The sequence below is a fragment of the Ascidiella aspersa genome, chromosome 6 (genome assembly GCF_963924565.1).
Source record: "Ascidiella aspersa chromosome 6, kaAscAspe10.2, whole genome shotgun sequence".
Classification (NCBI taxonomy): Eukaryota; Metazoa; Chordata; class Ascidiacea; order Phlebobranchia; family Ascidiidae; genus Ascidiella; species Ascidiella aspersa.
This window is the reverse complement of record NC_139452.1, coordinates 18,532,082-18,592,038: the sequence shown is the minus strand read 5'-3', so window position 1 is coordinate 18,592,038 and position 59,957 is coordinate 18,532,082. Positions and strand designations below refer to the sequence as shown.

The 59,957-nt window shown below is 35.3% G+C and overlaps 1 protein-coding gene across 1 annotated transcript; it reads right to left on the bottom strand.

Annotated features, from left to right (window-relative positions):
• Positions 1–2,602: 2,602 nt before the first annotated feature.
• Positions 2,603–55,399, bottom strand: LOC146140604 (piwi-like protein 1). The gene is made up of 22 exons (XM_083391446.1): positions 55,336–55,399; positions 52,461–52,610; positions 48,559–48,699; positions 48,344–48,425; positions 30,109–30,241; positions 29,558–29,682; positions 24,401–24,569; positions 23,998–24,119; positions 22,240–22,348; positions 21,264–21,401; positions 21,032–21,135; positions 20,358–20,466; positions 19,929–20,081; positions 18,007–18,129; positions 17,853–17,939; positions 17,681–17,794; positions 14,858–14,961; positions 14,695–14,765; positions 6,047–6,203; positions 5,053–5,178; positions 2,932–3,079; positions 2,603–2,719 (listed from the first exon to the last, which is right to left on the bottom strand). Exons 1-22 carry the CDS (start codon positions 55,397–55,399, stop codon positions 2,603–2,605), a joined length of 2,646 nt encoding a protein of 881 aa, XP_083247572.1.
• Positions 55,400–59,957: the final 4,558 nt, after the last annotated feature.

The window sequence follows — 59,957 nt, the reverse complement described above, 5'->3', positions numbered from 1 at the left end:
ATAAAATCGAATAAAAACTTTTTAATAGTCCCTTTTCTACGAAATCGTCGTAGGCTAAATATGGGCGAATATGTAAATTCACAAATACGTTGTTCTGGTTCTTTAGTGCTTTTTTTTCGTTATTTCGGTGTCTTAATTCACTTTAGTCCCCCGACTATAGAAACTCTTAATAGTTTTATTATATACTACTTGTTATAATTACAGATAATTCCTTTGTGGTGATTCTATAATCCATCTAAAGGCCGTCGTGTCTCGCGTTAGCAATAACCGGCAAACCATATTCCTGTTGTATCCACCTATCAAATGCCCTTTTGAAGCTTGCGTAGGCTATAAGGTGTATCTACTCTTTTCGAGAGACTGCATAGTTTCTCGGCCAGGCCACAAAAGCTTTCTCCGGTCTCCCCGCTTCCTTCTACGTACAACCAGTAGTCGGCACAATAAGATGCCTAACACCTCTGTAGATATTGTTGTTCGTTTTTGTAGTGTAGTTTAGTAAAACGATAAACGAGATAAAAGCCAATGTTTAGGTGTTTGTGAAACATTTTTTTATTTATTTTGACTTCTTCTTAGTTGGTCGCAAACAATTAGGATACATTTAGGGGTGGGTGAGTAACAGATTTTTTTTTTTTTTTTCGGTGATATCGTTCGAATTACAACTCAAAAACAATCGCGGTTATTTTCTTTGGAAAGCTTACAGCCATGTACCAACACGAAAAAATAGTTGAAATCTGACATATCCTTCTAAGTTTTTTTAAATATAAACAACATCACTTTTTTTCTATTGGTCCCACCTCACAGAAAAATATGAAACACCCCCTGGAACATAACAGCATAATTGGATCTTAAAAAAACTGCGCTAAGTATTGCTGAAGTCATAAACTGCTCAATTAATGTTGTAAAAATAATGGCACAAGAATGAAATCAAAAACAAGAACAAAATAATATTTTTTTTATTTCTGGCAGAATTTGCAAGCGAAGTTTATCATATCAATTCTTTTTCCTCTATAGGAAAAAAATTATAATGACATGTGCGATTTCGTCCTGTCCAGACTCTGACACTACAGCCTATAATTTACAGTTGGCGGCCATAACAGTTTCGAAATTTGGTAATGGGGACTCTCGTCTGTTTTACACATGGTCTTACTCGAGTCTCGAGTCCTCAACCCTAATTAGATGTTCTGCTCAAAAGTTGATACAGTACTATCTTTAAAATCTAAGAATATGATCACGAAATGATCGAGGGACCAATGGAACAGACTGTTCCAAAGGTCCTCTAATCGACATTTCTAAGCAAATCACTCGTGGCTAGCCATAAAGCTGAACCAAATGAATCAAACTAACTTACATTTTTCACCTAAAAAAGTGAAAAATTGTAATAAATCAACCATTTCCCAACGCAAGCTGTAGCACTTTTTTGACGGAGTTATCTACACAAATCTCATCACCACAACCAAAATATTATTACTCAGTTTCGCCAACAGATGGCGCAACATTCAAGCGTTCAATTAGTCCCTATGTTCTATGATCTCCCACCTTATCTAGTCCTTTTTTCATTCAAGAATTTTACTGGCAACATTCTTTGAGGTGCATGGTTTGTAAGCTAATTCTATGACGTACGTTTTTGACGTCATACTTTAATGACCTCAAAAAAATGCTATATGTGTGACGTTTTAAGCCCCCAAAATATGGTAACCCTAGTTAACTCTAAACTTACTCGACGTTGACGCATACGATATGTTGAACAACAAATTGGTGTAAAACATTTTGACGACGAATGCAATGCTCGGTGGAAAAGGCTAGACGAGGGTGTTTTGACAATAGAATTCGAGTGTTGCCTTCGAGTTTTCTACCGGTCTACCACATGAAAGCAAGGTTTTTAAATTACCACTTAACGCACTACGGTAGGATTGTACAGTACTGGATTTACATTCGGAATTACCTGCAGTTTTCAAAGCACTTCAATGTCATTTTTTGCCCTACAGGTTGACAACTGCCATTGGACTGTATCACATGGTCTAACTCGATTTTTACCAATCGAAAGTCTTGCAACACTTTTTTTAACGAACGAAAAGAAAGAAAATGAAACCAGGACACAAGCTTGCACACACGACAATCCAGCAGAAAATTTCAATGAACTCTTTTAGATAATGGTTGCCTTGTTTTGTTTTACTGGTATCTTAAAGAACTTCAGCAGATTAAAAGGTAGGAAACTATTTTTCGCTAATAAACCTACTAAAACAGAAATTATAAAGAATGCTAACCATATCCAGCTGATATATTTTTTACCCATAGGTTAGTCCAATCAAGGTTTAAAATAAAATAGTCTAATTCAACACACCCTTGTTATTTAACGGAAACAGTTATGCCAATTACCGTAAAATGTAACTGGGAACGTAATTTGCCTAAACCAACTTAAATATGACAATGCAGCGGGTTCGACAATAAAGGATAAGAAGTTAGCGGTTGTAAAACATCAGTTTAGCAAACGAAAAATCGAACTCTTATTTCCTGTACAATGAAAAAAGTTTCCAATGGTCCACGATGAAATAACCCAGAAACAAAGATTTGCCCAACCAGTTGAAAAACTAGTCAAACGATCAGTTCAGAGAAAGTAGAGCTTGTCAGCTAATGAGGTGGCGACTGGACTATGGATACTCTGGCCAACCAAAAATGCCAATTTGTGGGCGTATAAGCAGGGAGCTGGAACTCTGATTGTTCCCTGCAGAATGGAACAAAGTAACTCTAAATTATATTCCACCATGAAATTGAGTTACATTGAAATAACTTGTTCTTATCCTTCAGTTATAGCCGCCCCACGTCTTTGGTTTTACGTTAAATAAAGATGAAATGCCTATAGCCGTGATGCCGTCCTACTATCCACAGAAATAGCAAAATTAAAATACAAGATAAAAATATTTAAGTCAAAATTACCGGCCAATTATAGTAGAGATGACACAATTTGTATGCGAGTCGTTGCATGTGGTCAGGTTGAAGGTTTGAGCTGTCATAAATCACATTATAGTGAGTGGGACTTACTGTACCCTCACGAACTGACTGGCTCACAACAAAGAAGTCATACCTGTTAAAATAGTGTCAATGATGTGAAATAAAGCTCAAAGTTCGTTGTCTTGGTTTTTCGACAGTTATTACTCAACAAATCAAAGTTTTATATATTTACAAAATAATTAAAAATACCATACTTTTCGTGCCTTTCTATAAAATCGAATTACTTTGCTTTTGGGGGTCTAAACCAGGGGTGGGCAACCTGCGACAGGCTTTGGGTTTAGGGCCGCGAAACATACATTTTAGCAAATTCAGTTAACAGCCAAATCCACCGAGAATAAGAGCGTTAATTTCGTTAGATACGTTGCTGAATTCGTTTTAACTTAAATGAATGGCTTCGCAACTCCGTTGCTGTAAGATTGGCATTTGTTTAAGGTGCTTGGGCAGGGGCGTATCCAGAAATTCAAAAAGGGGGGGGGTTACGAATTTTCAACTTAGGGAATTCCCCGTTGTTTTTTCGTCTGACGTTAATGACGTCATAAAATAGCTATGGTAATGACGTCATAAACAAGAAAAAAAATCATCCGAAACAGCCAATTAACGTCCAGCAAAAGCGAACATTTAGACGCAAAGCGAACACGTGCGTTATCGACAATCCTACCAGGCGCCAGCTGCGAAACCGCTTAGTGTGCAATCGTTAACTTCAGGCGAAAAACTAAACCAAGACCGTGAAATATGTGTGATTGATTTTGGTAGATCCATGTACGGGACTAGGCTATATTACAAGCACGTCTTTCGCCATCTGCAATACTAAACGGAGATCGTTTTTCCCGGGGGTTTTTTTGATTAGCGCGACATATAAAACTATTTCGAAAAAACGGTCTAACTTATAGTTAATTTAGTTCAGCGTTTGATAACCGTTTTAAGTTTGAAACCTGGCGAGCGAAGCGAGCGCGATTCTTTTTTTGGTATAAAGGCGTTTCTTTTAAATTTCTTGCAAGTTTTTATTACATTGCCGAAAATGAAAAATGTTGGAAAATATATGTCAAATATTTTTGAATACGTTTTCGGTTTGTCCGCGACGCAATTGGCAGCTTTCCTCGGCGCAACGGTAAAGAAGCGCTGATCTAGTTCAAAATACAGCATCAAAACGTTAACAAATGGGACGTAGTAAGAAAAATTTTCGCACTTACGTAGTTAAAATAGTCAAAAAGTATTTGAAATTAACTCGTGTATAGTTTGTCAAAGAGGCGACGGGCCCGATACAGTAGGTTGCCGACCCCAGTCTTACACCAACATCTGATATTAACGCAGACAACAAACAGCGAGAAACATCAGCACCGTCTAACTCGACGTTTTCAGAGAGAAAAAAGCGGAAACCGCTTGATTTATATTATTAACTGTCGAACACACACTTGCTGATCAGCCAACCCGAACGAATAACAAAAGAAGAGAAAAAACTATCTAGCGTTTACGGTCGACCAAACAAAAGAAGAAAAACGGCGTTTTGCTTTTGATTTTGGTTTCGCATTAGGTCAAGACGCCTGACCCAATTACATTTAAAAACACGCAGCTTCGGACAGTAAGTTTAAACGCTGACAAAAACGAACAAAAAACGATATTGTCACTTACGAAAGGGGGGGGGGGGGGGGTCCGAGTGTCCTAATCCAGGTACACACATTTAGCAGTTATAAATTTAGTCAGTCTGAACTACGTGATATTTCGCCAGTCAGTGTACAAGGTTGCACACCACCGTACTAAACGGTAAGATTTTCTTCTATTTACAGTAACACAATGTATATTAATTTAACAAAAGTTTAATTGCGAGATATTTCAGCGGCCATAAGTAGAGAGGAAAGTATGCTTCGACATCGCAGTGCAAATCAATTGCGCCTGGGATTTTGGCACACCCAAGCTACAACAAATTGCACTAACAAGTCGGGCACATAAAATCAGGAAAATAAAGTTTTATAACTAAGCAGATGTTTTTAAATTAGAGGTAAAAAATGTAACAAATTCTTAAAAATAAAATCCATACGAAAACATTACCAGTGTGGTCTTGTGACCTCATCATCAATTATTGTGCCAGGAGGGGGATTCTGTAAGCCCTGTCTTCCACTCGCAAAAAATCGGGCATTCACGCGTTTCTTGACCACAATGAAGCTCAAATGTGGTCTGCAACATTAAGTTTGATTCAAATTGACTACATGGTAGGAAAAGAAACATTCCTATGCAACTGTTTCAGTAAAGCTTAGCAATCCGGTATAATCTAAGCAAAAGTACAAGGTAACCTAGAACAGTAGGTTTTAAATCTAGAACAAGGAATCAAGAGTTTTTTTCTATTTAAATACAATTATTTAATTATTATCATATAGCATGAGTATCCAACATACGGGCCACCTAAAATCTTTTTACACAAAATGTTAGTTTTTTGCTAGGAGGTCAAATTGTATTGCACGTTCTGAGCAAATAAAGCTATCCGAGATTTAAATTTGTACACTTGAAGTGGAGCAAGAAGAAAGCTCTAGGAAAACATTTTTAGTTTTATTTCCAATCTGCCTACTACGTACGAATATTTAAAATACTGTCTAAAATGGATGGATTTGCCGCTGGTTTCCAAGCAAAAAAACCTAAATTTTTGAGCCTTCAACGCAAATGAAAGACGTTCCATTTGCGATGTTTTCTTTTATCGTGTTATTTTCGAAGTTAATTTAAAAAAAATCGAAAAAATTAAAAATTTATTCGAGCAAATAAAATTCAATTCTCAGCTACATAAAGAAACAGATGATATTATTTAACTTTTATCATTTATTTGTTGCTTTTTCAACATAAACGTATATGCGACGTGATATCTGCACCTAGCTTTACACGTAAGTGGACCAGACCAATATAATTGATTGATCCGTAAAAATTAATATATAAATGATTCACATGTAAAATACAATTGACACATTCAAAGTTTTGAATTCGAATCGTAAATATCCGAAATTCTTTTTTTGAACATCCCTACTAGAGTAAATAAAAATAAATATAAGTTATTTACTTGTAGTCCGGTTTGTCAGCAACCTTGAAGCACTCTAATAGTTGAGGAACTTCGTAGTCTTTCACCATGTCCAACTGCCCATCACCAACTCCATCCCGGAAGAGGATCACCCGAGCAGGAAGGTTTTTATTCCATTGGAGGAACTTTTGTAGGGCCCCTGATGATTTTTACCCATTCAGGGATGTTAGGGATATTTAAATTAGAATACCAACGTATTATATAATCGTTTATTATAGATATCTTTTATTGAATAATTCAAATTGTTAAAACAATTGATGGCTAACTCGATTATAATAATAAAAATTATATTTTTGCAAAACAAAGCCGCTGGTGTGAGAGTCATGCCACACACAATGATGTCCTTAATTTTTTTCTAGAAACTTTAAATATGTTATTTTGCGTCATCTTAAATTAGAATGTCTTACACAACTATTGCTTGACAATTTCGCTGTGTGTAACGACCTATTAATTAACGCTAACGTCTCACTGCATGACTAAGATAATTAATCTTCAATCTACAATCTATACATCGCAATTTTGTTAAGAACTTATCCAATGAGGCACATTGCAAGCAACTCTGGGTCCAAATGATGCATTTTATAATAAACTAAACGAAATACTCGGCGTTGCCCAGGTTAAACAGGGTATTGACTTGTAACAATAATATGCAGCCTTTTGCAACAAGCGCGATATATTATATGCATTCCGGCCATGCCCCTTTTTGTGTGATAAAAATTGTATGTAGACATCAAGCTGTTGATTGTTCATCACCACGCATATTATGGTGTACCATTTCCGTGTAAGTGTAAATGAATGTGTAATTTAACATGTAACCGAAAGTAGAGTTCCGTATTGTATATAAAATGGGTGGAGTAAACACTTTCTCACAATTCAAGTAAGATGCGGCTATTGTGAAAGCAGCAATAATAATAGGCCCCACATATTGGCAAAGGCGCTGTGTGCAATGAGCATATCAAATACGTATTCCCCGGGTCAAATCTTTCTCGAGTCAAATCAAACAAACAAAAATGTAAGATTCCATTAAGCTGTGGCCCCTTAAGAACTAAATTACATATTATGTTGTATCCTGCGTCATTAGCTTGAGCCGCGTGTTATTGCCGATGATTTAAAAAGGCAGTTTACCATGTACTGAAAAAAGTAATGTTACGGATAGCGTAATATCCTGGCTAGCGTGCTTAAAAAGTGGTAAAACATTTTGATTGTCCTTATCGTTGCACTATACGTGGAGCTACACGTAAAATAAATTTCATATGATTTTTTTTGGTATTTTGCAATGATCGAATAGCTTATAATAGTAAAACAACAATTGCACTGGCAGCTGGTCGCCACTATGCCTTTAGCCGCTGATTATGTGTGAAACAAAAAATATTTTTCCACAATACCACTAAAACCTTATGTGGTAACGGCCTGGGTGTGAAAGCGGCATTAAATCGATTGGCGTCACATTTAAAACAAATATGGAATCACCGGTGCCGAATCGTTTTCGGCCGGCCATCTAGTGGTTCCCTGTTAATCACCATTACAATTACATATTATGCTGTGGGTCAGTGTGCTCATATCTCGCTTTATAACTGATAACAAAAAATACTTTGGCAATTTCACATGTAACCCAAAAGTAAAGTAGGTCGTCAAAATCCACATTTAAATAAAACGGCCAGTGTTGTAGTGGCAACACCATTGCAATTTAGCGATGGTCGGCCCTAACAAATACGTATTTCCGGCACCACATCATTCTCGGGATGGTTTAGTAAATAAGCGCTAACTCATCCGGCTCTAACGGAACGAAACTTCGTGATATGTATATCGATCGGGAATCATCAACAAACCTAAACCTTATTTTTTTACTTGGAACGACGAAGTACCCAACGGCTAAGCACGTCAAACAACTTTTACGTAACGAAATCCCGTGACGGCGTGACATATATCGATAGGGAACCACTTACAAACGTAAAACCTTAAGTTATAGCAGCCATTGTTCGCTTTGCGGGATATTCTAGTGTATACGTAATCGCGGTACCATACTGCGTCCAATGTAAGTAAAATATCGTTTGAAACTGAAAATTGATTACTATTAAAACCGCCGCACTAAATGAGATATTTTGCGAACGCTACCTAAAGTTTGCGCGGTAACATACTTCCACAACGTGTCCGTGTGCTCACATCTCGCTTTGTAACCGATGATTTAACAATTCTTACGGCAATTTAGCATGTAACCGAAAAGTAAAGCACGTCAAACATATTTTGTGCAACGAAAACCTTGGCATATAATATCAATAGGGAACCACTCACAAACATATAAAACTTAAGTGTAGCTGTAGCAGCCATTGTTCGCATTGCGTGATATTTAAGCAAATATGTAATAAATTTGTTATAAAACCGCATTTTGCCATAAAACCGCCGCATTATATGGGATATTTTTCGAACTATACGTTAGGCGACGATGACGTGGTCTGTCTGCCATGCCAGCGACCGCTATCCGCCGTCCGTCCGTCCGTCCGTCCGTCCGTCCGTCCGTCCGTCCGTCCGGCGGACAGCTTTCCAATTTATAATAATAGATCTTTCAGCGGCCTGCGGTTCTTAATTTATCGATAAAAAACATTTGGAATATCAATAGAGGGCAGATTGCAAAATTTGCACTTGCGAGTCGGGGGTGAGTGTCAACCACATACCAATCATTGCTCGCTAGGACGAAATGTAGACATTGCTGTGACAAGTAACGAAATCTAATGATTTCATCCTAGAATAACAAAGTAATTAGATTTAATCTCAGAAATGTGTCAGATTAATAAGAGTTTAAAGACTTAAGACATAATAATCGAAAATACGACTTTAATTTTTGAAATACGACTTTATACTTTTACGCATTAAATAATTAACAACTCGCATATCAGTTTTTGAACAATACGATTTTCGAATAACGAACAAAACACTTGTTTCACTTTAAATCATAAAAATTTAAATGTCTAAGACATAATAATCGAAAATACGACTTTAATTTTTGAAATACGACTTTATACTTCTACGCATTAAATAATTAACAACTCGCATATCAGTTTTTGAACAATACGATTTTCGAATAACGAACAAAACACTTGTTTCACTTTAAATCATAAAAATTTAAATGTCTGTAGGCCTGCACTACTTATGGCCAGCGCAACCTATGAAAGCGGTCCGCGACATGATCATATTTTTCCGTATAATAATTCATTTTCAAATAAGTGCTTGCTAGTTGCTGTGTTTCATGATATAATCAACTATATATTGGCAGTAAGTTTCTCAGGCAATGTTCCCGCTAAGCGCATTCAAATTTTAGGCACTTGTGCACTTTTTTTCACGGAAGTGCGCAAGCAAAAATAAAATAAAAGTTGTTTTTTACTAAAATTCGACCTCCAGTCGTCTCCTAAAGCCCACATTATCACTATTTTGCAAAGATTATTACATATAATAATACCTTAGGTACCCCATTTTTACTTTAAGAAAGTTTCGAAAAAGTGCCCAAATTAGTTTTATTTGAACTACGTACGACCAAAAAATGCCCAAATTAGTTTTATCCGAGCTACGTACGGAACAAAAAGTGCCCAAATTCCTTTTATTTGAGCTACGTACGACCAACAAAGTGTTCAAATTAGTTTTATTCGAGCTACGTACGGACAAAAAGGTGCCCAAATTAGTTTTATTCGAGCTTCGTACGAATAAAAAGGAGCCTACATTAGTGTTATGTGAGCTACGTACGGACAAAAAAGTGCCCAAATTAGTTTTATCCGAGCTACGTACGGAACAAAAAGTGCCCAAATTCCTTTTATTCGAGCTACGTACGACCAACAAAGTGCCCAAATTCCTTTTATTTGAGCTACGTACGACCAACAAAGTGCCCAAATTATTTTATTCGAGCTACGTACGAATAAAAAGGAGCCTACATTAGTGTTATTTGAGCTACGTACGGACAAAAAAGTGCCCAAATTCCTTTTATTCGAGCTACGTACGGAATAAAAGTGACCAAATTATTTTCATTTGAGCTACGTACGACCAAAAAAGTGCCCAAATTAGTTTTATTCGAGCTACGTACGAATAAAAAGTGCCCAAATTCCTTTTATTCGAGCTACGTACGGAATAAAAGTGACCAAATTATTTTCATTTGAGCTACGTACGACCAAAAAAGTGCCCAAATTAGTTTTATTCGAGCTACGTACGAATAAAAAAGAGCCTACATTAGTGTTATGTGAGATACGTACGGACAAAAAAGTGCCCAAATTAGTTTTATCCGAGCTACGTAAGGAACAAAAAGTGCCCAAATTCCTTTTATTCGAGCTACGTACGGAATAAAAGTGCCCAAATTATTTTCATTTGAGCTACGTACGACCAAAAAAGTGCCCAAATTAGTTTTACTCGAGCAACGTACAGAACAAAAAGTGCCCAAATTTGTTTTATTTGAGCTACGTACGGACAAAAAGGTGTCTCAAATAATGTGAGTTGATTTAATAATTATTTAAACGCTGGGAAAAAGCCCAAACTCTGGTGGGCATAAGATAATTTTTCGTCCATTGTATATAGGATTATTCTTACGTCACAAATTGAGGTATTGGGACACAATATTTGGGTTAGGGTGCTGGTTAGCGTTTGGGTGGGTCAAGTATTATTAAACTTAATCTTCTCATGCACATTTGTTAAGTCAAAATAATGCATTTTCCAAAATCTAAAAATTAGAGTTTTCCATCCTTTGGATACCTTAATTGTCGTAGACCATTTTACTTAGAACTAAATTTCTGACGAACTTAAGTAGTTATTTTGTGATTGGCAAGTTTTTCAGCTACTAATTTTGATTAATTCTCGGTGTCTATAGGCTCATTTAACTCATATTTGCATATTTTACGACGGACTTAGGCTTAGTTTGTCTGTACAAGGTAGCGATACGCGCGAATCTTTCGTTTTACAACTTTCTTTTGTTCTAATTTAGAGATATATTTTAGCTCAAGGTATCGGTGTTTAGCACTGTTTGTTTTGTGTTATAAGTACTGCTTTATATGAAAAACCTGGCGTCGTAATAGCTTTAAAGTTTTTCAAACAAAAATATTGCAATTATCTGCGATTTGCTTTTATTTGCAAAAAATAACTTTTTACGCTGTTTTAACGCTTAGTAGGTTAGGACTGTCCGAAGATAAAACTTTTAGGCTCATTGTTTTGATAAAACAGTGTACAATGCAAAATTATAATATACCCCAATAACGAAATGTTGTGTGTTGTTGTTGTGTCAAGTAAAGGAGTAGCTTGATTTTATGACAATATAAACAGGAAAGACGTGTGGGCGAAATTTCATTTTAATTGAAGTTATAAATTTAAGAAAAATGCGTAACCCGTTTAAAAGTTCAAAATGCTTACTGCTAAAACCGCTGCACTACGCGCGATAATTACCTTGACCATTGGGCGGTTACACCGCGCTACGCTTGACTAAGTCCGCCACATAAATTACCAAGCGAAATCGCGTCTCAAGCGAGCGCAATTCTCCAAATAAATAGACTTATTTTTATGTCTGGGAGAAATTAATTAAGATTATTGCGACGCTCTTCGTGCTCTGCGCATATTGCTCCTCTCCATTGCAACGGAAACATCCGTCCGATGGACAAAGCAAGTCAAAAATATAAAAACGGAAGTTCCAAACTTGAAAAAGCGCGAATATTACCAGACTACAAAGTGCAGACCAAAAAAAGTATTTTGAACCAATTTGGGCACTTTTTTTGTTGAAAATTTTTTGGCACTTTGCGCACTTATTTTCGGCTTGTGTGCAAAATATTGGGCACCTGCGCACATGGTAAAAAATTAGACGGAACACTGTTCTCACGTGACCTTTTTTCTTACATATGGCAGAGGTCCGGAACCTATCGCTGGCGAACCAGATATGGCTTGTTTGATGACGGCATTTTTAAGACTAACCAGAATAAATCACTTAATTGTGGTCAAGCTTTCGAAAAAGCCACACGAATATCACGTTAAACGTCCGGGCGATTTATGTGTTTGTTTTTTATCGTAACAAAAGCCGAAAAAAGAGTAATTAGAATGCGAGAGTTCAACGCTTGCTTTGTCAGAGACTGGTAGGATTGGAGTTGAGCATAAAGTACGTCGATTTTGCATTAAATTTAATGTGTAAAAGTTGCTCTCAAAAAAATTCTCAAAGAAGGCCAATGAACTAAAATAAAAACAGATGGCAGTCATAGGTCACCATAAAGGTCTTCGTGAATATGTCAACAAATACTGATTAAGTCAACGAAAAATTTTTTTGTCAACAATGCTGATCAAGTCAACGAAAAAAAGATTTCTAGTCTATACATGTTCTTCAATACCCAATTGAAAAAAGTGTTCCTCTATTTTTTCTGGCCTCCTATTACTATTAGGAACAGTTCACCAGAGAATAAATTGTAACTGCATAAAGCAGTGCTTCAACCTTTTTTAGCGGCGACCCAAATATTAAACGTAAATTACTAGCGATGCTGCGGCGACCCAATTTTTTACCCGCCAACTATTAAAAGCTTAGCAGAGAGGAACCAGGATTAAAAATGAATCTTAAAAAAACGGTTGCTTGCAAATCGTGCTCAAATATGCTGCTGAAACATTGTCTAATCGTGCAAAGCGCGAAAAAACATTTATTTGAAATGACGACACAAAAAATGCTAAATTCACATCTCGGGGTCCGTAGACCCCTGGTTTTGAACCACTGGTTCAGCACAAACATTTAAGCTGGCATTTTTATTTGATACAAATAACTTTTTTCTATTATATTTCATAAAGTAGCAATAAAAACCGTTCCAAAAGTGCCGTGCGTTATTATATCGGTCGTTTGAATTGGTTTACCATATTTTTCTGTAAATAGACTTGCTTTTAAATATTTTCTTTACCCATTACTGTGGAATTAAACGCGCAGAACTAGGGTTAAGCACCAAACTATTTTTCTGTTTATTTATACTATGTAAGAGCAAACTTTTTCGATGCCTTTACGGTACGTTTTAGCCTGTTTTTTGGCACTATACAGTAAAAGCGTTTAACCTGCTTTTTTGTCTTTTGAACATGAATGAATTAATGATCAAGAGCATATACCGGCCTTATTCAAATCACATTGTTCGCAGACCTAAAATAGTAGCACTACAATGGTATATTATCAATGTTAATATGCTGCCCGCTCCGAAAAAGTTTTTTTGATGCAGTCCTTACACCATTTTGAGTTGTGCAAGCCTGGTCCAATGTTACTTATCGATAAGCATTCAAATACATTAGGACATTAGGTATTCAATGTTTGCGTCTCCTAACATTTCTGTTTGGACAAAGTATTGATTTCAAATAGGAAAATTATCGCCCACAGATGCTGAAGTAGGCTGCAAACATCACATACGATGCTGGAGAGTGTAGACGAATACAACATAACTATAATTTGTTAAACCCGGAGCTCAAAAGTACCCTTAGCTCATAATATCTCAGCACTGGCTAAACGGGGTGGCGACCTACCGCAAGTGTTTATACCATTCTAGACCAGATCGGGTAGGCTGGCAAAATTGTGAAATTCTGCAGTTTTTCGTACTCCTGAAGTTACATGCTGTGTTCGGTTAAGAAAAAGTACAAACGGGCAAGTGCACAGGTGTGCTTTTCATACTAACACACTGTTCTATAGTTACTTTGTTCTCGAGCGAACTAATGCGGAAATATGCATCTCAAAACCAGTTTAAACTGAAAAAATTAGTCTTTTTGGGTTAAATTGGCACAAACACTCTATTTGAAAGGAGACGTACGTGGCGCAGTAGGCGCACATACTATGACAGAGATTCCCATATTGCTCGAAATAACGGCATTTGTTTGCCGGGGTTACGAGTCACACTGCGCATAATACCATAGTATGTAAAGTGTAAAGTGAATTTGAGCTAAATAGATTTGCATAACACAAACAAAAAATAGTAAGTCGATTTTGTAAGACCAACTAGGACTACTTTCATTAATTATACTTTCTCAAATGGGACGAAAATATTTTTTTAATGTCTTTAGTTCTACAACTTTTTCTACCACCAAAAAACTACGACTTAAATGACTTTTACTGCCCTTGGTTATAACTCAAAGCAAAATAGACGGCTTAAATGGCCAAGTATGAGGCGTTCGTTCTTCTATAGCAGTGGTTCGCAAACAGCAGTTTCAGAGAGTCCGCAATGAGAATTAGTCTTGGTTTTTTTAAACATAAGATTTTTGAACATTAGGCTTTAGCTAACGTTAGTCTTTTTATGCTTTATTATTCGATAATATACCGTGTTTTATGATGACGTCTCTTGTGAAATCACAATGCATCTATCATGCTGTACTACACCTGCTATCAGCGAATCGTTAGCATTAGTTAGAAAGTTGTTAACATTAGAAAGCATCGTGACTGCACTAGTTTTCTACAAGGAACATGGGTCAACTGGCCCTTGAAGTTTTATAGGGCGGCAATAATATAATTGCAAAGGGTCCACCAGGCAAAATTTTTAGAACAGTTCGGGAACCGCTTTTCTATAGAAAGCTTTAAAGCGGATTAGCATAATATGCGTATATTCCAATGAACTCTTTTAAATGACCAGTATGGGACATTCCTTTGGCACATATATTAAAATGAAACTTACCGTGCAGACAACGTTTCAGACCATCAATAAGTTCAACTCCTGTGTGTTGGAATGTCACATTTGAATACCATCTAAGGAAGAAGCGGGTTGCGGTAAATATTTAGGTTACTAACTACTACGGATTGTTATCTTGTATCTAATAAAATTTAGGATAAAATATTACCTCGTAAAAGTAGGATTTAGGCTTGCAACAAAACCACCAACAGATCTTCCTTTCTGGGACGAATCATGGTAAGTGTCGATTCCAATGATCATGCAATCCTTTAACTGAGGACAGCAAACCCAGAAAAATAAAAAAGGTAAAAAGTAGTACATTTTGCAACCCATACCAGTATTAGGCAAGACTCATTAAACCAGGGGTTCCCATCCTTTTTTGCTGCTCGTACCCCTTAGTCAGGTAATAGCATTATTCGTACCCAAAAAAAATTCTGGTGGAATTTTTCAGATATATATTGCTAAATTACGTTTTTTTATATCTCAATTAAACGTTAAACCGGCATTTCGCCAAAAATCGAAAAAAGAAATTAAACGTCAAGTACTTTAGATCAGTGAGATATTTGTTGCTGTTTCATTGATAAAATTCGCTCAAACGATGGTTCGATTTTACTCAAGGAAAATTAAGATGCAATATTTGATAGGTTTTTCACTATACTTATTTCGTAAATTGTTCGGTCAATAACTCCAGAGGCACAGCTGATTTATGTGCCTCAAATACTGTCTTTTACACTCCAGTTCTAGAGGTGGATAATAGACAGTTTGTAGCAGATTTACAGCAAGACTACATTGAATGCACCCTTCAATCTTCATCTGTACATTTTCTTCCTAACTTTGTGTTTGGTTGTTGATTGCTGGCAGCAAGATTTATATTCAGTTCTCAATTTTTTAAAGTCGGACGACGCAGTTAAAAAAACACATTGTTATGAGACAATAAGGTTTCTCACTAAATAACAACAATTTTTTGTAAATAATTGTTTTTTTTTTAAAAGCAAAGAACATAATGGCTTAATATCATTTACAATTCCAAAATATAACTTTACTGTAAAATATGTTTGAAAATCTGCTCAGTGGCCCAAGGAACTTCGTACCCCTTGACGTCCAATCTCGTACCCCCAAGGGGTACGAGTACCCCCGGTTGGGAAGCCCTGTGTCAAACAATAGGCCTAATTAAATTTATCTGTTTTATATCCAAATACTACTGGTCATTCTTAAGTGCAAGAAGAATACAAACAGTAAACAACAATATTTTTCTTGGCTCATGCTCTGGAGAAGCATTAACTGTTCAATTTACATATTTAGGTCAACGTGGCTGGTAAAATGAAGAGCAAGCCAGTCCTGTTTTTTTTTTCACGGTAATTGTATGCCATTTTAAATACTTTTAATGCTGTGGCGCAGCGAGCTAGGTAGGCCCAAAAACATGAAATCAAATGACAACTAGGTGGAGGTGGAAGTTTATAAATAGTGATGACAACTTGTCAGATAAAAAGACGGTTACTGTACATCAAGTATTTTTAGTTGCTAATAGATTTGCGTTAAAAAGGACGTCAGATACTAGTGCGATAAACCAGAGGTTTGCAACGTTTCTAACCGGCGCGCCAAATATATATATCTGGATTAGACCGAGAAGATTCACCATAACCGGTTTGGCAAACTAAAGGTTACCGTGATAAAGCAAAAGTTATCTTGAAGGACACAGAAATCCATTATTTTTTAATAGTATTACATGGGTTTCGACCGTATATAATAGTGTTCACGGCGTGCCACAATGGTTTAATGGTTTAAATCCGTTAATGTACATCAATTTACCGCTAGTTAAGTTTGTTCTAAAACTATTTTTTAATTATAAATTTTGGCGATTGATCGTAAGATATATTTTTTGGGGTTTTAATTCACATTAAAGTTGATAAAGTTACACGGTCTATTCTCTATTGCAATGAACTATTAGAAAATACCTTTATGAAATTGAAACGACCATAACGGGACCGTCGTTCTACCAACTGAAAGGAAACCTAAGTACTCTGCATTTATTTTTGCTCCAAAAGCTTGGCTGTTTTAAATGAAGTTGATCATTTTAATAGCGAAAAATATCAACTTTTCGTCATACCGAGTTTAATGGGTTTGAACAACTGCATTACTTGCCACTTCTTTATGAGAGAAATCATAGAACAAACAGAAATGCGCAAAATGCCAACTGTCATCAGTCCCACTTTTTAGTTGCAGACCAAATTATTACTGCTTAATTTAATCAAGATCGTGATAATCTTCAGCAGGAAATTTCTACCACTAACATCGTGCTTAAAACATCAGCTAGCACGTAATACAAGTTGCTGATTTACGCGGTGAGGGGTTTTAGACTTGGCAATGTGATGCACATTTTTTCATAAGATACTAATTACGCATTTTATAAGTTTGGTATTGCCAACACTTCCGTTTTAAAGGGTATAGGACAATTAAATTCTTCGTTAACATTTTTCCCATTTAAACAGTTCAGATAAAATATCATCTTAATAATATATATATTAAGATCCTTTTAGTTTTAAAAAAAAGAAAAAAAAATTTAACCAATTCTTATCGTTTTGTTCAAGTTACTTTTCTAGCTTACGGGGAAGTCAATTTTCCATTGTTACTTTAAAGAGCATGATACATTTTTCGTCTTTTGGATAAAAAGTCGTTATGATGCAAATAAACCTTAAACCATAACTTCAATTTACTTGTGCATGATTTTGGCTTGAATCCAGTCATTCATGCCAAAATACATATGATTGTAATCTGGTTTAAGCGTTACACCAAAACTGGTGAGGACAAAAAGATTGGGAACCAATGGTCTAGGTTGAGCAAAAATCCGGCTGAATTAGGAGTGCGAAAGTGATGTTAAAATACAGCATACTGTCAGTTTCTGTAAAATTATACCGTGTATAATAGGTATACTGTTAACCTGGTGAGGAATGTATTTGATCTGCAGTTCTCTGCAATATTAACAACTACTCACCGGTATCTTTACAGACCAAGCTTCTCCTCCCAGTTTACAGTTGATTTGGATTGCGATCTTAGTTGCAATGCTCATAACGCGCTGCGGTTTTGACAAAGTGCGGGCAAGAACAACCTACATAAAAAGTCAAACAGATTTTTTTTATACCAATCCAATGTCATTATTTGTCTACCTGGCTTGGGACTGGTGTATCAACGCAGCACAGCTTCTTTATGGCATCATAGCGATCTTTTCGGTTGCTAGGCAACAGACAACAAACCTACGCGAAAACATTTAGGTTTATTAATTATACAAAACAACTTGTACACGTTTTCACAATTACACACAAGTTGTGTTCTCGGGTTCTTTGCCATCATATCCTTGATAATTTTTTGAAACTGATCAGCTCTGTCAGTTGGTGATTCGACGACTGTTGGTCGACCCATGTTGAAACCCATACCACGGGACACCTGCGAACAACGTGAATAGTGATTCAAACAGGACAAACTTATTATAACAAACTATTATATTTTGTGGTGCTCATTGGGGTCTATTTTGGATATAAATATTTTAGGATATCTAAGCCAAATAGATTATGCTTGGCAACAAGCAATGCCTTGACTACAAGTCTTCGTGATTTAGTTTACATTTATTCCGAACTAGTTTTTTTAATATTTTATTTTAGGCAACGTTAGTTATTAGCTAGGGAAGTTATAATCTTGTCAACAAAATTAAGATAGCACCAAGATGTAAATTAGATAGAACCAAGAGTGCATAATGCTTTGCCGCCTTTGAAAGGCGGCAAGAATTGAAGACGATTTAACGGGGTCGCAAGGCGCAACCCATTATACAACAGGAGTGTATAACCTGTGGTTCGTTGCCCTTGGCAAACTGCAGAGCCCCACATTCACTTTAACAAGCATTTTATTTTCACAACTATCAAAAATAGCACTAATTTTGCTCGTTTGGTTGTCGATCACGTATTTTGATTAATTTAGGTTCGTAATCTGCAGTAGTTTAGTTTTGTAGTCTATTATATATATTTTTAAGTAACAAGTGTCATTTTGAGAGCAACATTGGCAACTTTTGACCGCAAATATATTGATCAAGATAAGAAAATTCTATGCGCGCACATGTTAATAAACGGGGTATTTTTAACTATGTCGCGTATAACTCGCTATGAAAAAAATTGGCGTTGTCCCGGCGATGTGAAGTAATTGCGCGACAAATTCTAACTCTAATGTATTTTGTAAATTGCTTGGGCGATAAAATTCTAGTTCAACTAGTTCGGGTTTACCAAAAAAGCTACCTTTGTCCAACGGAATTTTCACATTCTGATAGAATAAATTGCGATTTAAACTCAATTGATTGTGAATAATTTAGTGTAATTCTAGTTCATCTAACTTGAGAAAACGCTGTATTAGAGGCATATGTAGGTCGTGCCTATAACAAAAAACATCTTGACAGCAATTTGGAAGTGTTTTCTCAAACATGCGTATTGTGTGTACGACGGCAGCAGGTTGTGGATCGCTAAACTAAAGAATAATAATTGGTTTAACACATTTCTAAAATTAAATATTTTCGTTTTTTCTGCATTATTTAGGAAGAAAATTCCGTAAAAGACAGTTTTATCATCGGGGATCGGAAAATGTTATGGGTTATTAATTCTACAAGACAAAAAAATTTGACTGAAGCTATTTCTCGGCCATGGATTGAAAACAAGCGTAATGCTGACGTAATAAACACGAATGGATCATGTCATAAACACAATTGTTAGACAACGGCGCTTTTACTCGCTGTTTTTTAGTTTGTGTAGATTTTTACTTAAAACCACTGACATAAGCAAAAGAATGTACAGCGGAAATATCAATAAGACCATAGGATTAAGACCAACGACATGGAAATCATTGGTCGGCTAGGGTCCAATATCAACATCGATTTTTTAAGCCCGTCGCTGCGGTAACAAACACACAACTAGGTCAAACTACTCAAATTGGGATAAATATTTTGAGGCAAAAAGCGTCTCTATTATACTTGCTTTAAAGTAGCATACTCGTTTTAAAATTTTTGATAAGGAATGCGGTCAGTGTATCCTGAAGACTCTAGAAGTCTAGAAGCATTATGTTAGAAATTAGAAGGACTATAATCGCATCGAATATCGCAATAAAACAGCGCTTTGTTATAAAGGCATGAATTTGTATTTAAAAGAAAGTGCACATGTATAGAAATAGTTTAAGATCCGCTCTATTAAACATATAAGTATTTATACCGTGCACATTTTTTGAATGAGATCATTGGCACAAGCCTTGTCCCTGCTGCAATGTATCAGAAACCAATCCCGAAGTTCAACACATCGCATCAAGTTAGCGTTTCGAAATTCGCGGTCCCAAGATGCCTGAGGACCAGCCGAAATCAAGTAGTTCTGAACAAAAAGCAACAAAAATCTGCTATCTTTATAAAGCTTAAATAAGAAATAGTTAAAAAACCCTCGAAGTTTAATCATAGTGTCAAGTTGCTAAAATTTGCTAAGCCTCAGCTCTACTGTTTTATTTCGATAAAAAAAAAATGTAAAAATTTTAAGCTAAATTATATTTTTCTAAAATAGTTTGATTAAAACTAAAAAATATTAGTGGACAAGCAACTTATAAACCGTTATTATTTTTAGTAAGACATAAATCTTGGGCGCATTTGAATGTACTTTTCCGAACAAAATGTCTTCAGGTTTAAGTTGTCTTGCGTCTAAGTCCAGCAAGCGATCTTCGAAGAGAAGGCCCCAGTCGTTAAATTTCTGCTTTATCTCCGGGTTTCTAACAAACAACAATATTAACATTGTCAAAAATAAGGGAACACACAATTGGACCTAAAAAGCATCAATACCTAAAGCAGAAATAATCATAATACCATCGTATTATGTAGTATTAAGAACAACCTAACAAAGCCAAATATGCAGCGATGTCCGCGCAGAACAAGAACTTAATTGTTCGAAGACAACAACTTGACGGAAAGTCCGAAATTCTTTGAAATAAGGCCTAATGGCTTAAATAACGCTTAAAACTGTAGGGAGAGGATATGGGGCAATCGGGGCCAAGGGTTATGGTTGAAATTACTAGTGGAGTTGGTGTTGTACTTGGTGATGTTTGGGGTAAGGTAAAATGTTGTATAGGCCCGATTCGGCCATTTAGGTCTTATTTCGACGGGTTCTGAACTTGTTCGGATTTAGACGGTACTACGAGTCTACGACTATCAGGAATTAGTCCTATTTTGGTCGTATTCCAAACTGTTTTATTCCGACGTTGATGTTGTTCTTATTTCGGTCTTATGGCTGCAGCCTGCAGTCATAAAATAATTCTATAACCTTTGTTTTTTCCTTACCCAGTAACCCTTTTGATAAAAGACAGAAGTGCCTCCGATCTTTTTTGTGGGCCTTGTTTAGTGAAAGTTGCAAGTCTCTTCATCGTGTTAAAGTCAGCGCGTAGCTATAAAAAAAAATTTGAAAACTAAAACTTTTGAACAAACATTCGTTAATGATACTTGGTAAACAAAATAATAACGTTTATAGTGCAGTGAAGCACATCTGCTGGTAAAATCCTGACGAAGATCTTACCTCGTCGGTAAGACCAGTAACGTTACAAAGTTCCGGTACAAGATGAATAACCTCCAAACCGCCTCGTCTCATTTCGCGCTTCTTTGGACGTGAGAGCAACAGAGGTTGCCTTAGATCACGAACTTCGATGTTGTATTGCTGCCAAGTAAGGACATTAAACAAGGTTTATTTACTGTTGGTCGCGACGCCAAAGTAAATGCTGACAACAATTACACTGGTTAACATAAATTTATTTTAAACGGTTCTAGTGGTTCTAACTGGAGTTGCTAAAAAGCATTGTCGATCTCACTGGTGTGCCAGCGACAAAAACAGAATCGCTTCATGTATGATATATAGTATCAGTTAAATCTAGTTTACGAGAGGACTTCAGAGCTAGATATAACTGTTGGTTGACGAAACAAAATACTGCATAGCCATGCAGCAGAAAAAATCGAATTATTGTGTTTGGTATTACCAATGTTTGTTAAAGTCAAATTTAAATCAGAATTACTGCAATTTATCATGTTTCAAAGATGTGATTGAGCTATATTTGATGGACTGCTATTCTGTCTTTGTTATATTTCAACCACTGAGGTCACTGTTTTATGTTCATACACTATATGTACAGTTGCGTTTTGCTTGTTTTATCTTGTTTGTTTTTTGAATGAAGCGTCCGATACAAACTTCTAATTAATTGCCAAAATTATTACTATTGGGAGCGAAGTGCCCAGCAAACTTTTTAAAAGCGTCGCAAGAATAGAACAACCACTGATATAACAGAACTAATAATGGCACCTATTATTTAAGTACAGTTCGCTCAAGCAGTTTTTTGTAACACTTTAATTTTTTTTTAATAAAAATAAAATAAATCTAGGATTGTTTCCATAAAAAATAAGTACCGTCTTACTACCGGATACATACTAATCATCAAAAAAACAATCCGTTTTAACAAAAAATGTTTTATTAAAATTGCAACAAAATTAAAAAAAACGATTACCTCCTTGTAGTATTGCGCGTACGTCACCGCCTCTCCACGACGATCAAACGTCATGTTAACGTTGAGGTCCCACTCGATTCCATCGATCCGGTAGGTGTTGTTGTTGTACCTAAAAGTAATAATCAGCAAAATGTTTCGCCAATATGCGACATGCGATGCTGTAACAGCTGTACTTTTTTTCAGGCGAATACTAAAAACAATATTAAATCAAGATTCATACACAAGCCCTGGTCCGCGCTTAGTGCTATGTTATACAAAACAGACAAAATAAGATAAAAGTAAATATAAAAACGCTAGTTTTGACATTTGCAACTATAAGAAGACCGTAATTGATTAACATCGGAATTCCGATTACCACATGCAATGCCAGTAAAATATACACCAATTTAACAAACTACAGTTCGAAAAAGCGTCTTAAAATATATTAGTGAGTATATGTTAGGTTAAAATTCAGCCACATAATACTTTTAACTTACCATTAGTGCTCAGCAACCTGATAATAAACAGCATTTAACATAAAGAAGCCAGTTAACGTCTATGGTAAAAACGCTTCCTCAGCACACACGACGAAATGAAGCGCCCGTTTGCCATAAAAAATAAGGCGGGATTATATTGCACTCTCAGCATGAACCCCCGACCTATAATCTCGGCTTTGCGAATGTACTGGTGTGGAGTCTCCAAAGATGTAAACGCACTAACCGTTTTTAATCGATAATCCGACTATGCACGATGAAGCAATTATGTTAAACCTGGTGATTTTTTTTTCGGGAAGCGACATGTTCAAGGGATAATTAAATTCACATATGGCTAATCGCTTAATGCTATTATGGTATTGCCCGAAATATGGTTCTCTTTTCACCTCTGTAGAAGTACCAACCAGTCTGTAATTTAGAACCAAAAATATCCAACTCGCTACACATTGACGCACCAACAGCATGAGCAGCTGTTCCCTCTTATTTATCACCACGTGGGTGCCCAAACTATCAAACGTAAAAGTGCTCAAGTGGGTTTAGCGGAAGACCTTTTTTGTCGTCATTTTCTTTTGGTCTGCAAATGTTCAGGGCCGCTGCAGACCTGGCGGAGCCACTGCATTTCCATTTAAGTTCATGGAAAATTCACCTAGCCTATGGATTCTATAAAAATTGCCAGTCACTAAAATGAATATTCAATTCAAAATAACACATGTAGACAATAAGCAATTAAACAAGCATGAATAAAAATATCTTTGTCTGGATGTCGGAAGCCAATAGTGAGCATTTGTGTTTTATATGACTAGAGAATGTTGTTATACGCACGTAGCTCGAATAAAAATTAATTCCGTCAATTTTTTGTTCGCCCTTCAGGCTCGAAAATACTAATTTAGACACTTATTTGCACGCAACTCTAATAAAACTTACTTCGGCACTTTCTTGGAAGTACCGAAGCTCGAAAATACAAATTTGTATACTTTTATTCGCACGTAACTCGAATAAAAACTAATTCCATCACCTTAGTGTTAGTACGTAAGCCTGGAAATTTTAATTTTGACACTTATTCGCACGTAACTCGAATAAAACTTATTTAAGCACTCCCTCGTTCGTACGTAGCTCAAATATAAAGAAACTTCGAAACTTGGTTGAAGTAAAAATTGGGTTACGGGAAACGATTGGCGTTTAAAATCTGTAAAAATTAAAATCATTATTTTGGAAAACATCCTACATTTGTTGCACCAAAAAACTGACAAATATGCCTAGATTTACGAAAACTGGTGAATGTTACCTAGTAAGCACGATTTGTCCGATTATGAATTTCTTTACTTCATCGTGAAAATTCATGCCCCGCTGTCTACAATCTCTGTACATTTGGTTCATCACATCAAGCACAGTGTCTTTGCGTAGAAGCTGAAACATATCTCGTACTTCCACTGACAGGCATACTTAAATGCATTCCGTTCAAATAGAGGATAGATTTTTTTATCAGCATAGTAAGACAATAGCAGTACTACTAACCCCAAGGTTAGTATATTTAACATGCAATTAGTAAAAAAGGACAGAAATTTGTTTTGCTATAACCAACTCTGCTACTTTCTTCATATTAAAAATTTCTCATAACAACTAGATTGTTCCTATATCGTATACGTATTCACAAAATAATGCAATTTCATTTCTAACTAAGATGCTACCTTGTGCGAGATCTCAGCACAAAGCAATACTTTTCTCTCAAACTCTAGAATACTTGTGATGAAGCCGGGCCAAATTTCGAAAGTCACGCGACCACATTCAACGTTGAAAGCCATACTTGGATTGTAGAAGTTGCGACCAACTTGCTTCATACCGATTTTATCCAACATTCTAAACAAGAAATTAGGGTTGATCTTAAGTGTAATTTTCTTTTCAATACATTCTAATCCCATGTATTTCAACCCAATCAACCATTTAGATTGGCCTCGGCAAGCATCAGGGGCCAGAATATTTTTAATAGCGTTTGTCACACACAGCAGACAGGCTATATATTAAAAACCCTTTTTTATTGATGACATTTTTAGTGGGATAAACTCACTAAACGTAAAACACTGTACAAAATCTCCTAATGGTGTAAATGACAGAAAAGGTTTGGGAATTACAGGTTAAACAAACAACCGCAGATCTTAAAATAACAATGCTGAGGTCCAACCTGATATAGCGTAAGGTCAAAAATGTTAAGCGGTAGTAACACAGCACTAGCAGTAGTAAAACAGCATGCCACATACTTTTGAAGAAAATTGAGAGCTTTTCAAAGACCTAAAAATTGTCATTTTTCGTGTTTTTAATATACAATTAGTTTTACATTAATTTTCATTTTTTGACAGGGGTCGCATAAAATATTGTGAAGGGCCAGATCCGAAAATAGGTCTCAATCACAAATAAAATAATGTTGTGACCCTTATTTTAAAAATGCTGTACCGAAAATGGCATGTTTTGACAAACTTGTACAAGTTAGAGGTGAATAAAAACATTTTTTTGTTTAAATACAAGACAAATCAGGCACTTTTTACAACCAAAAAATTGTACATTGCTCAATGTAAAAGCTTATATTGAGATGATAGTAGCTAACTAGTTGCTTGTGGGGTATGTTCCCCAGCAACTTTAAGACCAGTGATGGCATTTTTGTTCGAAAGTGCTATTCAGGTTAAGCCTCAAATTTACTCAAAAAAATCATTCAACACCTGCTTTTGCTTAGCCAACGTGTGCGCAAATACAAACAAGACATCCAGAAAACATGCATTTGTTTGTTTTATCTTAATCCATACCTGATAGTAAAAGTGGGTTCATAAATGACAATTTCCAAAGTTTGACCTAAATATATTTTTTACGAAATTATGATCTATTACACTGGTTTACAGCAAGTTTGCTCCAGCCAAGGTGGCAACCTTTTTTGACTACCTGAGTTCAAATCTGGCATTCATTTTTGTCCATCACGTCAGGATTTTAAGTTATGTATTTTTTCAATTAGGGGCAAAAAAATAATATTTTGTTGATTATATAAAAAAGGGACTTAAATCATAATTTATAAAAATTTTTCAATTAAAAGGGCTATTAGAATCGTTGCAGCAGCAAGCAAAACCGTTTGTAAATTTAAAAGAAGAAAGGGAATTATTCTTTCCAAGTTGAACTCCCGAAAACTCCATACATCATCTAAATCAAAGCAGAATTGTATGTCATTTGCAGTGACAGGCAACACAGCACAAATTTCATTGTTTTGACATTTTCGGCAAAAATTAATTTTTAATACTGGCGCAATTAGCATTAAAACGCTGTCTCTTGCCGCTATATCCATTTGTAGTGAGTTTTATCTTCCATAAACATTAATTTAAAGTCATGTTTTACTTGAAAAGTACATAAAGGCAATCCAAAATTTTGACTTTTTATAAAATTTTGCGATTTTCGGCAAAAATTTAATTTTTAATACTACTGCAAATAAATGATAAAATGCAAACGCTGCAGATCTTACTTGCTTCAGTTATTTCATAAATGTTTAAAAAACAAGTATAAGGTCACAGCAGATGAATTTCACATGAAAAACATAGATTAAACATAATCTAAAATTTCACATTTTTACCAGATTTGGCGATTTTTGGCAAAAATTCAACTTGATTTCCTTACACCAATACATGTTCAAATGAGCTTAAATTTTGTATATAACAGTTTTAGGTGTCTACCTTCAAAATCCATACAAGGCAGGTGGATTTGAAAAAAAAGTGATTTCGCGGACCCGCCCTACTATATGAGCTTTCAACTATTCTAGAAGACAGACTGCATTAACCGCATTGCAAAAATATACTAATTCCAAACAAGCTGTTTTTTTAGAATTTTACTAATTTTTTTTCAGACTACATAATAGTGTCTAACATGTTAAAATATGTTGTCACAAACAGGGCAGACTTACATCAAAAATCATAAATTTCTGCTTTTTCATAAAATTTTGAAATACTGTACAGAAAAAACCTGACGTGATAGAGAAAAACTACTGGCATTTTCCGAATCAGTGACCTCGAAATAGGAGGGAAACGCCTAATAGGGTGGCTGGGGCTTTCAATGAAATTAAATTTGTAAACCAGTGCTAGCAATACATTTATTTCAACAATGCATTGTTGTATCAAGAACTGGATTGGTGCTTCAGCATCATTAACCATTTGTTTTTGGTGTTTTACTGACGACTGGTTAAACCAAATTTGGGTATTTTATGGGGTAAATGCCAAACTCTTAAAATAGCTTAGTTAATATTTTTGGCATGTTAAAAATACAAACAAATACAAAAATGCCAAAGAAAAAAACAAGACGTTGGTTAATTTAAAAAAAATGTCGGGCTAAAATACAAGGTAAGAATGATTGCAAAATAACAAAGACCTAGCATATTAAGTAGAACACTTGTACAAGACTTTATCAGTTCAACAGTGTCAAAAATTGACTGCTTTTTTCAGTGTTTCTTAAGTTTTATTATTTTCTTTGTAAAGTAGTAGTTGTTTTTTAACACTTGAATATGAATCTCTTTAACTCAGTGTTCTCTCTAATTTTTTACCATGTGCGCAGGTGCCCAAAATTTTGCGCACAAGCCGAAAATAAGTGAGCAAAGTGCCCAAAATTCCAACCAAAAAACTGCCCAAATTGGATACGCGGTAGACCTTTTTTTTTCTTTTAGTCTTCCCTATTTTAAGTCTGTTAATACCTAACTGCGTTTTTATTAGCTCTTAACTTAATTATTTTTTGCTTGCTTTGTTTATCGGACAGATGTTTTTGTTGAAATGGAGAGGAGCAATATGCGCGGGATGCGTCGCAATCAGTTTAATTAATTTCTCCCAGATATCTCTCTTTATTTGGAGAACTGCGCTCGCTTGAGACGTGATTTCGCTTGGACTTAGTCAAGCGTAGGGTCAAAGTTAATTATCATGCGTAGTGCAGCAGTTTTATAAGTAAGCATTTTTAAGTATAAATTACTATACTGCTATAGTATTGCTTGCAAGATGGGCATGGTTTTGGAAAAATTCCTATTGATAGTCAAACAATAATTGTTTTTGTTTTACAAACTATTGCACTTGAGCCAAACCGATGTATTTATTTAAAGTTAAAATCAAGGTTTATTTTTAACTTCAATTGCATTTCCATATTTGACCTATTTGACGAGTATTTGACTGGTTAATTGACCGAATTTTATTTGACTGGTCAAATGCCCAACCCTATTTTTAAGTTTTAAACGGGTTACGCATTTTTCTTAAGTTGATAACTTTAATTTAAAAAAATTTCGCCTTCGCGTCTTTCCTGTTTATATTGACGTAAATTTAACCTACTCCTTTAGTTGACACAACACGCAACTTTGCTTTTTTGGGGTATATTATAATTTGCATTATACACTGTTTTACCAAAACAATGAGCGTAAAAGTTTTATCTTCGGGAAGTCCTAACCTTTTAAGCCAGGGGTTGGCAACCTTTTTCTAGTCGCGGGCCAAAACCAAACCCAGCAAGATCTATGCAGGCCGCACGAAATGAGAAAATGTGTTATTAAAATGTTAGAACAACACTGTGATTCAGACGGGCCTTGGATCTTTTTTGGCACTTAAAAAGTGTCTAGTTACATTCAAGGAGGCAGTAAAGTGTTGGCGCAAAGCGCGAAAAATAGCGCTTGTTTGGTTTTCATTCGAGTCCACATGTCGTCATCCATACTACTAATGAAAAGTGTAATAGAACTACTTTAAAGAAACATGATAACCTTAATAGTTTATCTAGTTGAGTGTTTATCAACCTTGAAGTAGAAGGAAGTAGACCTTGAAGTTTAAGGCGAGCGAAGCGAACGCTATTTTTTGGAATAATGGCATTTCTTTTAAATTTCAAGTTTTTATTACTTTGCCGAAAACAAAAAAAGGAGAAGACTGGGGGTTGAATTGAAGTAAAAAAACAACTTTTTATTTTATTTTTGCTTGCGCACTTCCGTGAAAAAAAGTGCGCAAGTGCTCAAAAATGCGCTTATCTGCAACACTGCTGTAACTTCATACAGTTGGCCAATCTACCTCTCAATTTTTTATTTTACAAATGCACTTTTTTTCCATTTCGGCCTTGGCAAGGTTGCAAAACATTGGATTAGACCGTGATTGAGACGTATCATGTCATATTGCTTAGAAACAATATAAGCAACAAGAAAATTATTAGTGGAAACCTTTCTTAGTTTGGGTTTGGCCGTTACTAGGAAAAGGTTGCTCACCTCTGAGTTACAACTTAGGCAATGTGCAATTGTTTTATTTGAATTTGGATACGCGTTTTCTTTCCATTTAATTTGAGATTTTCGTTTGGGGGGGGGTCATGCAAATTTTCAGATATGACACCAGCTAGGGTAACAACACCTGCTGTTCTCTAACGAATTTGTGCGCAAATGCGGCTAAAATGGGTTGAATTCAAATGTTATTAAAACTTTATAAAAAATAGCGATATCACTTGGCAAAAACATAAAAAATTGTTTATCCGTATCGGTCAAAAAATTGATAGTGGTTGATCTTTAACTTTTAGGTTGAATCTAACAATCATGTTTTAAATCTCCATGTTTTCATTTTAATTTGAACACTGGACTTGGTATTCAAAATTCAAAATCAGCTTTTCTTGATACCTTGATATGCTACCTTAAACTTTCAGCAAAACAAGCTTATGAATTAAAGGTAAAAAATTATTCTATTTTTTTTTCATTTTAATACAAATACGTTTCTAAAAGTTTGTCCTATTTGAATATTATTATTTCGGCTGCTTACTCTTGAGGCTTTATAAAAAGTATACAATGCTTTTAAAATGAGATATAGAGTGGTAAGTTTTTAACTTACTTCCTGAACACCAGGTTATATATCTGAATTGATATTGGAGACTTCGGTGGCAATTCATTGGTAAGGGAAATTGTGAGGCGGATATTACTGTCGTCAGACCGTCTTTTTGAAAAAACCTCTGTGTCCTAATTAAACACAGAGAAAACAAGTTCAACTGAAGCAAAGTTGTGTGAAAAAACAAAAAAGTTACTTAAATAAGGTCGTGTCAGTAATTGTCACATTCGCAACCTTTCTTGGTAGTGAGGTTTCGGTAGGTTATTATTAAAATTGTAGAATGAAGTAATTCAAATTACGCACATTAATAGGTTCAGTACGAACAACTAACTTATATATATAATATACATATATTGAAATTATAAAATGTGAAGGAATTTATTGAAAAACATCTATGTGGTGTAACCATATCTAATATGTCATGATGAAAAAAACACTAGCCTAAATTTCAAATATTTTAACCTCAATAATACACTCTATAAAATAAACAATTAAGTACAAGCTAAGATCTGAAATTTTTTTGATTTACAAAAATGAGCTATTGACAGAAAACTAACCTTGTCCTTCAACTTTTTTGGCATAAACAGCATTGTACCATCAAACATGAAAATGTCACCCAACAAGTCCTTGTGATCTCTTAACATTCCCTTGCGGGCCCCCATGTGATCAACTTCAGGACTAAAATCCACTCTAGACATAACAATTTGAATTACAATAGTTAGAAACAGACAAAAATAGTGAGCCCATAACAAGTTGATTATTATGAGTCAAATATTCAATTTCCTAATTCTGTGTTCACAGTTCTTGCAAGGTCAGTCAAAATAGAATGCTATAAATGGTTTCGAAAAAAAAACATTTAGAGTACATCCTAAATTGTAGCTATATACATAGGTGTATTTGGTTAAATGTCTTTTTAGACATAAATTAACAAAAGGAAGACAGGTTGTGCGATTGTTGAAATATTTGCCAAGAGGTTATACTGCACTGCACTGCAAAGAGTTTAAAGGGTTGCCAGTTGCTACACATTTTCATAAAAAAAAATTTCAGCAATAATATAATGATTTCCAAATACATTGGATCATTTTACATGTTTTAAATATATTTTGAAAACTAAACAGTAAAAATACCATGGTCATAAGAACACAATAAAAATAGTTCTACAAAAGCACTTTCAAACTTTCTAAAGGTGCACGTAAAATAAACTTAAAAGTTATTCAAATACATTTGGAAAACATAGGGTGTCTCAATACACAGATTTGAATACTTTGTCGTAAGTGGCAATCCTGAACAATTACCAGGGTGTGTTGGCAAAATATATTTAGCAAGGGGTATTTTGTATTTCTACTATTTTCTATTAGATGGTTTAATACTGTAGCTGCCGGTTCAAATTTTATTTAGGATTTTGATACATTAGCAAGCAAAGGCGTATAAATGCACCAAGCAGTGTTCCCGCTAATTTTTTTACCATGTGCGCAGGTGCCCAAAATTTCGTTACCTTTTTTTGTCTTCACTATTTTCAGTCTGTTAATATCTGCGAAGTTGCAAATTTACCGCAAGTCCTTAATAATAATTACTTCGATAGTTATATAATCTGCAATTATAAATATAATCTGTAATTATTTTTTGCTAGCTTTGTCGAACGGATGCTTTCGTTGCAATGGAGAGGAGCAATATGCGCGGAAGAGCACGAGAGGCGTCGCAATAATCTTAATTAATTTCTCCCAGACATAAAAATGAGTCTCTTTATTTGGAGGCGCTCGCTTGAGACGTGATTTCGCTTGGACTTAGTCAAGCGTAGCGCGGTGTAACCACCTAATGGTCGGGGTAATTAAGCGTAGTGCAGCGGTTTTAGCAGAAGCATTTTTAACTTTTAAACGGGTTACGTATTTTTGATAACTTTGATTAGAAACAAATTTGGCCTTCACGTCTTTCCTGTTCATATTGACATAAATTTAACCTACTCATTTAGTTCACACAACAGCAACTTTGCTTTTTCGGGGTATATTGTAATTTGCATTGTACACTGGAAAAGTTTTATCTTCGGAAAGTCCCAACCTTCTAAGCATTACAAAAAAGCATGAAAAGTTCATTTTTGCAAATAAAAGCATATCGCAGGTAATTGTAATAATTATGTTTAAAAAAGTTTAAAGCTATTACAACGCGAGGTTTTTTATATAAAGCAAGTACTTTCCTATAACACAAAACACAGTAACCTTGAACTAAAAATATCTCCAAATTGAGAATAAAATAAATAACAAAAGATTCGCGCGTATCGCAAAAAAAATTCCAGTTACTGAGAACCATGGCCTGGTGTCTAACCTCTATGCAAAACTTAAATCCCAGTCAACTGCACTACCTTGTTTAGACAAAGTAGCCCAAATCCGTCGTAAAAGATTTAAATATGAGTTAAGTGAGCCTATTAGAGACACCGAGAACTAATCAAAATTAGTAGTTCAAAAACTTGCGAATCACAAAACCACAAACCAAAATTTACAGTTACTAAACTACCACCCGATCATCCGTCAGGAATTAGTCCAGTTTTAAGCATAGGTATACAGCAATTAGGGCATCCAAAGGATGGAAAAGTCTGACTTTTAGACTTTGAAGTCTTGGGACAATGTACTAATTTGAATTAACAAATATGCTTAAGATTAAATTTAATAATACCTGCCAGCCGAGCCCAAACGCTAACGAGCACCCTAACCTAAATAATGTGCATTGATTTAGTAATAATATAAACACTTTCGGTCCGAATACATCAATGTGTGACGTAACAATCCTATATAACCTGGACTAGAAATTATCTTATGCCCACCCGAGTTTGGGCTTTTTCCCAGCATTTAAATAATTATTAAATTAACGCACATTATTTGAGTTAGGGAACTGGTTATCGTTTGGGTTTGGGTGGGTCAAGTATTATTAAATCTATCTCAGAGTTTTTTGTAAGTTTTTAGCCAATATTTTTTTTTTATATCTGCCGGAAGTTTACCTAAAGATCCAATTAGTGCAAATTGCCGCTACCTCAATGTCTAAAAGTCAGACTCTCCTGCCTTTGGATGCCCTAATTGTTGTAGACCTTTTTAATTTCTGAACAGATTGGCTAATTTCTGACAGATCGGCTGAAACTACACATGCGTGTAATTTCAAAGTAAAACATAAGACACCGAATATAGGCAGAAATCATACCAGGCGTAACATGTAACCATAAAAATTACTGTACAAAATATAAAATATTTATAGCAGAACTTGCGAGGCCTGAGAGTTTGAGCGCCTTCCCTAGTTAAGAACCACTTTTTTGGTCGTACGTAGCTCAAATAAAACTAATTTGGGCATTTTTTTGTCCGTACGTAGCTAGGATAAAACTAATTTGGACACCTTTTTGTCCGTACGTAGCTCGAACAAAACTAATATTTGTGCAGTTTTTTAACCGTACGTAGCTTAAATAAAACTAATTTGGGCACTTTTTGTTCCGTACGTAGTTCGAATAAAACTAATTTGGGCACTTTTTGATCCGTACATCGCTGGAGTAAGTAAAACTAATTTAGCCACTTTTTGGTCGTACGTAGCTCAAATAAAACTAATCTGTGGACTTTTTTTGCTCGTACTTAGCTCAAATAAAACTATTTTGGGCACTTTTTGTTCCGTACGTCGCTCGAATAAACTATTTTGGGCACATTTTTGTTCGTACGTAGCTCAAATAAAACTATTTTGAGCACTTTTTGTTCCATACGTCGCTGGAGTAAAACTAATTTAGCCACTTTTTGGTCGTACGTAGCTCAAATAAAACTAATTTGGCCACTTTTTCAAAACTTTCTTGAAGCAAAAATGGGTTACATAAGGTATTATATGTAACAATCTTTGCAAAATAGTGATAATATGGGCTTCAGGAGACGACTGGAGGTTGAATTTTAGTAAAAAAACAACTTTTAATTTTTTTTTTGCTTGCGCACTTCCGTGAAAAAAAGTGCACAAGTGCCTAAAATTTTAATGCGCTTAGCGGGAACACTGGCCCCAAGTTCCATTTAGTCAGGGCATGGTGCAGTTTTACAACATAGTTTGCCAGCGGCTCGCTTGTCATACATAACAATCTTACTATAACACATTAGTGGTTAGTTAAAAATATTTATTTTTTAATAACATTACTGTAATTTATTAAAATATTATTTCAGAATTGAATGCAATATGGCAGTTGTGCCACTGAATAGATCAAAGACTGCGGAAAAATGAACAAAAAAGATGAATTGTCATTGACATAATTGTTGACAGGCACATTCTTTTACTTCTTACACTACTAATTAGTTTGGATTGTTTGGTTTCTTGTAAATTTTTCTTTCGACAAATAGTACAGGAGACCCTCCTGACAACATCTTGCGACCACTTCGGGTTATGAACCACTGCTCTACTTAAATGATTGCAAACTCTACCAGAGAGGTGCTGCCAGATTGGCTGGCATGCAAAATGTAGTTCGAGAAGCTTCCTTTGTTTTGCAGTCCTCCAACTGCTAAATGATTTTTGACTACATATGTTAAATTCCTCCTTGAACAGTTCGATGTCACGAAGGTCAGCCTGACACCTGTCTATGGGTGTGTTTTAGCAATAGATTCCACCAGAAGGACTGTGAAAAAAATTCGAAGCATGCAGGTGAATATCTTTTCGATAATATTTTTGTGTTTTTCTTTTGCTGATATTAATGTGTGTTGCAGGTTCTGCCAATTGGGTAACATCCGTTGAAAATTTTTAAGAGCAGATTGTCCTGTCAATATTGACAACCTCGGAAAGCAAATAGAGACTGCAGCAAATGGCAGAAGGACTTAGGAGATGCTATGCTGCTCCTTGTGAACCACCACAAAGCCTTCTTAACACAAATTGTAATTGCTGTTTGGGGTCCATCTAAATATCAGGGTCTGCATAGCCAGGGGCCTGACCTTATTGTCAGACTAGACATTTGGCATTTTATTAGAAGGCTTGATCTCATCCTTCTGTACAGGCCATTTATGTCTTAAAAAAAAAAAGAATGACATTCACAGAACCACAGGAAGCATGCCAGCCGACATTGCAGTAAAGAAAGCCATCAGCAAAAAGGAAGGTTCAGAAGAAAACTATTGCATGGAATGAACTGGGGAGACATGCGGAGTGAATTCAAGGCCCTCCTGTATTCTCACTTACATTAAAAATTCACATTGCCAGTTTTCCTCTGTTGCAAAGGGCAGGGTCTACCTTTCTAGAGAGTTTTCACCATTATTTAAATCGTTTTATACCAGATGAATATTGAGATGTAATTTTTTTAATTGCTAATTGCATCCCATGCCTCTTATCGCCAACTGTGTTCATGTTCATCAGTAACTCGCAACAATTTCCAGGCCTATCCCATGGAAGGCATTACCCACTGAAATGCTGATCGACTGTTGGCCAGCATTGACTCGAAGCAGTTTCAAAAAATGCTTTCTGTTTACCAAATGCCTGGGGTTGACATGGGATAGAATATTTATTGGCACAGTCCAAATATTTCTATGCCAAACATGGTGTTAAGTTGAGAAAATTATGAAAGTGTTGCATTGGATCTGGAAGAAATGCATGATGAAGACAGTGGTGTGGAACCAAGTTCAAGGAAGGCAGCAGAAGGTTCTGAGTGGCCTGCACAGTATTTTTTTTAATAAACCTATCAACTTCATCGCCCACATAATTTATGGCAAACTCACATTCCTAAAAATTGATTTATTGTTTGTTCAAGTTAATCTTACATCATATTTTCAACATTATTACGTTTAAATGCTTTCCAAACAGTGATACTCAAGTTTCTAGAGTCACAGTCAGTAGTATACCTTTCAGTCTTGCTTACTTTATTGAGGTACATCTGAAATTAGAGACTCAAGCAAAACGCATTTAGCAGTGAAACATCTTCTGCTTTCTGCAGTGATATAAGGAACTAAAAGCAAGCAAGGCTAACAAAATATTCCAAGAAAGGTGGACATGGGACTTTCTGAAGACAAGCCCATTTACCTGTTATGTAATCAATCTGTATCAGAATGCAAAGAATGCAACGCAAAGAAACATTACGTTAGTAGACATTCATAAGCCTATGATAAATCAGAATGATTTCAGACAAGATAATGTGAAAGAATTAACAGGAGTTCTGCAAAAAAAAATCAAGCCATTCGCAAATGGAGAACTCGTTAAGAGCAAAGGAAGAGACATTTGCAAACATAAGTCTGTCAAGAGTGACCATAACTCATAGTGTTAAAAATCTTTCTACATAGGAAACACTAATATGACAGCAATCAAGTGCATTGGCTTATCTTTGTCACAGATTTTGGGAATTTTAACTGATGCCACCCAATCAATGGTTGAAAGGCAACAGGGTCTAGCAAACTTACTCCATGCAATTCCATTGCATAAAACACCAAGAGACCATTTGTTCAAAGTCTTTGAAAATGCAAATGTCATGTCAGTTGTTATTAAACTAATACATCAACTTTATTAGTTCCAAAGGGCTGCAGTAAGAGGGAGTTTGAAGAGCTACTGCATAGCATAGATGATGATTGCCATAACATTTCATACTTCGAGGTTCAATGGCCGAGTCGTTACAAAAAGTTGAAACGAGTGTTTAACCTCAAGGATGCAATATGGAGAGCTTTATGGAAAGTAAAGGAAATGTGTTGATTACTTCATCAACAGAGGAATGGAAAGAAGATTTTGCATTTATGGTGGATATAACTACCCATCTAAACAAAGTAATTTGATGTCTACAGAAAAATGTTTTTTAACGGATACAGTCATGTGTTTGAACACGTCAACACATTTGCTGTGAAATTTAACTTGTGGGAAACCCAGATAAACAACAAAAACTTTGTTCATTTTTCTACTATTCAAAGTCTTTAAGTTCAAATCTCCCAGACATCAACTTGGTTAAAAATGAATAAAGAGTAAATGTGATACCTACTTTTGTATGGGCTTTAATATTCCTATTGCGTCTTACTAAAAACTCCAACCATTATGCTCCAAAAAATCTCCCAGAAATATGCAAAACTAATTACAGAACTAAGGGAAGGCTTCAACCACAGATTTGCTGACTTAAAAAAAAGTCTGCTATGCATTTCAATATGTATGTCTGCCCAGTGTTCCTGCTAAGCAGACTTTTTTGGGGGGCAATTTTTTTTTTTGCACAAAATTATGAACACTTCTTTTTATGGAAGTGCATTGCCTTTTAAAGAGTAAAAAGTTAGGGACTTTTCTAAAAAAATATTAGGCTCACTTGGCGGTTAAATCGCCCTACACTTGGCTAATTTCTGCCACACAAACTAAGCAAAATCGCATAATACTGCAACTAAAGAAACTCATTTTTGTGTCAAGAGAAAATGACTGTCTTTATAACCAAGTTTATTGTGACGCCTCACGACCTTTCCCACGCACCGTCTCCCCCCTGCAACGAAAACATCTATCCAATGGACAGACCAACCCAAAACTAATAATAAACTAGACGGGGGTGCGGTTGTTGTATATTTTCAGGGCTACGTGTTTATTTTTATTTTGTTTTAATTTTTTTTTTATATTGATTTTATTTTTTTATTTTATTTTTATTTTTTCATATTCATTTTTTAATTTTTATTTGTTATTTTTTATTTTATACTTTTTATTTTTCAATATTTTGTATTTTGTATTGTGTATTTTATATTATATATTTCATATTTTGTTTTTCATTTTCCTTAACTTGTTTCTGCAAGCAAAAACAGATATGGGCCAAAAACTTCCCCACTTTGATGCGAAAGGGGTTCAAATATGGCGTAGTATTTGGGGAATGATCGAAACATATATTTGATAAATAGAATTTACGTAGATAATGTGTGTATGGCCATTTTATTACATTTTGGCCAGCCTACGTGTTTGAAAAGCAAATATTATCATTCTCCTAAAGACTTAAAATGGTTTAACGCCTATGGTTTGCAATACTTTTGCAAACTTTTACTCGGTAAATTTTTACCATGGCTTACGCAAACTATTAAATGGAAAGTTTTGCTAGATGTTTAGGCCTGATGTTGGTAGTATGCTGTTTGGAGCAAGATGCACGACAGGTGCTAACAGAAAGGCGTAGACTGCCTTAAGATTTCGCATCTAAATTTGCGGCGGTAAATACACCCTACTGACACTTAATTATTAGGCGAAGATTATCGCGAAGTAATTGGTCTCCCGAAAAAATAACTAACGCCGCATTGAAAGCAAGCATTATAAATGAGTCGCCGATATTCTGCTTTGAACATCTCTACTCACAATGCTTCCCTTCGTTAATTGTACGGTGGGTGAAACTTTATTCACGGCCTTACCTCTTTGTGTATTACCGCGACAATACGATGAAATACGATTTGGAGAATATTGGAAAAATTGTATTTCGAGAATATTTGCTATTTGCACCTGTATAGTATGTTACTCCAATCCAACATATCTACACACAATTATAAGTTGTGTATAATAATATAATAACTTATGGCTTTGAAGCGAAGGGGGTTCAAATATGGCGTAGATTTTGGCAAATGATCGAAACATACATTTGATCAATAAAAATTTACGTAGATAATGCTTACGGCCATGTTATTAAATTTTGGTCAGCTAGCATGTTTAAAAAGTCAATATTTTCATTCTCTCTAAATGATTTAACGTCTATGGTTTGCTATACTTTTTCCAACTTTTACTGTGTAAATTTTTGCCATGCCTTGGTCTGAGCAATCACTGTTGAAACATTTTTGCCATGCCTTGGTCTGAGCAATCACTGTTGAAACAGAGTTTAAATCTGTAGTTTTGAGCAATATGCAAACACGTTTATGTGCCTAATAAGCCACGTTTTATATTGAAAGTTTTGCCAATTTAAATCCAATAAACGCAAGATTTATTTATTTATGACGCCATGTTATGACGTAGCTTTGTAACGTCGTCGTTAAGAATGCGTTAAACTTAAGCTTTTTGTTGTTGCGGCCCTTGTATAATTATATTTGTTTAGACCTGGTGTTGATATGTTTGAATGGTGCAACAATTACAACAGGTGCTAACAGAGATGTGTACACTGCCTGTAGGATTCGCATTTAAATTTGCGGTGGTAAAATATTTTGTGTTGTAAGAGCAATAGGTTTTTTGACTTAGAGAGGCCTCTTTATGAAAGGCAAGTCGCATGTGCATAGTTTTACTAGGCAAGCCACTTCCAACACAAATGTTGCACGCGCGGGACAATAGGGCGCAGCAGGGATACCAGCAGCCGCCTCGTCGCGACGCGAGCTGAATAAAGCAAGTGATATGAAAGCATTCTGTATTGAAGTTTTTCTGCCGCTAGATAGTAGTAGATAGCTGTTATGAACTAAAACGATGACATAACACTTTTGTTTTTTGTCCCCCAATTGGAGGTGCCTAGGGGTGCAGCCTCATAAACCTCTACACAGCACCTTCATACCACTCTACGCCATGTCTGAAAATTTGAAGGTTCTACGATGTTCACTTTTTCTATAATGCTCTGGACAAAAATCGGTCTGAAACATGCCATAGCGGGGGTGCGGTTGTTGTATATTTTGTCAGGGGGTATATTTTCAGGGCTTAGTGTTTATTTTCAATTTTTACTTTATTTTATTTTTTTTATTTTATTTTATTTATTATTTTTTTTTTTTATATTTTGTATTGTGTACTTTATATTATATATTTTGTTTTTTATTTTCCTTAACTTGTTTCTGCAAGCAAAAACAGATATGGGCCGAAAACTTCCCCACTTAACTTATGCCTTTGATGCGAAAGGGGTTCAAATATGGCGTAGAATTTGGGGAATGATCGAAACATATATTTGATAAATAGAATTTACGTAGATAATGCGTATGGTCATTTTATTAAATTTTGACCAGCTTACGTGTTTGAAAAGCAAATATTATTATTCTCTTAAAGACTAAAAATGGTTTAACGCCTATGGTTTGCTATACTTTTGCAAACTTTCACTAGGTAATTTTTTACCATAGCTTGGTCCGAGCAATCACTGTTAAAACAGGCTTTAAATCTGTAGTTTTAAACAATATGAAAAACACTATTATGTTCTCAATACGCAAACTATTAAATCGAAAGTTTTGCTAGATGTTTAGGCCTGATGTTGGTAGTATGCTGGTTGGAGCAAGATGCATGACAGGTGCTAACAGAGAGGCGTGCACTGCCTCAAGATTTCGCATTTAAACTTGCGGCGGTAAATACACCCTATTGACACTTAATTATTAGGCGAAGCTTATCGCGAAGTAATTGGTCGCCCCAAAAAATGCTGACGCCGCATTTAAAGCAAGCATTATAAATGTGTCGCCGATATTCTGCCTTGAACATCCCTACTCGAAATGCTTCCCTCCGTTAATTGTACGGTGGGTGAAACTTTATTCACGGCCTTACCTCTTTGTGTATTACCGCGACAATACGATGAAATACGATTTGGAGAATATTGGAAACATCGTATTTGGAGAATATTTGCTATTTGCACCTGTTCTGTATGTTACTCCAATCCAACATATCTACACACAATTATAAGTTGTGTATAATAATATAATAACTTATGGCTTTGAAGCGAAGGGGGTTCAAATATGGCGTAGATTTTGGCAAATGATCGAAACATACATTTGATCAATAAAAATTTACGTAGATAATGCTTACGGCCATGTTATTACATTTTGGTCAGCTAGCATGTTTAAAAAGTCAATATTTTCATTCTCTCTAAATGATTTAACGTCTATGGTTTGCTATACTTTTTCCAACTTTTACTGTGTAAATTTTTACCATGCCTTGGTCTGAGCAATCACTGTTGAAACAGAGTTTAAATCTGTAGTTTTGAGCAATATGCAAACACGTTTATGTGCCTAATAAGCCACGTTTTATATTGAAAGTTTTGCCAATTTAAATCCAATAAACGCAAGATTTATTTATTTATGACGCCATGTTATGACGTAGCTTTGTAACGTCGTCGTTAAGAATGCGTTAAACTTAAGCTTTTTGTTGTTGCGGCCCTTGTATAATTATATTTGCTTAGACCTGGTGTTGATATGTTTGAATGGTGCAACAATTACAACATGTGCTAACAGAGATGTGTACACTGCCTGTAGGATTCGCATTTAAATTTGCGGTGGTAAAATATTTTGTGTTGTAAGAGCAATAGGTTTTTTTACTTAGAGAGGCCTCTTTATGAAAGGCAAGTCGCATGTGCATAGTTTTACTAGGCAAGCCACTTCCAACACAAATGTTGCACGCGCGGGACAATAGGGCGCAGCAGGGATGCCAGCAGCCGCCTCGTCGCGATGCGAGCTGGACAAAGCAAGCGAATATGAACGAATTCTGTATGAAAGTTTTTCTGCTGCTAGATGGCTGTCGTTAGCTACAAAGTGCTAAAACGCAATATTTCAGGTTTTTACCCCCCAAGCAAAGGCCCCTGGGAGTGCAGCCTCATAAACTTTTACAAAGCACCTACATACCACTCTACGCCATGTCTGAAAATTTGAAGGTTCTACGATGTCTACTTTTTCTATAAAGCTTCGGACAAAACTCGGTCTGAAACATACCATAGGAAACCAAAAAAGAACTAGACGGGGGTGCTGTTGTTGTATATTTTGTCAGGGGGTATATTTTCAGGGCTTAGGGTTTATTTCCAATTTTTACTTTATTTTTTTCATTTTATTTTATTTATTTTTTTTTTTTTTAATATTTTGTATTGTGTACTTTATATTATATATTCTGTTTTTTATTTTCCTTAACTTGTTCCTGCAAGCAAAAACAGATATGGGCCGAAAACTTCCCCACTTAACTTATGCCTTTGATGCGAAAGGGGTTCAAATATGGCGTAGAATTTGGGGAATGATCAAAACATATATTTGATAAATAGAGTTTACGTAGATAATGCGTATGGTAATTTTATTAAATTTTGACCAGCTTACGTGTTTGAAAAGCAAATATTATTATTCTCTTAAAGACTAAAAATGGTTTAACGCCAATGGTTTGCTATACTTTTGCAAACTTTTACTCGGTAATTTTTTTCCATGGCTTGGTCCGAGCAATCACTGTTAAAACAGGCTTTAAATCTGTAGTTTTAAACAATATATGAAAAACACTATTGTGTTCTCAATACGCAAACTATTAAATCGAAAGTTTTGCTAGATGTTTAGGCCTGATGTTGGTAGTATGCTGGTTGGAGCAAGATGCACGACAGGTGCTAACAGAGAGGGTAGACTGCGTTAAGATTTCGCATTTAAACTTGCGGCGGTAAATACACCCTATTGACACTTAATTATTAGGCGAAGATTATCGCGAAGTACTGGTCGCCCGAAAAAAAACTAACGCCGCATTGAAAGCAAGCATTATAAATGAGTCGCCGATATTCTGCTTTGAACATCTCTAATCGCAATGCTTCCCTCCGTTAATTGTACGGTGGGTGAAACTTTATTCACGGCCTTATCTCTTTGTGTATTACCGCGACAATACGATGAAATACGATTTGGAGAATATTGGAAAAATCGTATTTGGAGAATATTTGCTATTTGCACCTGTATAGTATGTTACTCCAATCCAACATATCAACACACAATTTTAAGTTGTGTAGGCCTGGTGTTGATATGTTGTATTAGAGTTGCCACCAGATTTCGCATTTAAATTTGCGGCGGTAAAATAAGTTGTTTCTTAACAGCATTAAGTAATTTTACTAAAGAGAAGCCTCGTTTTAAAATGCAAGTCGCACGAGCCCAGTTTAGGAAGTGCCACTTCACACAATGAAAGTCTCACGCGCAGGACAATAAAGCGCAGCAGGCGGTGAGTCGCTTCGTCACTTCACAAGCTGGACAAAGCAAGCGAATATGAACGAATTCTGTATGAAAGTTTTTCTGCTGCTAGATGGCTGTCGTTAGCTACAGAGTGCTAAAACGCAATATTTCAGGTTTTTACCCCCCAAGCAAAGGCCCCTGGGGGTGCAGCCTCATAAACTTTTACAAAGCACCTACATACTAATCTACGCCATGTCTGAAAATTTGAAGGTTCTACGATGTCTACTTTTTCTATAAAGCTTCGGACAAAAATCGGTCTGAAACATACCATAGGAAACCAAAAAAGAACTAGACGGGGGTGCGGTTGTTGTTTATTTTGTCAGGGGGTATACTTTCAAGGTTTAGTGTTATTTTTTTTAATTTTTAATTTTTTTTTTTTTCAATTTTTTTTTTAATTTTTTTGATTGACTTAATTATTTATTTTTATTTTTCAATATTTTTATTTTTTAATGTTTTTATTTTTATTATTTATTTTTTTTATTTAGTTTTTTTTGATTTTTGTTTTGATTTTTAATTTTTTGATTTTTAATTATTCATTTTTTATGTTTTATTTTATTTTCATTTATTTTTTTTATTTAATACTTTTTATTTTTTAATATTTTGTATTGTGTATTTTACATTATATATTTTGTTTTTCATTTTCCTTAACTTGTTTCTGCAAGCAAAAACAAATATGGGCCGAAAAATTCCCCACTTAAGCCTTTGATGCGAAAGGGATTCAAATATGGCGTAGATTTTGGGAAATGATCGAAACATATATTTGATAAATAGAATTTACGTAGATAGTGTGTATGGCCATTTTATTACATTTTGGCCAGCTTACGTGTTTGAAAAACAAATATTATCATTCTCCCAAAGACTTAAAATGGTTTAACGCCTATGGTTTGCTATACTTTTGCAAACTTTTACTCGGTAAATTTTTACCATGGCTTGGTCTGTGCTATTACTGTTAAAACAGACTTTAAATCTGTAGTTTTAAACAATATGAAACACTCTATTATGTGCCTAATACGCAAACTATTAAATCGAAAGTTTTGCTAGTTGTTTAGGCCTGATGTTGGTAGGTTGGTTGGAGCAACATGCACAACAGGTGCTAACAGAGAGGCGTACACTGCCTTAAGATTTCGCATTTAAATTTGCAGCGGACACTTGATTATTAGGCGAAGCTTATCGCAAAGTAATTGGTCGCCCGAAAAAATGCTGACGCTGCATTTAAAGCAAGCATTATAAATGTGTCGCCGATATTCTGCTTTGAACATCTCTACTCGCAATGCTTCCCTCCGTTAATTGTACGCTGGGTGAAACTTTATTCACGGCCTTACCTCTTTGTGTATTACCGCGACAATACGATGAAATACGATTTGGAGAATATTGGAAACATCGTATTTGGAGAATATTTGCTATTTGCACCTGTTCTGTATGTTACTCCAATCCAACATATCTACACACAATTATAAGTTGTGTATAATAATATAATAAATTATGGTTCAAATATGGCGTAGATTTTGGCAAATGATCGAAACATACATTTGATCAATAAAAATTTACGTAGATAATGCTTACGGCCATGTTATTACATTTTGGTCAGCTAGCATGTTTAAAAAGTCAATATTTTCATTCTCTCTAAATGATTTAACGTCTATGGTTTGCTATACTTTTTCCAACTTTTATTGTGTAAATTTTTACCATGCCTTGGTCTGAGCAATCACTGTTGAAACAGAGTTTAAATCTGTAGTTTTGAGCAATATGCAAACACGTTTATGTGCCTAATAAGCCACGTTTTATATTGAAAGTTTTGCCAATTTAAATCCAATAAACGCAAGATTTATTTATTTATGACGCCATGTTATGACGTAGCTTTGTAACGTCGTCGTTAAGAATGCGTTAAACTTAAGCTTTTTGTTGTTGCGGCCCTTGTATAATTATATTTGCTTAGACCTGGTGTTGATATGTTTGAATGGTGCAACAATTACAACATGTGCTAACAGAGATGTGTACACTGCCTGTAGGATTCGCATTTAAATTTGCGGTGGTAAAATATTTTGTGTTGTAAGAGCAATAGGTTTTTTTACTTAGAGAGGCCTCTTTATGAAAGGCAAGTCGCATGTGCATAGTTTTACTAGGCAAGCCACTTCCAACACAAATGTTGCACGCGCGGGACAATAGGGCGCAGCAGGGATGCCAGCAGCCGCCTCGAAGCGACGCGAGCTGGACAAAGCAAGCGAATATGAACGAATTCTGTATGAAAGTTTTTCTGCTGCTAGATGGCTGTCGTTAGCTACAAAGTGCTAAAACGCAATATTTCAGGTTTTTACCCCCCAAGCAAAGGCCCCTGGGAGTGCAGCCTCATAAACTTTTACAAAGCACCTACATACCACTCTACGCCATGTCTGAAAATTTGAAGGTTCTACGATGTCTACTTTTTCTATAAAGCTTCGGACAAAACTCGGTCTGAAACATACCATAGGAAACCATAGGAAACCATAGGAAACCAAAAAAGAATAACGGCAAAAACAAGATATGTCCCGAAAATAAATTTTCGGCCCATATAACTAGACGGGGGTGCGGTTGTTGTATATTTTGTCAGGGGATATATTTTCAGGGCTTAGTGTTTATTTTCAATTTTTACTTTATTTTAATTTTTTTTTTTTTTAATTTTTTTTTTAATATTTTGTATTGTGTACTTTATATTATATATTTTGTTTTTCATTTTCCTTAACTTGTTTCTGCAAGCAAAAACAAATATGGGCCGAAAACTTCCCCACTTAAAATATGCCTTTGATGCGAAAGTGGTTCAAATATGGCGTAGAATTTGGGGAATGATCGAAACATATATTTGATAAATAGAATTTACTTAGATAATGCATATGGCTATTTTATTAAATTTTGACCAGCTTACGTGTTTGAAAATCAAATATTATCATTCTCTTAAAGACTAAAAATGGTTTAACGCCTATGGTTTGCTATACTTTTGCAAACTTTCACTAGGTAATTTTTTACCATAGCTTGGTCCGAGCAATCACTGTTAAAACAGGCTTTAAATCTGTCGTTTCAAACAATATGAAAAACACTATTACGTGCCTAATACGCAAACTATTAAATCGAAAGTTTTGCTAGATAAGTTTAGGCCTGATGTTGGTATGCTGGTTGGAGCAAGATGCACAACAGGTGCTAACAGAGAGGCGTAGACTGCCTTAAGATTTCGCATTTAAACTTGCGGCGGTAAATACACCCTATTGACACTTAATTATTAGGCGAAGCTTATCGCGAAGTAATTGGTCGCCCCAAAAAATGCTGACGCCGCATTTAAAGCAAGCATTATAAATGTGTCGCCGATATTCTGCCTTGAACATCGCTACTCGAAATGCTTCCCTCCGTTAATTGTACGGTGGGTGAAACTTTATTCACGGCCTTACCTCTTTGTGTATTACCGCGACAATACGATGAAATATGATTTGGAGAATATTGGAAACATCGTATTTGGAGAATATTTGCTATTTGCACCTGTTCTGTATGTTACTCCAATCCAACATATCTACACACAATTATAAGTTGTGTATAATAATATAATAACTTATGGCTTTGAAGCGAAGGGGGTTCAAATATGGCGTAGATTTTGGCAAATGATCGAAACATATATTTGATCAATAAAAATTTAGGTAGATAATGCTTACGGCCATGTTATTACATTTTGGTCAGCTAGCATGTTTAAAATGCCAATATTTTCATTCTCTCTAAATGATTTAACGTCTATGGTTTGCTATACTTTTTCCAACTTTTACTGGGTAAATTTTTATCATGCCTTGGTCTGAGCAATCACTGTTGAAACAGAGTTTAAATCTGTAGTTTTGAGCAATATGCAAACACGTTTATGTGCCTAATAATCCACGTTTTATATTAAAAGTTTTGCCAATTTATATCCAATAAACGCAATATTTATTTATTTATGACGTAGCTTTGTAACGTCGTTGTTAAGAATGCGTTAAACTTAAGCTTTTTGTTGTTGCGGCCCTTGTATAATTATATTTGTTTAGGCCTGGTGTTGATATGTTTGAATGGTGCAACAATTACAACAGGTGCTAACAGAGATGTGTCCACTGCCTCAAGGATTCGCATTTAAATTTGCGGTGGTAAAATATTTTGTGTTGTAAGAGCAATAGGTTTTTTTACTTAGAGAGGCCTCTTCATGAAAGGCAAGTCGCATGCGCCTAGTTTTACTAGGCAAGCCACTTCGAACAAAAACGTTGCACGCGCAGGACAATGAGGCACAGCAGGGATGCCAGTAGCCGCCTCGTCGCGACGCGAGCTGAATAAAGCAAGTGATATGAAAGCATTCTGTATTGAAGTTTTTCTGCCGCTAGATAGTAGTAGATAGCTGTTATGAACTAAAACGATGACATAACACTTTTGTTTTTTGTCCCCCAATTGGAGGTGCCTAGGGGTGCAGCCTCATAAACCTCTACATAGCACCTTCATACCACTCTACGCCATGTCTGAAAATTTGAAAGTTCTACGATGTTCACTTTTTCTATAATGCTCTGGACAAAAATCGGTCTGAAACATGCCATAGCAAACCATATGAAACCAAAAAAAAACAACGGCAAAAACAAGATATGTCCCGAAAATAAATTTTTGGCCCATATAGTTGTATTGGGAGTTAAAAAAAAATAGAAGTATACAAACTAATTACACTATTTTGCGTTTGGCAACAACTTTTATATAATTTACAAGTTTGGTGATTTGCCATGACAGCAAATGAAAGACAAGATGCTCTGTTGAATGCGGCAAGTAAGCAGTGATTAAGTGATCTGTTGCGTCGCTTCAAAAAACAGACTAAAAAAGGTGTTCCGGAGAGCCTAATTGGGCACTTTTACCTTAAATAATTTGGGCACTTTGCATAATGTTATTCGGGTGTTGAGCAAAATTTTTGGCACCGGCACATGTGGTAAAAAATTAGGGAACACTGTTACTGCCAATTTTGTGTAAAGTTAAAAGAGGTGCCTGAAATCTACTGATGGTTGGTATTGATCTTCAGTGCTCATCTTTTCATCATGAATTCACCATCACTGGCTTCATAATATAGATTAGGTAGCTTCTATATATCGCAAAACTAACTATTTTATTCAAAGGGTCGTCTCTCCTTACACATTGTTTTAATTTTTCATCCTCTAACCTTGCCCTTTTTGTTTAACTGAACGTTTTAAGTCGTTTCACATTAATTTAGACTGGCAAACAAAATATTTTTTAATACAGTACTAAGTTCAGCTTTAGGCCAATTTAGCAAGTTTGCCCACAGCAAAATTGTCAAGTATTGGTAACAAATTACTGGCAGAAATAACTTTGTATTCTTCACAGAACAAAATTTGACTTCTTAACAGATCGAGTTAGTAGTAAAGTAGAACTGAACACACAATAATGTTTTATAAACCGGACTGGTGAATTGCTGAATAGATAGTTCATTGCGTTGCATTGTATACCAACAGTAATTGCAGACTCACCGACAACCAAACCCAGTGCTTGCTACATTGTTAGAACAAGCAACTTTTCATTGAAGGTATCTACAGAACCATCTTTCAATGACAGATACACACACAAACTGCTTACATTTGAAAGAATATTTGTTAATTACATTATATATATTAGCACTATGTTTTGCGATTAGTTGCTGTCCTCATAAGGTATGTTATGAACCATGATTAAACCCCCACCCACCCCAAAAAATAGAATTACACATTAAATAAAAAAAATACTAGAATTTGATATTCTGGATGCATTATTTTAGGTTTTAAACCTAATATTCCAGAATTCCCTGGGATTCTACTTGGAACATCTCAGTGGAAACCCTGTCCCCACAAGTTGCTTTTCATAGATTAATCCCAATTGAAAAGAAAGAACTAAGCTACATTCCATATGTTCATCATATACTTCATTTAAGTTCTGATTACAGGTACTTTAATATATTTGGATTTCCTAATAATTTAAATTTTACCTGTATTGGTACAATGCCCAGTTTCTTGAGCATCCCATCGGAAAGAAGTTAGTAATTAAATGAATAGGTCGGCCACCACTCCCTGAGAATAAAAGTCGAATTAACTGAAGTTTCAAGCAATGGTATTTATGAATATTAAAACTTAAAGTTATAAGTAACTGATCCAATGTCTGTACCTCTCAAAATCAGATAACAAACTTATATTACAGTTATACCTTTTTTGCTTTTAATATGAGCTGGTTTAGTATCTGGTTCAAACATTGAAGGGTCAAACATATTCCGCCGCCCAAGCATCACAGGCTGGCGACGCTTGTCGAAACCCATCTTTTCCAATGCCTTGGCCGCATCAGCAACACCTAAAATTAGTGGTAAAGACAGACTTTGTCAAGTCACTTAAATCAAATTTAGCTAACCTCAAATCCTGAATATTTAAATATATTAAATTTTTAATGTTCCAGCATCTTAAGCTGCTTTTACAATGCAATGCTTTATACATATATCACCACAGCAATAAGTGAAAAGTGAAAGAGAAATTAAAAGTACTTCTTTAATCAAATGCCAAAGACATAAGAATATAAAAACAAATATTGTATATTAACAAGGCTAGGATTAAGCACTCGCCCACTTGCCAAAGTAAGTGCAATCGCTCCGGAGTGGCTTCGGCAAGAAATTTAATCAGTTGGTGTATAACAACTTGTGTTAAGCAGCACTACTAAGCGAAATATTACTGAGCGCCAGTTATTTTCTTATACACTAAGGTGCAAATACATTCAACACTACACAAATAATAATGATAATCAAAGTTACATCTAAGCTTGTAATAAAGATTCTTTGTCCCGTTTTAAAATATTGTTTACTACAGACAAACAATCAAAGACATCATTGCTGCAATGGTAAATAGTTATGAGGTTTGTTTAACTTAAACGTTGTTAATTTTTAAATGTTTAACCCGTCATGATGCCTTTGGAAAAGTTTATTCGACTTGCGATGTACCCAGCGATAAGAATTTTAATTTTCTGTATTTATTAAATTGTTTGTATAAGAAAATTATAAGCAATTGCTTCAGTTTTTGGTAACAATAAGTTCGAATATAAATGTCTTATAAGACAATATTTATAAGGAGGGTTTTTAAGATGTTTTTTTTATGTTACCGAAATAGCCCACTGAACACTACGGTATTTAAAAAAATATTACCTAATTGTGTAACTACAGCTGAGAATTAGCAATTAGTCTACATAAGTATGTTGTTGCGATCTCTTAAAGTTCATAGCAGTCATCCAAGCCAAAGCTTCAAAAATACCTGTCTGTAAATATTATAGCCCCACTATAGGATATCACGCAGCACAGAACCTCTGGTGCATATGGTTGTTAACTTTGTAAAAAAGGTTTAGTTGTAAATTTGCAATTATTTTGTTATATTTGCTGTTCAACCAGTAACTATATAATGTTAGGTGAAATGTGTCAATTTGTTTGTGGAGCGAAGTAACCTGCGATGAACGTCCTTTAAGCACAGAAAAACCAGAATACAAAAAAGAGAGGGCGAGGATTTTTAGAAAAATTGAAAAGGCAAGCAGTGGCTACTAAATTGTCAGTGTTGCTTTTTTCACTAAAGATTGTAAAAAAATAATTCGGCTAAAAAACATTGTTTTAAGCGTAAAGGGTCATTAATTTGTTCATCCATGCATAAACGACCAGACTTTTATAAAAACTAATGTTTACGCATAGAAACCATAAGACAGGTTTAATGACTAAGGCGATTATTTTTTAACCTAAAAATTGAAAAATTTTGACCTGAAAAATTAGAATTTTGACTAATTTTAACCTAAAAATATACGTTTTTGACAAAATTTTGACCAGTTAAAAATACATTGATTTAAACACCTTATTGTTGTTTGAAGTACTGCATTAGTGTATTTGGCGTTTGATGTTTTACTGACTACCGGTTGAACACAAATCAGTTGTTTCGGGTTTATGTAAAACAAGACGCTGGTTATTTTAAAAAAATGTTGTGTAAAACAGTTCAAATAAATACAAGGTAAAAATATTTGCAGAAAATTAACAAAGACTAAGCATATTATCGAAATAGAAAACGGGAAAATGGTAAATCACAAGCGACGACATCAAATACGGGTCAATTATTTTTGCCAAATCAAAGATAAACAACTATATAAGATTTAAGCTGAACCTATTGCAAAATAGGCCTGGGTGGGGAAATTCTGCCGATTCGGGTGGGGAAAATTTCTGGGTGGGGAAATTCTGCCGATAAAATTTTAACTGAACGACGATTTTAAAAATCTTCCTATAGTTTTTTTTAATTTTGTAAACAATTTATGTGCATTTTTATTCAATTTTGACTTTGCATTTTTATTCAATTTTTGAATTTTGGCTTAACATGTAAATTTTGACAAAATTTTGACTTTTTTTGACAAGTCAAAAAATAATCACCCTAATGATAACCCAAGGAATGACCGCGCTAGGACAGAAATTTGCAGATGGTGAACAAATTTGGCGTGTGTTATTTCATCCGGGTGCTGATTGATAGTAAATTTTTCTTAAGAACAACCCTGACCCAGCAAATCTAAGCATACCATTGACTATTGCCCTTCTTAAAGCAATATAAAAGCCACAAGCTTTTTTATGTGTAGTGGTCACAGCACAGTACAACTTGCCTAAATCGTTGCCAATTTCTTGTGAGGCTCTTGACATTTAACAAATTACATCAAGAAGGAAACAACGCACCTGGTCTCTTTCTAGTTGGCTACCCCGATACAGACTTAACTAGATTTATTTTGGATTTTTAAAATAACATTAGAATTAAATTAGAACATTCCAGTTTTTCAAAATTAGATTAGAATTACAATTAGATTAATTTAAGTTTTATCAAATTAGATTAGAATTGGAATTACCGAATTCTCAAAAAAACGAATTTGAATTCGAACCAGAATTACCTTTAATTATTCACAATCAATTTTCTGTAAATCGTGAATTATTCTAATAAGAATGTCAATGGCGAATAAGTGTGTGCTAAGTTTTATGCCTTTTAGCATAACATATGCTTTTCAGACGGTAAAAATCACCTACAAGTCGTTCCATGTTACAAGTTTTACATCAAATTCTTTGTTTTGACTGAGAGACTAAACATACCATTGGACAAAGTAGCAGTTTTGGTAAAATCTGAATTAGATTAGAACTAGAATTAGAGCACACAAGCAATTCACAAATTAGATTAGAATTAGTCGCATTTTGCTCTAATTCATTGAAATAGAAAACAAGAATTAGCTAGTTGTCAAGTCTGCCCCCATATACCAGATTAAGCAGTGCATTTTGTAGAAGAGTTAAAAAATGTAGTTAAAGCGTGATTTACATAGTATACTTTGTAATACAATAAAGTTTTCCCAAAAAAATCATAAAAAGACTCACAATGTCCATAGGGGGCACGTTGGGAACCCCTGATATAGGCAATATAATGTGCCATAAAAATATTCCTAAAAAACAGGAATTTATTTTGATTTTTAATAGGGGTACCCAGTATCAAAAAAAGGAGACCTGAATGAAAAAAAAAACTTATTACATTTTCTAAATTAGCGACCTGTAAAAACACATGTATCTCAGGCAAAGAATAAAAGAAAAAACAACATTGAACCATGAGGTGCGAAAAACGAGATTAACACGCGATAATATTTATGTTTTCGAATTAGTTGCAATTATATTGCCCTAAAGAAGATAGCCTGAATGGTGGTCGAAACGTTGGCACTTAAATAAAATTTTGCCGGAAGAACAATTGTACAACTAAAACAATGCCTGGCAGCAAAGGCATATAACTCAAAACACATTATTTCAACGAAAGTATGGAGAAGGTCAAATCAGTTTCTCTAAAACTGTTTTGTTTTGTTGGTGGACAGAAAATATTTTACGGGTTAAAACAATGCATTTTAAAAATTGGGCACCTATCTTTAGAGATTTTTATTAAAAAAATTTTTAGCTTTCATATTTACTATTATTTTTCACTTTTCTGATTTTTGTGACAAGTATATCAAATCGATATAACTTGAGATGCAGTTTGTCAACATCTAACAATGCCTAATAGTTTATTTTGTAAAATAATAACAATGCTAACCCCCTCCATCTCTTCCTTGGAGTGCACCCCTCTTTACTCCTCTGTATGAAACACTGTGGTCCCCACCCATCCCAGGTTGATGGCTTGTCACTTGTTTCAGATCCACGCCTCCACCTCTTGGCTGCATCACTGAACCTCTTACCCCATCAGCTTAAATATAACATTAAAATGGAACTACTAATCCCAGTTTGCAATCACAGGAGTTTGTGAAGCAGGATTCAGTGCAATGAGTATATTAAACACAAAACATTCAAAATGTGGACAGTACCTAGGGGAACCATGGCGCTCACATGCAAATTAATTGTTGTATCAAATTCAAAACTTTGTGTTAAATTTAAATTCATTTGTTAATTTCAACTTTATGAACTTCTTAAAAGCAATTGTTTTTGCTACACATGGACAGCCTCCGATGTCTCGAATTGTGTATAATATATGAATATGCGCTCGTGCTATTTAGGTCACGCTTAAAATATTTTTCTTTTTTCTGAACACAAAATGGGGTTGCATGGAAATAAGGATTTTATTTTATTTACATTGGGGCCGCTTATTTAAAAAGTTGGAGACCACCGAACCACTATGGCAGAATGCTGGCGACTTGGCGACCATGTCGGCCGAAGAATCAACCAGAAAACCTAAGAAATTGGTGCAAAAGTTTACACATATATTTTTAAAATGCAGAATATGTGGGAACATTACGCACTACAATTGGCCCGAATTAATTTTGAGCCATTCTAAAAAAAGTTACGGAAGTGTGAAGCACGTTGTACAGCAAGGAAAAGCCAGTATAAGGCACATAGATTGTTATTACTTTAAAAAGTATTCAATCTCGATCTTACAATTGTTGTGTGTTTGCAGTTTTACTTTGATTTGACGATTACTCCTATATTGAGTTAATAAGAAATCATTATAGTTGCCATTCGTGAACATCTGTACCAGGCCATGCTTTTCTAATTTTTACCAAGGCTTCAACTATATTTTTGGCTGTTTTGATTGCGTAAACGCAAAAAAAAACGTACTTTGGCCTTGTAGTGCTATGATTGTGTCTCTGTTCTCAACTCTACTCAGCCTATAGCCACTATGGCATGTTGCACTTGACTCTGTGACTCTAACCTCTGCAAACAATTTATATTAAGGTGGATATTAGATATCATTATTTCAAGCCAAAAAAAAATATTAAAAATTTTTCTCAATTTATCCAAAGAATTATTTCATGCTATTCAAACTGATTTTGCGCTGTATGTTTGCACACAAGTTCGCCCAAAAACAGCTTATCCTTGTAACAGTGGTAAAGTTAGAAAAGCACACATGTGCATTGTGCACCCCAGTCCCCAGGTTGTACTTTAACAGGCCCCTTATGTATTTGTTTGTGACACAAAAAATATTGCCCATTCAGCGCAACATTTTCCTAAACTAAAATACTTTTTAATAGCCTTATTTATTCAGTTATACATGGCAAAGTTGACAAATTCCTTAGGCGAACACATCTTTTAACTTTAGGGGCGCGACCAAAAAAAAACAAGAAGTTAGGCCAAAAATGCTTGTCACAGTAAGGTTTGCAAAATTCTGTCAGCCTCCACTGAGCTAGAGTACCTTCCAGTGGCGTATCCAGGGGGGGGTTTAGGGGGTTTGGACCCCCCCCCCCCCCTTTTCTTAAGTGACATTATCGTGTTTTGTTCGTTTTTGTCAGAGTTTTACTAATTGGGTCACGCGTCTTAAGCTAATGCGAAACCAAAATCAAACGCAAAACGCCGTTTTTCGTCTTTTGTTTGGTCGACCGTAAACGCCTTTCGTTATTCGTTCGGGTTGGCTAATCAGCAAGTGTGTGTTCGACAATTAATAATATAAATCAAGCGGTTTTCTCTTTGAAAACGTCGAGTTAGACGGTGCTGATGTTTCTCGCTGTTTGTTTTCTGCGTTAAAAATATCACATGTTGGTGTAAGATTGGGGTCGGCAACCTACTGTGATTCATCGGCCCGTCGGCTCTTTGACAAACCATACACGAGTTCATTTCAAATACTTTTTGACTATTTTAACTACGTAAATGCGAAAAAATTTTGCGCTTCGCGTGAATGATCTTACTTAGTCCGGTTTGTTAACGTTTTGATGCTGTATTTTGAACTAGATCAGCGCTTCTTTACCGTTGCGCCATGGAAAGCTGCCAAGTACGTCGCAGACAAACCAAAAACGTATTTAAAAATATTTGACATATATTTTGCAACATTTTTTATTTTCGGCAATGTAATAAAAACTTAAAAATAAATGAAATAAAATAAATGCTGTTATATTAAAATAAAAATCGCCCTGCTTCGCTCGCCAGATGTGCCCTCACTTAAAATGGTTATCAAACATTGAACTAGATTAACTAACTATTAAAGTTATACTGTTTCTTTGAGGTAGTTTTATATGTCGCGCTAATCGAAAAACTCCCGGGAAAAACGATCTCCGTTTAGTATTGCAGGTGGCGACAGACGTGCTTGTAATTTAGCATATTCCCGTAAATGGATCTACCAAAATCAATCGCACATATTTCACGGTCTTGGTTTAGTTTTTCGCCTGAAGTTAACGATTGCGCACTAACTGGTTTCGCAGTTGGCGCCTGGCAGGATTGTCGATAACGCATGTGTTCGTTTTGCGGCTAAATGTTCGCTTTTGCTGGACGTTAATTGGCTGTTTCGGATGATTTTTTTTTCTTGTTATGACGTCATTACCATCGCTATTTTATGACGTCATATCCGTCACTATTTTAAGACGTCATTAACGTCAGACAAAAAAACAACGGGAAATCCCTAAGTTGAAAATTCGGAACCCCCCTTTTTGAATTTCTGGATACGCCCCTGGTACCTTCTGAATATTGTATACTACTAGGCTACCAACCATCAGGAGGGACACCCCTTGCTCTGCCTCGGGCACGTCCTCTTGCTCGATGTTCTTGTTCCATATTTTTCTTTAAATAACAGGCAACAGTAAATAAAGCAAAGATACAATTTTAAACCGCTCAACAAATCACCTGTTAAATGATATGAGGCAATGTTAAATAACTAGTGAAGCACAAACTACCTATCCGTAATATGAAGTATGATTATGTGCCATGTTTTAGTACTAGCTCTATTGATTTTTTTGACCATTTTAATCAAATTTTGGTTTTACTTAAGTCATTCGTTTAAATGAATAAGAGGTCTTTATTCAGGATGTACAACCGCACAGTGGCATAACCAGGGGGGGTCAGGTTTGAAAACCTGGGGGTTGGTCAACTCTTTTTTAAGTCCTAATATCGTTTTTATCAAGGTTCAAATTACTGTCCAAATCTGCAATTGGTTTAAGCGTCTTAAGCTAATGCGAAACGAAAATCAAACGCAAAACAATGCCTTTGTCTCTTCTACACTTTGGTTGTGGTCGAACCGCAAGCTCGGGACCCTTTTTTCTGTAGAGCGCCTTTCTCTATTTGTTCAGTTTAGCTGATGGACAAAGGTAAATGCGACACATCGGCAAATAGAATAGTTTATTCCGTAAGCAGAAAGAATTTGGCAAAACATCAGTCAGTGTTTCTGACTGCACTGATATCTGGTATGGTTGAACACAGCCTCTTTAACGGAAAATATTCTTCTTTGACTGTCAGGCGCATTTTAGAGTCTGCATTTTAATGAAATAATTATAACCATATTCTAATACCATGTAATTAGTATGCAATTTACACAAGTCTTTTCTCCTTCATCTAAAGCAGGGGTGCCCAACCTTTTAGCTGTTGACGGCCGCATTGACAGTCTTTATTTATCTCACGGCCGCCAGACAATTTTTTTAGAGATGACGCTAGAAAGTTAAGTAACAACGGGTTGTCATAGAACAATTATTTTTAAACATATATACTTGTTGTTCTCTAACAACCTCTGGAAAAAAACATAGAACTGAAATATAGTCTAATCACGCGAGCACGAAAAAAAACGTTTATTGGGTTTTTGAATGTGACACAACATTTACACATAGTTTGTCGTGTATTAAGGGCGATTGTAAAATTACTCTATTGTGTTCTGCTAAAAGTGTGCCGCAAAATATTTAAGATTATTTTAGTCTGCTGCGATCGAAAAAAGTTTGGGAACCACTGTCTAATACTGATTTCTTTTTGCATCAATCAATCAATGATATTAACTTGTTTTAGCGCAGATTGATTTAATTAACTGCACACCCTCAAAGTCGTAAAAATTTCTAATCTGCATTTATGGTTTTATCAACCATTAACGAATGCCAGCACGGACACGGCCGCCAACACACGGTTATTAAAATCTGTGTTAACGGCCAAATAATTATTCATCTTCGGCCGCATGCGGCCGCAGGTTGGACACCGTTGATCTAAAGCTTGGATTTTAGCTGACTTGGCGCAGAAGATACAGCTCAGATCTTGCAATAATCGTTGTATAATAAAACCCAGGAAAAAATACCTTTGTAGCAAAAGATGTGCTCTTAATTTAGCTTAGTCTCATGCATGGAACTTCGGAAACTGCCCTTCTTATATTGGAGAAATACGAATGTACCAAAAGAGTCATTTTGCGTCTAAAGCAGGGATGTCCAACCCGCAGCCTGATATTCATGTGCGGCCCACCAATTATTTTAACTTCCAGTAGCCTTAATTTAAAACAATTGTTTCGACTATCATCAAATACTAAGCGTTCTACTCAATCTTATATTTTTTCTGAGACTATAATCGAGTCTAATGTCGCATTTCAACATCCATCAAACTCTTGTGCACCAATCATTGTTAAGCAAGATATGTATTTTTGTGGACTGTTTCAACTGTTGTAAGGAAATATCAGCCCAAAGGTACCATGCGTGTAAACTCAAGTTTTCGCGCTTGGCGCAATAAGGCCTAAATTTACTTGCACACGAGTTCACTGTCAAAGAGCAGGTGTTTATAAGTTAAATTGTTTTATGACATAGCTTATGATGTCAGCCCTTTAATTTAATAGGTTTTGAGGCTCATCAAAATTTCTAAAGAGGCAATCTGGCCCCATCTGCTAAAAGGTTGGTCATCCCTAGTCTAAAGCAATGGTTCTAGCTATTCTAGTGCGTCCCGCTTTTGTAATTGTTGTGTGCCTTGTTCCCCCCAGTGGCATATCCAGGGTGTGGGGACCCCCCTTTTCGTAAGCGAAATTATTATTTCTAGTTATTTGTCAGGGTTTACCTCAACAAGTGAAGCGGTAATGTTTTTCTGAAGCTAATGTGAAAACCAAAATCAAATGCAAAACACTGTTTTTCGTCTATTGTTTGGTCGACTGTAAACAAAGGATATTTGTTTCTTTTAAGCCTTTTGTTATCCGGGTAAAACAATCTTTGTTTTGCACACTGAGCTTTTTCGACACATGTGTTCGATTTGCGTCTAACATAAATTACCTGTGTCTGATTATTTTTTATGACGTCATACATGTCTGCATTTTATGACAGGGAATTCCTGAAGTTGAAAATTCGGGACCCCCTCTTTGATTTTCTAGATACATCCCTGGTTTCCCCCTCAGATATTAACAAGATATCATAAGAAAAGCAATTTGGTGTTTGTCCATTATATATCAGTAATGCAACATGAAAATAGCACTAGGCGTTTTATTTGGTTTAAATTTAATTGAGGACTCATGACGCATTAGAGCACAAAAAAATACACAATGCCCTTTATTAAAAAGTATTTCGCAAAGGCTGCATAAAAAACACATAAAAAGTTTGCAAAAAGAAAAAAAACATTATTCATTGTGTTTGACTAGTTTTCAAAAAAGCTTTTAGTAAAAAACAATTTGGCTAACAAAGCTGCTAAAGGCAGAAGGTCGTAGGCACTGTTAAGAGCTATTATGTTGTGCAAGTGAATAATAGGCATTTCTTAATGGTTAAAAAAAGACCTTGAATTTGGATAGTTTGGCACCTACTGTTTATCCCCTTACATAAACTGTAAACTAGTTAGCAACAAAGCAGACACATACACAGTAAAACAACTTTTAAACTACCTCTAAAGTGCATTTTACAAACTATTTCAACTTAATGATTTTGACAAATTTGACAAACATAAGGTGTAAATTTTAATCAACTTTATTTGCAAAGTAAAAAAAAATGGCCCTACTAAGGAGTCTTTGGCTATCATTATTTTATTTTAAATCAATCATTTGAATATATGAAAGTTTTTGTGTGTTTTACACCATCCTTTATCCTGATTTTCTAAAATGATTTTTTTAGTTGTTTTTTTTCATTTTTAAAATACTAAATATATCAACTACACACATCTACGAAATTTAAGGTTTCACAAAAATTCAAAAAAAAGAGTGTTGCAAAATAATAAATCACTTACTTATTTATTTGTAATGAAACATGAAAGACTTACATTTTCACACCTGTAGGTGCCTAACTTTCAAAATTCCAATTTTGTTTCAAATCAGTACAAACGGCTTGTTTTTGAATAGGTTGGTAAAGATAAATCTAACATTTTGTCAAAATCTATATGTTGGGTCAAAACTTGTAAATTATTCGAATCTAGATTTAAATCAGAACAACTTTTTTTGGAGTAATACATCTGGTATACTAGAGTCGACACAAGTTTTGTCATTTTAAAAATACAAAATATATCATCTACGCATGTCTACAAAATTTAAGTTTAAAAAACAAATTAAAAAAAAAAGTGTTGCATAATAAATCAGTTAGTTATTTTCTTGTAACGAAACATGAAAGACTTATATTTTCACACCTGTAGGTGCCGAACTGAATAATTAAAAATAACTATATTACACCCAGGGGCGTAGCGTGGGGGGTATCTAGAAGTCTTGACACCCCCTTTTGAAATCTCAGTGAACAATTATCACAAAACTAAAACCGTGATTGCTGCACTGTACATCGGCAACATTGCACCTTGCATTGATAACACGTCGTTGCTCGTCACCGACTTAAGTCAAACATGCCTGATAACGAAAATATTTTTTATTGTTAAAACGAACATTCTCAACATAGAAAACAGGCGTATAAGCTACAGCAAACGTCTTCACCGTAGGTCGCTCTATTGAATGTTTTTATTAGCCTAAATCTCGAATAGGAGCGCTTGACCGTCGCATTTTGAAACATAGATTAAAACGTCGGCGAACGATAGCTTCTCGCTAAACTGCAGTCTTTCCGTATCTTCAATTATAAGCCATGTTTGTGTTTTTCTTGCACAGTTTCAGCTTTATAAGTTGATAATTATACAGAGTTCAAAAAGGGCGATTTTAAAGCCTCCCTTCATAGGATCGGTGAAATTAAACTAAAAATATCACCAAATTGGTTAAAAAGCATCGTTAATTTTGCTGACAACGAAGTGCAACAATTTCTGATTGATTCGACACAGTTGTCTGACACCGCAATTCCATAGGGTTTCGCGCGCAATTGAAATCACTTGACAATCAGACATGAATAAGACAATCGGACTTTTAAATACGAGGTGTTGCAATTTTTCTAACGTCAAAAAGACTACTTTAAATAGCTGTAAGCTCCTAATAATC

Excerpts from the sequence above, each read along its gene's own strand:
- LOC146140604 (XM_083391446.1), bottom strand. The coding sequence starts at position 55,399 with ATGGAACAAGAACATCGAGCAAGAGGACGTGCCCGAGGCAGAGCAAGG. Across the intron at positions 5,179-6,046 it reads GCTGACAAACCGGACTACAA|ACCACATTTGAGCTTCATTG; the intron begins GTAAATAACTTA and ends TTAATGTTGCAG. Across the intron at positions 3,080-5,052 it reads GAGGTCACAAGACCACACTG|GTATGACTTCTTTGTTGTGA; the intron begins GTAATGTTTTCG and ends CTATTTTAACAG.